This window comes from Zootoca vivipara, chromosome 5 (genome assembly GCF_963506605.1).
Source record: "Zootoca vivipara chromosome 5, rZooViv1.1, whole genome shotgun sequence".
Lineage (NCBI taxonomy): Eukaryota > Metazoa > Chordata > Lepidosauria > Squamata > Lacertidae > Zootoca > Zootoca vivipara.
Window position 1 is genome coordinate 32,474,484 of NC_083280.1, and position 72,089 is coordinate 32,546,572.

At 42.0% G+C, this 72,089-nt stretch overlaps 1 protein-coding gene across 2 annotated transcripts; it reads left to right on the forward strand.

Moving 5' to 3' along the window:
• The first annotated feature begins 1,935 nt into the window (after window positions 1-1,935).
• Window positions 1,936-45,508, forward strand: SLC25A36 (solute carrier family 25 member 36). Of its 2 annotated transcripts, none has more exons than XM_035132950.2 (7): window positions 1,936-2,060; window positions 19,221-19,391; window positions 26,735-26,812; window positions 31,364-31,464; window positions 41,045-41,111; window positions 41,427-41,716; window positions 42,442-45,508. In XM_035132950.2, exons 1-7 carry the CDS (start codon window positions 2,020-2,022, stop codon window positions 42,633-42,635), a joined length of 942 nt encoding a protein of 313 aa, XP_034988841.1. In that variant the 5' UTR covers window positions 1,936-2,019; the 3' UTR covers window positions 42,636-45,508. The 2 variants fall into 2 exon arrangements, with proteins under 2 accessions (XP_034988841.1, XP_034988842.1); XM_035132951.2 differs by lacking the exon at window positions 1,936-2,060 and adding an exon at window positions 6,290-6,829.
• Window positions 45,509-72,089: the final 26,581 nt, after the last annotated feature.

A 72,089-nucleotide genomic window follows, 5' to 3' on the forward strand; every position in this document is an offset into this window, starting at 1 on the left:
TTGTCTCTCTGCTTCTGGAAACACTGGAAGCGGGGGGTGGGGGTTTGATATCCCCCCCTCCTCTTCTGTTAGGAGCAGATCTCTCTGCGATTGCATTTCCCAGTCTTCCAATCCAGACCAGCCCCTGACAGAAGTGCTGCTGTGCCCTGCCACTTGTGCCTCTCCCACCACATGCCCTGCTGCATCCACCACAGGATCTCATGTGATTTCAGGCCCATGATTTCAGGGCGGGGCACATTTCTGCCGCCTGAAGCAGTCGCCTTCTCCTGCCTAATGACTGGGCTGTGACTCCAATGTTCTAATGCCTAGCAGGTAAAATGACACCAGAAGCATTATAAAAGAATGGTGAAATCCTCAGAAGAGAGGAGCCTTTAAAGGTCACTTTTCATTCATGTCTGCCTGTTTAAGGTTACTGAATTTCAACTGAATACTAATCAATAATAATAATCATAATATAGTATGGCTTTCTTCTCATTTAGTGGTGATGCAGTTCATTGGAAAAATAAGTTCCGCATGATGTTATCTAATATTGCACAGTGTTTCACTTTGTCCAGGCATTTGAAATGCTTTTAGAGATATTTGAGGCACATGCAATGTACACAATCAGACTCTTTCAAAACCTATAATTGGTTAATACTTGTGCTCACATGGAAAAACAGTATTAACATAATATCCAAATATGACTGAATGTTCTGATAAGAGGACAAAGGGTGACTTTTTACCAGGAATCTTTAGGTATCTTCTTGTTTGAAAAGAGACTAAAGATGAGCTGCACATGTAACAATGTCCCAACTTTGCACTGAAAAACAGCTCAAACAGAAAAGTAGTAGCAAGAAGGGGTGCTAGAATGGAATGGGAGGGGGGGGGGTTGAATCATAGAATTGTGGAGTTGGAAGGGACCATCACTATGGTCATTTAATCCAACCCCCTGCAATGCAGGAATCTTTTGGCCAACATGGGGCTCAAATCCGTGACCTCGAGATTGAGAGTCTCATGCTCTACTGACTGAGCTATGTAGTTTACTAAAAATGGCCTCTCCCACAGCTGCTTCCCCTGCCTCTGAACACTTTCCAGTGATGCGTTTCTTGGTGTGTGTTTTTACATTAGATACATATTAAAAAGTACATACTTAAAATTATCCTCCTAAAACACAAAGTGAGTCCTTGAATGGTGCCTGGAAGCAAATTGACATCTGGCACATATAAAGTGCAATGCCTTGCAACAAGGTTCCATCTTGGTTCCATCCTCAGTGCCCACTACCCCTAAAAAGCCTTATTCAGAATTGCGGTTTGTACTAGGGAAGGACCACAACAAAATTCGAAAGAGTAACAATTAATTGCCCGTTTCTTCAAAATCCAATTAAAACTACTTTTTAACAAAGTGGATGAATTTGACCCCGTGGTAGCCGCTTTTCAAAGGCCGATAGTACACCTTCAGCTCCCCCTCTAGGTAATCCTACTGTGCCCCTCCTGGCGCCGCTACTGCCCGCTGGCCATAGCTGCCAAGTTTTCCCTTTTCTCGCGAGGAAGCCTATTCAGCATAAGGGAAAATCCCTTTAAAAAAGGGATAACTTGGCAGCTATGCCGCTGGCAGTTCGTTATAAAGCAGTTCCATGAGCTCAGCGTGGAATTGTATACCGGTAGTTGAAAGGGCCCACAAGTGTCATCTAGTCCAACCCCCTGCAATGCAGGATTATTTATTTATTTAGCCCAATGCTGGGCACAAACCCACGAGCCTGCGCGACGGAAAGAAACGGGGGTGGCTGGGCAGGTGATCCGTAGGTTAGAGTGAGTCTGCTATTGCACGGGCCTTTATCCCCACTTTTAAGCATGGATTCCTCCGTTGGCACGCGCTGGCTCCTCGTCCCGCAGAGACGCGGTTCGCTCCTCTGCCGGCAGAGCCCCTCCTTCGGCGCTGCGCCACTGAGCAGCCTCGGCGAAAAGGAAGTGCGCTGCGCCGCCTCGCGTCCTTCCCTTCCCGGGCCTCCCTCCCGTTTGCTGGGGACGAGAATGAGAGAGAATGAGCCAGAGAGACACCCTGGTGCATCTGTTTGCTGGAGGGTAGGTGTGAGCGGGAGGGGGCTGCCGGGGGCGCGCGAGGGAGAGGGAAGAACGTGCGAACGCAGCACCTTTGCCTCTGCATGAGCGCGAGAGGGATCCGCTCGGGGAGGAAGCGGGCCAGATCGGTTTGCTTGCACAAGGCCTGACGGGAGAGGAAAAGGCGACTGGCTGGGGGTGTTAAGGGGCGGGGGCTCCCGGAGGAAAGCGGGCCCGCTCGGGGAGAGACCCGAGGTGGCGTTCCGGAGAAAACCTTCCCATCTGTTTTTGGGTTGGGCTGCGGCAGCCGCGCTGGAAATGGAGTAGGAGCAACTGCGGCGGCTGCTGGGTGGGGTAGGCGCTAAGGCTTGCAATCCTGATAACTCTGAAATCCGGCAGGGCTGATTTCCTGACAAAACAAGAGGCACTTTTCACGGGCACCCGGTGTGAGAACAGGGCCTGATCCAGCAGCAGCAGCAGCAGCACTCTTCCTGTGTCCGAGTAGGGTGGAAAGGTAGCAAAGGAGCAGAAGCTCTCGGAATCTCTCGCCTTTTGTTGACTTTGGGCGGAGGAGCCTCTTCCTTCCGTATCTCTCTCTTCTCCCTCCCCCTCCCCCGCCTTCGCATCCTTAACTGGGAAGGCCGTGACGTCACCTTTTGGGGTTGTATGTTGCGCTTGGGGGAAAGGGGAGGAGACTGGTTCTACACCGGTTGGTTTTGTGTGCCACTTAATTAAGCAACATTCTGCAATCCTGACCACGACTACTCAGAAGCAAGTTATGCTGAAGTTAGTGGGGTTAGGATTGCACACACAGGTACCCTGAAGACAAAGGTGTAAATATTTGGACTATTTATGTAGGACCCCTTCATGGTAGTACAGGAACAACCATTTAGGGAAAAACTGGGCAAATTTTTCAGTGCATGCTGCTGAAAATGTAATAGAATCGTAGAGTTGGAAGGATTTTTTTTTGTTTCAGATTTTATGTGGCTTTCAGCTTTAAAAACCCACATCAGGGATGTGGAATCTCAGGCCTGGGGGCTGGGAGGCAAATGTGGCCCTCCAGGTCCCTATATGATTCTCCCCTCTGGATTCTCTGCAGGCCACCCCCCCCCTAGCCACCCTGCTTACTGACTCGGCTTCATGTTTTTGCATGGTTTGAAACATGTCTTTTACTTCTGACAATGCTGCTTAGGTCACTGGATGGTAGATAAAGAGAGGAGTTTGAATGCATGTGTGTAGAAACTTGCCTACTGTATAAAGGGAGAATTTATATTCATTCTTTATTATTTGTGTACTGCCCTTCATCCAAAGATCACAGGGCAGTTCATCACATAAATTCAACATTCATCAGGTTTTACTCATGTGGGGTCCAGAAAGGAATGTGGCCCTCAAGCTGTAAAAAACAAACAAAAACAATTACCTATTCCTGGGCTAGGTACCTATTCAGCTTAATTTCTCTTCTATACTATGGCCTATTTATTTTGTGTTTCTAATTCTGCCAATTGATTGACATAATGTGGTCATCAGCTTCCCTCCCCCCCCAAATTATCTTAAGGACACTTTTCTATATCGAGAGCCTCTGCTTTTCTATTCGGGAATAAATCCCCCTTGATTCAATGGGGTTTGATTTTGTGTAAATGTGCACAGAGCTGGAACTATACAAGACTTAGGAACAATGAAAGGCTTTTCTTCATGAGATGTTGCTCTTGATTAAGCCATATTCTATTTATTTATTATTGTTATTTATTTATTAACTTTGTATACTGTCCCTCATCCGTAGATTGTGATTTCAGCAAGGCCTTTGACAAGGTGCCCCATGATATTCTTGTAAAGAAGCTGGTAAAATGTGGGCTAGACAATGCTACCATTCAGTGGATTTGTAACTGGCTGACTGACCGAACCCAAAGGGTGCTCATCAATGGCTCCTCTTCATCCTGGAGAGAAGTGACTAGTGGGGTGCCACAGGATTCTGTCTTGGGCCCAGTCTTATTCAACATCTTCATCAATGACTTGGATGATGGGCTTGAGGGCATCCTGATCAAGTTTGCAGGTGACACCAAATTGGGAGGGGTGGTTAATACCCCAGAGGACAGAATCACACTTCAAAATGACCTTAACAGATTAGACAACTGGGCCAAAGCAAACAAGATGAATTTTAACAAGGAGAAATGTAAAGCACTACACTTGGGCAAAAAAAAAAAAATGAAAAGCACAAATACAGGATGGGTGACACCTGGCTTGAGAGCAGTACATGTGAAAAGGATCTAGGAGTCCTGGTAGACCACAAACTTGACATGAGTCAACAGTGTGATGCAGCAGCTAAAAGCCAATGCAATTCTGGGCTGCATCAATAGGAGTATAGCGTCTAGATCAAGGGAAGTAATAGTACCACTGTATTCTGCTCTGGTCAGACCTCACCTGGAGTACTGTGTCTAGTTCTGGGCACCACAGTTCAACTGACAAGCTGGAACGTGTCCAGAAGAGGGCAACCAAAATGGTCAAAGGCTTGGAAGCAATGCCTTATGAGGAACGGCTTAGGGAGCTGGGTATGTTTAGCCTGGGGAAGAGAAGGTTAAGGGGTGATATGATAGCCGTGTTCAAATATATAAAAGGATGTCATATAGAGGAGGGTGAAAGGTTGTTTTCTGCTGCTCCAGAGAAGCGGACACGGAGCAATGGATTCAAACTACAAGAAAGAAGCTTCCACCTAAACATTAGGAAGAACTTCCTGACAGTAAGGGCTGTTCGACAGCCCGTTGGACTTTTCGGGAGCTGCTACTACCCCCCCACAATATTGAGTGCTTAGGCGTGCAGTTCACAGGAAAACGTGCTCGGATTCCTTTGGAGTGTTAGTGGGGGGAAACCTACTTCTCCAATACCAGGGGTCAAAAAACTTGCTTAAAGTACAGTAAAAGATCCTGTGGCGCAGTAAGAATTACTAAATATTGCATGAAAGAAGCAAGTATTTTTAATCTCTGTTGGAAGCTGCCCAGCATGGCGGGGTACAAATAATAAATTATTATTATTATTATTATTATTATTAGTAGTAGTAGTGGTAGTTTGGAAAAATACCCTAAGAGCAAGGGTTGCCTGGCTGCAGTGTAAGGCAGCTGAACACCATTGGGGCAGGAAACTTAAAATGGTGGGGAAAGTAAAAATCTCTAAAAGTGAATGTAACCTTCCCCCACCCCACCCCCCTTGCCTTTAGTATTTATCAAACACTTGCATGATCTGACAGAAGTACTGGCAGAACAGTAAGCTGGAGAAGGGTACCATTGGTTTCCCCCCAAGTCTTAAAAATCCAGTTTTCTACCAAATTTCTTCTGATCTTGGTTTTGAGGGAAGCAATCTGTAACTTGGGGTTTGTTTATTAAATTCACACCTAGCCCTCCCTCCCTAGGTAGCCCAGGCAGTGTGTGTGTGTGTGTGTGTGTGTGTGTGACAAAATAAAAACACATTAAAAGGAATTCCAATATAGATGATGACTGGTGTTAAATAAGCAGCGTCCCCCTCCACCCCAGGACAAAAAACCCCAACAAAACAACCCTGTTTGCTTGCAGATCCTCTCCTAGGCAGATGGAATTGGTTTTGCGGTGAAACCTATGGCTTAAGGAGCATAAATCTTGTAAAGCCTAGGAACGATTTGAACAAGGCTCACTGCCTTTCCCTTTTCCCCTGGCCCAAGAGAACAGGCAGCCGTGATGCAAAAGACCGACGGCGTGCACAGCCCGTTCACCCCCCCCCCCCCAAACCTGCAAGAGCCAAAGGTTGAGAGATAGCGCTCTAATCCGGGCGAGATAACGCTTGGGAGCGTTTCCTTGCTGCGGAATCCGGGCACATTTCCCTGTGATCCGCACGTCTAAGCGCTCAATATTGTGGGGGGCAGTAGCAGCTCCCGAAAAGTCCAACTGGCATTGCTTGCTCCCAAGTAAACTCGGGCATAGGATCAGGGCCGGATTTAGGTTTGATGAGGCCCTAAGCTGTCCTTTGTCAACAACAAATTGTCGCTGTTTTTTGGGTTGAATATATGCTATAATTGGGTAATTTATGGACCTAGTAGGTATCTAAAGGCACATAACAAAATACTATATGTATTTTATCAAAGTACAGTAATTGTTGAACTGAAATACAATTAAGAAGAAGTATATTAATAGTGAAATACATTTATTTTTTTGGGGGGGGGGCAAGAGAGTAGGGCCCTAAGCTACAGTTTGTTTAGCAGCTGTCTTCCTCCACCAGAGCTTTTTGCAAGGCGGGTTCCTCCGCCTCCTCCTCCTCCTCCTCCTCCGCCTCCTTCCATTGATGCGCTTGCTGCGCGGAGCGCCTCCGATCACGTGCGCAAAGCCTGATTAAAGCTTGGGCCGGCGACGTCACGTCCCCGGCGAGCCAATGGTGGCGTCTGTTTATATTGGGCCTCGTTTCGCGTTGGAGAAGAGAGCAGGCCTGGCCGCTCCGTCCCTTGGAAGCTGTCTGTCGCTGCTGGACTAGGAGGAGGACGGAGGCGGCGGCGTGGGGTGGAGAGTTCTCTGGGGCTGAGGCAGGAGGAACCGTTTCGGAGAGGGTTGTTTGGGGGCCCCTGAGCGCTGCAGGGCCGAGACTGCTCCCTCTGGGGCTGCCGCCCTCTCCGAGGCCAATGGCAGCAGTGCCGGCCCCTCGCCCTTCTTTCTGCTCAGACTGCCCAGGAGCGCAGGGCGGAGGCTGATCCTCTCGCCTTCTTCCCCTCGAGTGTCTTCCTGGGACGAGCATGAGAAGATGAACCAGAAAGACACTTTCGTGCACCTGTTTGCTGGAGGGTAGGTGGGAATTATCACTGGCCTTTTGCCCTTCTCCCCCCCCCCCCGTTTTTCTCTCCCTCGCTCTCCCCTCTCCTTTTTATCGTTTCTTCATAACTCATACCTTCTCTCAGCATCCCAAGTGCTGAGGGAAAACGAAACTTATTTGGTTGGGGTGACTGAGAAAATGTTAGTTCTGCCTAGAATGTGTGGGACAGGGTAGAGGAGACTCGCTTTCGGGCGCCAGGAGACAGGACTACTGTTTTTATTGGGTTGGTTTTGGCCTGCTTATTTAAATAATCTTTATGCATCACCAGTGGCGACTAAGTCAGCATTTCTAATAAATGGTTACAAGTGGGACCTGCAGGAAAATGTTGTAATGTATCTCCAGAATACAGCCCTCTATAGTGCTGGAGAGGGAGTGTTTTTGGTCAGATTCCAATCTCCCTTCTTCAAAATACCTCCTATAATTTAAGGCTTTAACTATTTTCTTCTAAATTTGCACCTATGGGTTTCTTTTGGCTCCCTGCTCAAGTGATTTTGACATTATGTAAGATGTGGCAACTCACCCATCATTGTGAGGCTGTGTTTGGGATTTTAAATTTGAGAATGTTTTCATGTCCCTAGGAAGTTTTCTGGGCATGTAGAAACAGCTAGGGTTTTTTTGGGGGGGGGGGTGGGTGGGTTCCAGAGTGATAGGTGTTCAGCCACCCAAGTTTGCTGTGTTGGAAGGAACTGTAATCCTAGCGGAGCAGTGACATAAAAGTAGTAGCTTTTATTTTGATAAGGGAAAGGGAGGGATCAAACATACTTCACATTGCCTGACACAGTGTTCTTTCTCCTAGATTGGCTTCATTTGGAATAAATTTACTGTAATACTGTTGTCTTCTATGTAACTAGTAAATAGGCCAGTCACATATACCTGGAATAAACCCATTGAACTCAAGGTGACATACTTCTGAGTAGGCATACATAGGATTATACTGTTAGGCAGCAATCCTGTGTATACATACATATCCTGGATATATGTAGGAATAAACCTCATTGAATACGTCTGCACCTTTTTAAAATGATCCTTTCTTTTTAAGGATTAGTTTGTAAGTATCTTGCTGACATTATTTTTCAAAAATAAAGGCTTTGTGTTTTATTGTGCTAAAAAGCAGATATTTAACTTGCTTTAAAGATAGGCCTTCTTCTATCCATAAGTTACTTTTGGGGTAGAGTTCAGGAGCTAACCTACAAAAGAATCTATTGTGACAGAATCTTGAAGGCATTGGATGAATATGTGTGGTTTGATGTCAATGTGGTACCGGTAGGACTTGTTAATTGTAAATGGAAACGCTAGCCGTAACCCTCTGGAAAACTGCTTGTGTTGGGTGAAAGACACTGCTGTGTGGTCTGTTTTTCCAGGCAGCTCTGAGTAGCAATGTTATCTCATCTACTTTCTTGGGAAACACATTTGATGTCCCTGGCCTTTTTCTGATGAGAGAAAATAGTATCTTCGCCTTCCTTTTCTGAATGGTCACAGGTTTTACTATTCATCTCTTTTATTGTGCTGCTTTTGAACAGACCAACTACAAATATTTCTTCCTATTCTGTCTCCTCCACAAATGCACATTTTTCTACACCCCTTTTGTTTTGTGTGTGGATGAAAGCCAGTGTTGTGCACCTAGCTAACTGGGTTCAGAGACACATGACTTTTGCTTGAAGCTAGTAATTTTCCACTTTTTTTGGAAGGTGGCTGAGCTAGAATCTGTTTTCTGCTTCAAGGTCCCATGGAATTGGCCAAAGTTCATATTGTGTAGAAGATACGTTAGAGACCTTGAGATTCTTGTTCTAGGAGTAGCAGCTGAACGTTTATCCCCAAACCCTGGATTGGCAGAGCTGCAAAATATGCATATAGTCACATGCATAACAGAGTGAAAGTAACTCAGGGTCATCCGTCAACAACTCTATCAGGAATCACCCGGCCTGGCAGGAGTTCCACAAGGAAAAACAAACCATTTGCCACTCTCAACTGGAGTTACTGAAAAACCAGAAAAATAAAAAACTCTGCAACCTTACAGACCAACACGGCTACCTACCTGTAACTTCAACTGTTTTTGTTACCTAGCTGTTGGGGAATGCTCTCTGGCATCATTTCTTGAGTGGCATGCTTCTCTCTCCCATTTTATATTGACTACTGAATACACATAGCAGCAGTATTTCACTTGTATTGATCATTACCCTTGACTATATATATATATTTGACATAGACAAAGGAGTTGATAATACCAAAACAACAGCACCAAAGGGAAACACTGTTTTTTCAAATCATACTGGCTTGTAAATATGTTTATTGGATAGTTTCTAACTTTGATTGGATGGTGCTGGTCTTTTGAAGCTTGTTTCAAGGAATTATTGGAGAAAGCTCCATTTTGCAGAGTATTCTCAGAAAACTTTACTTATTGAAAATATTTTTCTGACAACTTGATCCCAATCTTTCTTGTAGTCACTTTCTGCTTTCCCAAGCTTTCTTTTCAAGGGAAAGGAGAAGAAGAAATGGCTGTAGGAGAGACTACCTTGTTCTTGTTCCCCCATGCAACAACACCGACCCCCTTTCTTTTTCCTGGTGAGTCTGGGAAGCTTTCTTCCCTCGCCCGTTTTCTTTGCCCAAAACTTAACTTTCAGTAGCAGCAATGTTCTTTCCAGCGCAGTGCAATAGCTTATTTACCTTTCAGAAGTGTGGTACCATCTGTTGAGCGTAGGGGACATATGCCATGATTTATTGGCCCATAGATGGTCTTTGTGGCTTTAAAGAAACTCTGTGCATCATGAGTGTCAGCTAAGTGCTGGATCTCTTGAGCTTTTTTTTATCCCCCAGGTGTTCTTTAGTTCTCTGGTTCTTCTTTGAACCTCAGCCTTAGTGTTGGCATAGGATTTTTTTAGTGGCTCAGTTTTTCTCTCTTTGCCAGATCTGAAAGGCCTTCCTTTTTTGTCAATAACACATTCAATCTTACTGTCATTCTCATCAAACCAGTCCTGGTGTTTCTTAGTTTGGTATCCAATAGTTTGTTCACAGGCTGCAATTAGCTTGGTCCAGTGTTCCTTGATGTTGTCAGGGAACTCTGAAAGCAGATGGTCTTTAAGAATCGTTTGGAAGCAATCCCGCTTAATAGGATCTTGAGGGGCTTGAGTGTTCATTTGCGCCTTGGTTTCCTTCCTTGAAGCCTGCATCGAGGTATAATCTTGATAGCCATCGTGAAACATATTAATCAGTGATCTGTCCAGCACTCATCAGCACTCATCATAGCTCTGGTAAGGAGCACATCACGGTGATCTTCAGCTTGGACAATTACATAGTCTTAAGAGGTGCCAGTGCTTCGATCAAGGGTGCCTACATGATGTTTTAAATTTATTTTTTTGTTGAAAGAGTGTTTTGGTAATATCCAGATTGTGTGCTGCAGATATAGTCAAAAGAACGATTCCATTCTGGTTGCTGTTGCCAATTCCTTCTTTCCCAATAGTCCCAGGCCACAGATCAAAATCTCGCCCAACTTTTGCATTAAAATCACCAAGGAGGATAATTTTCACCTCCTTAGGCATCTCTGATAGGATGGTATCCAGCTAAGAGTAAACATTTTCTTTAATGTCTTCATCAGTGTTTGTGCATAAGCACTTAGAATAGTAGCCTGTTAGTTTTGGGCGAGTTTTATTCGAAGGGTTGTGTCACTCATTAATGCCAGTCGGGACTTCTGACAAGAGCTTCACAAGATCGTTTTTGTGTACTGTCCTTTTGAAAATTGGCTGCCCAGATGAATTTGTAAACTTCCTTCGGCTTCGCCGTGGTAATATGACACAACAATCACAGATAACAATGGCTCTCAAAGTTGTGTTATCACCCCAACTCTATTTTCATTGCCATGATCCTACACTTTGTTGAAGGGAAACTCTTCACTGGAGCATAATGCTCGTGGTCAACAAAAATGGTTTAAAGACTCTCTCAAGGCAAATCTTTAAAAATGTAGTATGAACACCAACAATTGGGAAGCACTGGCCTGTGAGCGCTCCAATTGGAGAACAGTCTTTACCAAAGGTGTTGTGGACTTTGAAGACACTCAAACGCAGGACGAAAGGGAGAAACATGCTAAGAGGAAGGCACGTTTGGCAAACCCTCACCATGATCAACTCCTGCCCAGAAACCTATGTCCTCACTGTGAAAGGATGTGTGGATCCAGAATTGGCCTCCACGGTCACTTACGGACTCACTGTAAAGACCGTGTTCATGAAAACAATTTTACTCGGCTACAAGTGATCACCAAAGAAGAAAGCAGGCATGTGTGCTGCTTGACCTGTGAGTTAAATGTGTATAGGATTATACAACAAAAGTAACATTAAGAAATTGTAGTGGTCACATTGCAAAACATTTCTCTTTTCAGCACGGTGGTATTATGCAAAGGTTGAACGTTGTGATGTTGCTGTGCTCTGTATATGTGACTTCCTCTCCTTCACAGAATATAACTGTTCAATATAAACCACTTTTGTCAGGTGTGTGAAATCAAACTGTAGGCATCTTAAGCCTTAGATTTACATTTGAGGCACATTTTCCTAGAAGAGAAACTGATGATAGAGCAGATATAATCTAAGGCAGGCCTGAGGTATAATGGCTTCAGACTTCTGGAGAAATCAAATTGTGCCCATCCACCATCTGAATAAGACTTTGTTGGTGGAACAGATTCCTCTTCTCTACTGCAGATGTTCCACCAATATCTGTTCTAGGGGGTTGAGGGACTCTCTGCAGTAGATTTGGGGTGGTGCAGTGGAGAAGAGACAAAAGGGAAAGTCCATGTGACATTAGAAGTCACCATTTAGAGCAGGTAAATAAAAGTATTTACATATAGTAGATAAAAGTATTTACGGAAAGCTGTGTTGTGGGGGAAGGGGACCTTCATCGTCTAAATGCCTGTCTGTTTTTTTTTAACTTTCTTGACAACAATAGGCTTCTTCCTGTGTTGCTGTACAAATATGGTATTTGCCTGGGCTTTCAGCAGCTTGTATGGCTAATCATTTACTTCTGGATTTCTGAAGCTTGAAGGTTGCCTGGATGTAGTAAATTTCTTACAGCCCATTACTATGGTCTGTTGCAGGAGGTTGAAAGTGAGCTTGGATGCAAGCAGTTTCTGCCAATAATGTCCAGAGCCTGGCACCTAGATTGTTTCATTATTGTAGCAATATAGTATGTGTTGTGGAAAGTCTTCCTTGAGTGGGATGTGAGCAAAGAGGGAATCCTATAAGAATATTGAGTTCTGTGTTCAATTCTTCATAAATGTCAAAAGTGCCTCCCCTCCCTTATGTGTATGTGCAAGTCTATAATTAAAAAACCCATCAGTATTAACACTCAAATCTTGATACCAAATTCCATCATTTATAGGTAAAGGTAAAGGACCCCTGACCATTAGGTCCAGTCGTGACCGACTCTGGGGTTGTGGCGCTCATCTCGTGTTATTGGCCAAGGGAGCTGGCGTACAGCTTCCGGGTCATGTGGCCAGCATGACAAAGCCACTTCTGGCGAACCAGAGCAGCACATGGAAACACCGTTTACCTTCTCGCTGTAGCGGTACCTATTTATCTACTTGCACTTTGACGTGCTTTCAAACTGTTAGGTTGGCAGGAGCTGGGACCGAGCAACGGGAGCTCACCCCGTCATGGGGATTTGGACCGCCAAAGTTCTGATCGGCAAGCCCTATGCTCTGTGGTTTAACCCACAGCACCACATAGTTCCTTCCTAAAAATGATAACGATTATTCCAACTGTGATCTGTTTTTGACCTGTTTTGTGGCTTTTATACCACAGCTGTCCAATTAAAGAAATAATGCCTCTTAAGATTGTGCTTGGCACCTGCAGGTTTTAGAAATATGTGTGTTCAAAATACAGTCATACCTCGGGTTGCAAACACTGCGGGTTACATGTTTTTGGGTTATGCTCTGTGCCGAACCCAGAAGTACCGGAACGGGTTACTTCTGGGTTTCGGCACTCATGCATGCGTAGAAAGGCAAAATGATATCATGCGCAGAAGCACTGAATCACGTCACGTACGTGCGCAGATGGGGCGCTGCGGGTTGTGAACGCGCCTCCTGCACAGATCATGTTCACAACCCGAGGTACGACAGTAAAGTTTTTACAGATCTTCATTAGGTCTGTCTGTTAACTTTGCTTTATAGGTACCTATTACCTTAACTGTCACAATAAGATTCTTGTTAGAGTTTGACTTTTCTTCCAGGGTCATTTGAGGTTGATGAAAAACCTGATCTGGTTCCTGAAAATTAAAATGCAGTTTTGCTTAATATTGGTGTTGGCTCAGATTTCAGAGTCATTGCTAACCTCTCAGTAAAACAGTTTGTCTTGAAATACCTTGTTACATAAAGCAAAATAGTACCAAAGCCTTGACTGTTCTTATTTTACTTATACAGTGGTGCCTCAACTTACGAATTTAATCCATTCCAAAGGCACCTTCGTAGGTCAAAAAATTCATAAGTCGAAAAGCGCCATTGGAAACGCGACTTCCCATAGGAATGCATTGGAAATGGAAAAATTTGTAAGTCGAAGCAACCCCATCTAAAAATTCGTAAGTCGAAAAAACCCTATCTAAAACCGCCACTGTTTCCGTTCGGATGTCGAGAAATTCGTAAGCGTGCGGCCATTTGCCCCACTCGTAAGTCGAAAAATTCGGTTGTCAAGTTGTTCGTAAGTCGAGGTACCACTGTATTAGGATTTTTTAAAATGAATGCCATTCTAAACCGAACCTTTCCTGTCCAAGTATCAGGAAACTTAGTCCTCCGCATATGTTTCACCATCTACATCTCTAAATGAGGCACTGGCGTCATGTCATGGGCCATTGATGTAGATAGCATTTTTTTAAAAATCAACAAATTCCTCGATGAGGAGGGGTTACTTTTATAGCTCCAACCGATAATGGAATCTCCATGTTCATAACACTATGAGGTTCCAGGGCAAACAGAATGGTTATCTCCTCCTTGACGTTCATTGTGCTAGTTGTCTGGTGGCATCTCACTGATCACTTGCAGAAATAGCTCTCGTTTCATTGAAGCTTATTCCTGATCCAGGAAAGCAACTCAAATTTTTATGCCCAAGTAAACTAACCAATAGATGAATACTCTCCTCCTAGATCCAGCAATAGCTTGGTAGTTTTTTGTTTCATTTATGAATCACTTCCCATGGGGCATCCTGAATCGATTCACCATATAATAACATACATATAACCTTTAAAACAGTTACATTTTTTTTTAAAAAAGGATTAATATAGTTTAAAGCAACAGCACATACATAAAATCAATTTAGTTCCAAAGACAGATACCAAATGCTATACATATTTTAAAAGGTTTGTTGAAAGGGGAACATCTATAGCACATTCTGAAAAAACCATACAGAAGGCTTCTGATACGCGGTCGGAGGGAGTTCTGAAGGGTAGTTGCCACCATACTAAAGTGCTTAGAGAGGAAGCAAGGCAATGAGCGGTACTCAGTTGGCAGATAATTTATTGAAATATTATGTAGTTGTCAATGGGTGAAAGTGCAAATATTTTGCACCAGGTCCTCCAAGTGTAATTTGGAAGTGCTGGTATCTTAAACTGTGCTCAGTAGTAGATTGGCAACCAGAATATATATATTTCAGTACCAGCAGAATGTGTGTATTTGGCCTGAAATGCCTACAATCGGCCTTGTTGCTGCATTCCGTACTTGTTGCAGCTTCCAAACAACCCCACTTTCAGAAAGGGCAGCCCCACTTTCAGAAGCTCATATATTTCACAGCGGCTTTGAGTGTTACACAGAATATGGGAAGGAGAGCTAATATAAGAGTAGTTTGTGTGTTTCAACTCTACAATTCCATGATTCTGTAATTCTTTGATTTCTTTTCACTTGATATAGGAAAGACATAAAATGGAGGCACAAGTTGACCACTACTTGTGACATTCAAAGCCTCTTCCTTCATTTTTGTATACTTAATTTTTTAATACAATATCTGTCCCACCCACAGTAATTAGCCCTGAACCAGGCTGATTATTGGCAGGCTAAATAATAGACACAATGTGTATGCACACGCACTGATTGTAAAGCACTCTCCAAAAGAGCTATAAAACAGAGAATAGCAAGAAGTGCAGCCAATGACTCTTTTTATGCATAGATGCATAACTGATCTTTTAAGTTTCAGCTCTGCAAACTGAACTTGAAATGCGGATGTTAAGCTTGTTTCCTGATATATTCTTACTCATAATGAATTCTGTTACCTGTTTCAAAGGTTTTGTTAGATGCAAGAAAAGGTATAAAGAATTGAGAGAAGGAACTTATTTTGTTTTCTTTGTTTGGTATTGCTCAGGTACTTTAGCTGTTCAGCTAGCACAGTTCATATATTTATCTGTGCTGGTCACTGAGCTAAGTGAAACCCAAATAATATTATTAACACTTCATGTTGTAGAGATAAATGCTCTGCTAATGCAGCTAAAATAGCTTAATGCTATGTGATAACAGAAACCAGGAGCTATTGAACATTTAAAACTGACTGCTTATTAAGAGTCCAACCTATAATAAAAAGTATTTGTGGCTGTATATGTATAGATTTTGTTTGCAGTACTGCTAGTACTTGTTCCTCTTAATGACCTTCTAGGTTGATGCAGACAAATCACTTGTTGCTTCCTTTGCTATATTTGTGGTAACAAGCTTGGTAAATAAGCAGTCCAGGTAGGAAAAAAAAGAACCTTTCAATACAGAGTCCCCCATGTTCTGTTAAGAGTAGACACTTTAGTCCCATTTTAGGCACCTGAATGTCTGACTAATTCGCACAGAAATAACATTTGTTTCCTTTAAGAGCTCTGTTGAGCGCTTTCAGTTTTTGTGTGCAGATCTTATTTTGGGAAACTTCATTTTAGAAAAACATGTACCTGAAGTACAAAATGCTGGGCAGTAAACATATGTATATATGTGTAAAATGTGTTTAGTTCTTTGTACCAAATGATTCTAGTTCCTTGTAGCTCAGACAGAAAGAAGTGCATTCTGTGTTGTTGAAACTAGCAGCTTCAGTTCTTCTGATATGATCCATTCATGAGGTTGTACCACCAAAGAATGGCATCAGAAGCTGTAGTTAAACCAGATTAACCTATTTGACTTCCTAGTCCAATGTTGCCCACTTTGGTAACAGCGTTCTAGATTTTCACTTCTTAAAAGTATGGAATGGCTACATTAGGATGTCACGCTAAACTAGTGTAACATGATCATGGCTTGTGTCCCCCCTCCCCTCCCCTTCATCTTCTCTAGTTTGACTGACAAGAGGAGTGAAAGCTTCCCGATTCCTCCTCCTTCCAACCACACAGGGGAGGAGGAAGCATGAGAGCCCAAGGCTTCCTTACGCTTGTTCATGCCTAAAGTGGAATGCAAATGTGAAGTTTTATCTAAGCAAGCAGCCTATAATTTTAATCATTTGGGGAAAATTTAATGTAACAAAATAGGATTATTTTGCTGTGAATAAATGGAGGGTAAAAATAGGTCCCTGGCAGGGTTCAAAGGCAATTCTGAAACATTATTCTGTATAGATCATATAAGTAGTTGTTAATAAAAGCATCTCATACCGGTAGTCAGAACTAGTAAAATAATGTTAAAACGCTGCATGGCGTGGTATCATTTCTGTCATTGAGAGAATGTCTCTTCACCAGAGGGTAAATCACATGAATGAAGTTGAAAATGCACATTGTAATTCATTTCTATTTATAAACTTGGAAGCTTACTTGATGCTACTTTGGTGTTGGTGCGAAGACAAGATAGTTGAAAGGGTTGGTAAAGTGATACATCTAGGTCACTGGCATGAAACGTAATCTAGATGAGAGCTTATTGTTGTCTTTATGCCCCAATTAACTATGCTCGACTGTTTGCCTGTAGACTAATGACAGACCTAATGACAAAAGCTTGGTGCTCCTGTGCTGCTCACAAACAAGTGTTATCTCTTTAAAAATGCAGAAATTTAATCTACTTGGTTTTCATGAGGAGGCAGATTCCAATTTGAAGGACACTTGAACAGCAAAGAGCATTTGACTGATAGCATTCTGCAACCATTAGAGGACCACAGTTTTTGCCTAGGCTGAATAGCCAAGCCAAAAATTTTAGTCAATGGGTAGTTTCCACCTTCTCTACCAGCTTAATTTAGATTGCCTTTGCCAAGGGAGCTAGTCCCCTTTTCTTTCAGCAAAAGGGGCAAGGAGCAGAGAAAGTATGGCTGCTTTGACCACTGCTTGGCAGAGGTGCCTATAGTGACCTCAACCAAGCTGCAGTCAAAGAGCAGGATCCTTGGTCACACATTTGCCAAATAACTTCTACCCTTCCTCTGAAACTTGAGCCGGGGGAAGCAGCAAGGACCCACTGCACAGCTCTTGGGATGATTCCCATCCATCTTTGCAGCTTCACGCTTGGGAGGGACAGTGGTTGCTTGCCAGTGAGCTATACTGTAGAGCATTCACTATGATGGAAGGTGGCAAGCGAAAAACAGGGAAGCCTATAGTTTCAGTTTGGCTGGCCCTTTCAGCACAGAAGGCCTCAAGGATTAGAGCAGGGGTCAGCAAACTGTTTCAGCAGGGGGCCGGTCCACTGTCCCTCAGACCTTGTGGGGGGCCGGACTATATTTGAAAAAAAATATGAACGAATTCCTATGCCCCACAAATAACCCAGAGATGCATTTTAAATAAAAGGACACATTCTACTCATGTAAAAACATGCTGATTCCCAGACTGTCCACGGGCCGGATTGAGAAGGCGATTGGGCCGCATCCGGCTCCCGGGCCTTAGTTTGGGGACCCCTGGATTAGAGCTTTCTAAAATTTAAGAATAGCATTGAATATGCCTCAAATTAAGGGTGCAGATTTTATTTTTGTAGCACAATATTTGAAGATGTCCACTGCGCTTTGTTGACTTTCTGTTTTTACTTATTTTCTGGCAGTTTTTCATGTGCTGCTGTGTATTTGAACATATGCCAAGTTACAGTAGTTTGTTACTAGAATAACTAGTCCAAGAAACTAAATATTTACACAGCAGGCAATTTTCTGCATTCATGTGTTGTAGCCTCCACCCCTCCTTCTCTGAGATGCTCTGGCACTCCCCACTCAGCCCTGTACCACTTTTCCATTCACAATAAGGTGTACAGCTAAGATGGGTATTTCACTCAATCTTCTTTATTCCTGCTGCCACAACAGATAATATTTATCTAAAGACTTCACTTTGAGAGAACCAAGTAAGAGACATGCAGTGTAATGACAATTGATTTGTTAAAGAGAAATAATAAACCAAGGTTATATGATTATTTGAGGCATGTGATTTTAATTGTTATCTTATCCGTCCCTTTATTACAGTGACATCAATTGCTATTATAATGCATTACCTGTAGTTCTTAACTAACAAACCCTGCTTCCCATCCACCACCAACTCTCACAGCCTTTCTCAGCTCCACTCTCCACTCCACTGACTCTCAAGTGTCATACCCCCAACATTGAAAACCCCTTTCAAACACTCATCCAATCATCACTCATCACCAACATTCAAAAGTCACTCTCTCTCCCTCCCTAACACTATTGTAATTCTGCTAATATAGCACAGTATTGCATGCAGAATCATATAGGAAAACACTGGAACATTGTATGATGCAATTTTAAACAACTGAACGAGAAACTCTAACTGTATACCTTGGGTAACTTAAAATAAGGTTGAGAGAATGCAATCTACTTCAACTTGAGTTAGATCTGATAACTAATATTAGAAGCCTTAGTTATTCAGCCATATTTACAAGATTAAGCTAATGATAGAAATTAAGTACAGTACTGAATGCTTATGAAAGGAGCTGTCAACAAAGAACATTTTTTTTAAAAAAAATATGAGTTGCAATCTTTAGTTGTTTCGGCACAGAAGCAATACTGAAATCCATATTATCAATTTGCTGAGGATTTCTTACAGGAAGTGCATGTCTCTGTTAAATGTCATACAGGCATGCACTGCCTACAGAGAGCATAACACAAGGGCAATACTGCATCAAAGCTTTGCTGCTTTTGGAAAGAAGTATTCCTCTGCCAGGAATGTTGCCGCAGTTTCTGGCTGTCTTATACTATCTTGTAAAATTGCTTGCGGGATGCAGGTGGCGCTGTGGGTTAAACCACAGAACCTAGGGCTTGCTGATCAGAAGGTTGGTGGTTTGAATCCCAGGCCACATGACCTGGAAGCTGTACGCTGGCTCCCTTGGCCAAAAGAGAGATGAGTGCCGCAACCCCAGAGTCGGTCACGACTGGACCTAATGGTCAGGGCTCCCTTTACCTTTACCTAAAATTGCTTGATTGTAGACATTCCACATTCCTTGATGGCTTACTGTTTTTTTCTTCTGCTTTGCAGATGTGGGGGCACCGTAGGTGCGATTCTGACATGTCCACTAGAAGTTGTGAAAACACGGTTGCAGTCTTCCTCTGTTACACTCTACATCTCTGAAGTTCAGCTGAATACTGTGAATGGTGCCAGTGTTAATCGTGTAACTAGAGTTTCCCCAGGGCCTCTCCATTGCTTAAAGTGAGTACCAACCCTCCTTGTGTTTTCCTTGTGTTTTTTTAGTGTGCTGAAAGGTGCCCTTTTGCTATATACCCTTATGCCCCTTGAAAATAGAAATTTATATAAGGAAAAATTCAAATACGACTTGCTGGAGATGCACTTTATCTGCTGTTGGTAGTCTTCCTTGGCTTATCCTTATGATTTTGATATTACTGTACTGTAAAAATGTGACTGTCTTAGGTTATATGGTAAACCAGAGTACTGTACACAGTATCTTATGTTCGTTACTTTATTTGCTTTATATCCCACCCTTCCTCCCAGAGGAAGGAGCCCAGAGCAGCAGACACAGCAGTCACATATATTTTTTAAATACTAAAAACAATTTTAAAACATTCTAAAAAGCAGTTTAAAACATTCTCAACCAGTTATCTCAGGTTTGCCAAGAACAATGTATTACAGCCATCTCATGCCTGGGTAAACAGGAATGTTTTCAGATTTCTCTTGAAAGGAAATAATGAGGGAGACAGACACATCTTACTAGGGTGGGCGTGCCACAGATTCCTGTCATGGGTCACTGGTACATCACAAACGAGCAATAAATAACTTTTCTTCTGTTATCTTTATGGCACCTTCTTTTGAAGTTGTTTGCTTCTGTGCTTGAGTTTTCAGGTTTTAGAAAGTAAACTCCAGGTCACGGTTTGTGCACAACCTCCCATACATAAGACAAGGTGAAATCCTATTTGCAGATAAGAATGTGCCCTGCCAGGTGAAACCCACCATTTTGATCCATCTTTAATGGCTACCGAAAACAAAAGGGTCTTGATTGCTGTGCTCTGATATACTTGTCTTGGATAAAAGGGGTCTTGCCTTCTCCATTTCTTCTTGCACTGATATCTGATTGTCAACAATAATTCATATTGGATGTTAGTGTTAACTATTAATCTATATTTCATTCACTTTTTGTAGGTTAAATATTTGTTTTTTGGGGAAATGGTTGTCTTCTGGTTCTAGCAAATTTATATTTCTTGAAAGAAACTAAGTCCTTGAAACGAAAAATAATAATAATGGCCTGCTGCACAATCCTTTGCATTTTGGCTTCCTGTTTTGAGATACAATTGGTCTCTAGAAAGAGTTCTGTAATAATATTTCAAAATTATAATTCTATCTCTTCAGTGTGACAACTGTCTGGCCATCAACCCAGTTCACAGCATAGCATGACTGCCTCCTTCCTACATACATTCTTGGGTGTTAAGACTACCTCTTGGTAGTGCCATCACCCGCAGAGGATGAGGGAAGGAGTAGTAACCCAGGGGGAGGGATTTTTATGACAGCCCCTAAATTGTGGAATTCCTTCCCCACAGGTGAGCATCTGGCACCTTTAATGTACACTTAGGTCCCACTTATCAAACACAATGCGGTTCCCAGGAGATTGTTGATTAGGCGAGCATTTGCATAAGAAGCTATTCCATTGCAAAGCTAGTGTCATAGTGGTGGGGACTGTGCTGTGTCCCTCCCTCCTTGGCAGGGCAATTGGTTTATTCTGCCCTTTCCTAGCTTGGTGCCCTCTATATGTTTAGGGCTATAACTTATCAGACAGGTGTTGTCTAAAACATCTGGAAGGCATCATGTTGGAAAAGTCTGTTATATAGGCTGCAAACAGCTTCTCACCATAGTTTAAAGGAATCTGAAGTGGTCTGTGGCTATCAGACAGATGAAAGATTGCTGCTGATTTGAGTTAAGGTGCGACAATGAACAACCACTGCATGAAGAACCCAAGTGTTGCTATTTTTGAAATAATATGTTTATTAATTTTTGAGAATACAACGTTGTGTTCTTGAGTTTTCTTTGCAGCTTGCAGTTGTAGGATCTATAACATGGAATGATCTGGGCATCTTTCATTATGAACTGTGAACAGTTTATGGTTTCTGTAGTGCTTATGTAAGTAGGATTACAAATTTAGATCTGAGTCCAAAGGACAAAACTGTTCTGATAGAAAAGCACAGAGAAATCATTTGGCAGAAAACCCATAAAGAAGTAGATTAAAATGTATTTTGATCAGTATTTATCAGACAGTAAATGACTTGTACAAAGTAGTTGCTTTTACAGATTTACTTTTAGCTAATAGTTGTGTTGAACTAGGAAGCCCTACTTTGGGCATTCTGTCTTTTCAGCCCCATCCACCTCATCCCATCTACAACATGCATAGGTAATAATGACCTGTCTTACAGTGTCATTGTAAAAAGAGGGATCCAGAAATGTATTATTTCCTAAGCATCTTCCGGTGTCTAACAAGAATGACAAGCTCCAGCCAGCCTCCTGTGCTGAGAATAGGCTGATGGGTTGTCTTCAGTCATGCTGCCTTTTCTAAAATTTTCTAAAAGCATAAGCAACTGTGGGGTACTGAGCCTTTCATACTTCACTCACTCTAATAATTATTTGTGCTTATGGGACTGAGAAATGTTAAGGAGTGGCAACTAAAGTGCCTGGAAGGTTGCTGTATTCCTTGGGGTTCCCTCCCCCTAGTTTGTAGAATTTTGTGGGATACTTAATGGTGACATGTTTGACAATTTCAACCTGAATGAAAGTTTGCCTTTTAAGATTAAGAAATGGCTTTAAACGTAACAATGAAATTAACTACAATCCCTGCAGTATCTTTCATGTATTGCTTGCTGTACTGTTCGTTGTTGGTGTTGTGCAGTGACATACTCCATAGTTAAGATTGCAAAATCATACCTTACACTCTACATAATTAATCCTAGATGCATTGGCATTCAGGAATCCAGCCTTGCAACATACCTCAGACCTCTCAGTGGTGATTACAAATGGCGCAGTGTAATTTACAAGCAAATCCTTTTTAAGACTACATGCTTCAAACATGACCTTTGGTCTTGCACTTGGGATAGAAGAATGAGGCAGAACAAGATTTTTATTCTAGTGCGGCCTGCATAAATAAACTGAGTATTTAAACCACTGTGTTGGATTGAATGTAGGTACTTGGATCAGTTCAAACAGTTCCAAGTGAATGTCTCTTGCAACATTGTTTGTAGATTGCTTAGTTTTTTATGTCATTAACCTGTATTTCTGTTTGAACAAGAAGTGCTTTAAAGAAATTTTGACATTATTGGACACTTTTATCTGTATTGATAAGCATAATGTGGTGCATATTGCAACATGCTGATTAGATAACAAGTTTGGCTTTGAACCTAAAGTTACCTGAATTCATCCTGAATTCCTAGTACCCCTGGAGCACTATATTTTAAGGGTTATAATTTAAATACCCAAATGATAAGTGCCGTGTCTTGTTCCCTGATACCTGTAGCGTCTAACTCTTCTCATCCGGCTTTAAACAAATTCTGTCCTGACTTCTTAGGAAATGTGATTTCTCTTTAAAGGCACTTTTTGATGTGGCCAGTTTTTATTTTTTTATTTAACAAAATTTATATAGAGGCGACTTCCCGTTTGCCGGGGGTTACGTTCTGAACCCCCGCACACGTCTGTGAAATTGCATGAAATGAGGAGCTGCCTGTCAGCTCAACAAAGCTCTGCTGATGCACACAGAAGAAGATTCCCCACACATCATTTGAGCTGGTCAAGGAAGCCCTGCTGCCCCTCTGACTCCCCAGGTGACTCTCCCTGGAGCCTAAACCACTTCAGACTCTGGAGAAGGTCCACTTGCCAGCTGGAGTAGCAGTGGGGCTTTGCCGAGACTCATCAGGTCTCTCTCCCCACTTCTGGGTGGGTGGGTGTGCTTGTACTGCTTGATTTTTTTTAATTGAAAAAATCCTCTTAAGTAGTTTGCAGTAATAAAAATAGTTTAAAACAGGTATTAAAAATAATCAAAAATAATAAAAAAAATAAAGAAATATTCATAAGAAGCAGGAGCTTGTCCTTTTCCCTGCCTCAGGGCAACCAAGGGAGACTAATTCCAATGACTGGACCTGAGCCCCGACTAGAACACGTCTTAACTAATATGTGTCATCCAAGAACAGTTGCAGCTGCCCCAGCTCTCAGCAACTGCAAGTTTATATTATTCTTGCATCCCACCTTTCCTCTAGTTAGGAGCACAGGGCAGCCAACAACACAAAATTAAACAATTGTGCAAGAATAAAATCACCAGGACCATTCGATCATAAAAGCACATTAAAATCAGCAGTGACATTATGTGCTGTAGTTTTTAGCCCTGCTTCCCTGCATGCGAGCAATTGTAGGGTAGACTCAAGAACAGTTAAGTCAGCATTCTCAAACTGTGGGCCAGGGGCCACCAGTGGGCCTCAAGACCACAGTATCCTGTGGTTGGACATAATGCTAACAGCTCTCTGCATACACAGTGCAGATAGGTACACACAGGAATGGTTGTTGCTTAAGGAGCGAGGCTGCAGCAATGCAGCATGCAGTGTAGGAAAAAAAGAAGTGAATGGTGTGGCTGAGGGTGAGAGTGGAGGAAGAACTATGGAAGGTGGTGGTGAGGAGTACCGGTAATTGCTCACAGTAGTTCAGAATGCTTTGTAGCCAAGATCCCCAGTCAGACAGGGGTGGAATGATGATGATGTGACTCCATGGCAGGAAGTTGGGCTGGGCTGGGATCCTGTCTACAAAGAGTCCTGCAAGTGAGCATGGGGCTTTCTTTTTTTAAAAAAAGAAAAATGTACAAAATTACAAAAGAGCCCCCAAGCATTTGTTTGGTTCCTATGGTGTAGAAAAGTGCAGTGTATATATATATATGCCTGTTTGTATATGTTTAGTGCTTCGAAATAAAATTATTTGATTCAATATAACTTCAGTATACCTAAATATGTAGCTGAAGAAAGTGAAATTGTAGCTGAAGAAAGTGAAATTGACCAATTCTATGAAGACCTACAACACCTTCTAGAAATGACACCAAAGAAGGATGTTCTTCTCATTACAGGGGATTGGAATGCTAAAGTAGGGAATCAAGAGATAAAAGGAACAACTGGCAAGTTTGGCCTTGGAGTTCAAAATGAAGCAGGGCAAAGGCTAATAGAGTTCTGTCAAGAGAACAAGCTGGTCATCACAAACACTCTCTTCCAACAACACAAGAGACGACTCTACACATGGATATCACCAAATGGGCAGCATCGAAATCAGATTGATTATATTCTCTGCAGCCAAAGATGGAGAAGCTCTATACAATCAGCAAAAACAAGACCTGGAGCTGACTGTAACTCAGATCATCAGCTTCTTATAGCAAAATTCCAGCTTAAACTGAAGAAAGTAGGAAAAACCACTGGGCCAGTAAGATACAATCTGAATCAAATCCCTTATGAATACACAGTGGAAGTGAGGAACAGGTTTAAGGATTTAGATTTGGTGGACAGAGTGCCTGAAGAACTATGGATGGAGGCTCGTAACATTATACAGGAGGCAGCAACGAAAACCATCCCAAGGAAAAGGAAATGCAAGAAAGCAAAATGGCTGTCCAACGAGGCCTTACAAATAGCGGAGGAGAGGAGGCAAGCAAAATGCAAGGGAGATAGGGAAAGATACAGGAAACTGAATGCAGATTTCCAAAAAACAGCAAGGAGAGACAAGAGGGTCTTCTTAAATGAGCAATGCAAAAAAATAGAGGAAAACAATAGAATGGGGAAAACCAGAGATCTGTTCAAGAAAATTGGAGATATGAAAGGAACATTTCGTACAAAGATTACCATAATCAAGGACAAAAGTGGTAAGGACCTAACAGAAGCAGAAGACATCAAGAAGAGGTGGCAAGAATACACAGAGGAATTATACCAGAAAGACATGGAGGTTTCGTACACCCCAGGTAGTGTGGTTGCTGACCTTGAGCCAGACATCTTGGAGAGTGAAGTCAAATGGGCCTTAGAAAGCATTGCTAATAACAAGGCCAGTGGAAGTGATGATATTCCAGCTGAACTATTTAAAATTTTAAAAGATGATGCTGTTAAGGTGCTACACCCAATATGCCAGCAAGTTTGGAAAACTCAGCAATGGCCAGAGGATTGGAGAAGATCAGTCTACATCCCAATTCCAAAGAAGGGCAGTGCCAAAGAATGCTCCAACTACCGCACAATTGCGCTCATTTCACACGCTAGCAAGGTTATGCTTAAAATTCTACAAGGCAGGCTTAGGCAGTATGTGGACCGAGAACTCCCAGAAGTGCAAGCTGGATTTCGAAAGGGCAGAGGAACCAGAGACCAAATAGCAAACATGCGCTGGATTATGGAGAAAGCTAGAGAGTTCCAGAAAAACGTCTACTTCTGCTTCATTGACTATGCAAAAGCCTTTGACTGTGTCGACCACAGCAAACTATGGCAAGTTCTTAAAGAAATGGGAGTGCCTGATCACCTCATCTGTCTCCTGAGAAATCTCTATGTGGGACAAGAAGCTACAGTTAGAACTGGATATGGAACAACTGAGTGGTTCAAAATTGGGAAAGGAGTACGACAAGGTTGTATATTGTCTCCCTGCTTATTTAACTTATATGCAGAATTCATCATGCGAAAGGCTGGACTAGATGAATCCCAAGCCGGAATTAAGATTGCCGGAAGAAATATCAACAACCTCAGATATGCAGATGACACAACCTTGATGGCAGAAAGCGAGGAGGAATTAAAGAACCTTTTAATGAGGGTAAAAGAGGAGAGCGCAAAATATGGTCTGAAGCTCAACATCAAAAAAACCAAGATCATGGCCACTGGTCCCATCACCTCCTGGCAAATAGAAGGGGAAGAAATGGAGGCAGTGAGAGATTTTACCTTCTTGGGCTCCTTGATCACTGCAGATGGTGACAGCAGTCACGAAATTAAAAGACGCCTGCTTCTTGGGAGAAAAGCAATGACAAACCTAGACAGCATCTTAAAAAGCAGAGACATCACCTTGCCGACAAAGGTCCGTATAGTTAAAGCTATGGTTTTTCCAGTAGTGATGTATGGAAGTGAGAGCTGGACCATAAAGAAGGCTGATCGCCGAAGAATTGATGCTTTTGAATTATGGTGCTGGAGGAGACTCTTGAGAGTCCCATGGACTGCAAGAAGATCAAACCTATCCATTCTTAAGGAAATCAGCCCTGAGTGCTCCCTGGAAGGACAGATCGTGAAGCTGAGGCTCCAATACTTTGGCCACCTCATGAGAAGAGAAGAATCCTTGGAAAAGACCCTGATGTTGGGAAAGATTGAGGGCACTAGGAGAAGGGGACGTCAGAGGACAAGATGGTTGGACAGTATTCTCGAAGCTACCAACATGAGTTTGACCAAACTGCGGGAGGCAGTGGAAGACAGGAGTGCCTGGCGTGCTATGGTCCATGGGGTCACGAAGAGTCGGACACGACTAAACGACTAAACAACAACCTAAATATGTATTTTATTACATGTGTGCTTCTTTTGCAGGATGATTTTACAGAAGGAAGGCCCTCGCTCACTTTTCCGGGGATTGGGTCCTAATTTAGTAGGCGTGGCTCCATCCAGGTAAAATGAACAAATGTTATCATAGCTTATTTAGGTTTAGGAGATGTGCAGACTTTTCCAAAGTAATTATGTTATCAGACAAATAAATCTTCTAATACTTTTCCTTCTTTTGAAGCCACTGGGCACATTTTTGTGGGGTCAGCGAATGATTTGTCTCCAGATTTTGCTGGGGGAGGTGATTCCTGCCATTTCCTTCACCACCAGCCTCCGGACAATATGTTTATTGGACCAACAACATTTTCACAAAATGAGCATGCTTTTTGAGTTGAAACTTGCCCCATGGTTATAAAATGTTTTTTCCCCTTTTATGGACAATTTTAACTTTGTGGCGTTGTTCCCCCAAAGCATAAAGGCGATTATATACCATTTTTGCCAAAGAAAGGCCTGCAGAACAATGTTAACATTGGGCATGGAGGACCAGTGCATCAAATTTGCAGTTGCATTCAAAGCCCTGTGAGTTTGCACTGACCAGAAGCAGAAGTGCAGGGCAGTGCTTCTTTCCATATTGCTATGCCTGTGCTAATGGCTGAGTGACCTGAGTTCTGGGTCCATTGGAGGATCCATGGGGATTTGAATCCAAAGCCACTAGTGCTTGTCACCTGAATCTCCCCATTTCAGGGCTTTCCACTTACTATCACCAGTGATAGCTTTCTACCTGTTAGGCTGCAGCTGTGATCTCTGCCGTGGTGAAGCCCATCACCACTCTTCCTCCTCTGCTGGTGGAGGTCAGCAGAGCGGGACCTAACTGGCATCCTCCCCACCCCTCTCTCCCCAGCAATCAGCAATACAGGGCTAGGATTACACTGTGAAGCTGATGTAATTTCATTTGGAGGTCAGTAACAAGTCCTAGAGGTTTTCTGTATTTTATACTGTACAAAACACTCAAGTGAAACAGAAGAATAGACTTACTGCAGATGATTTGTTGCTTTGTTTCTGTAGAAGACAATAAATGTATGGAATGAGCTATGGAAAAAAATCATTAGATTGTAATGTCAAAAGAGTTGGAGGCATATGCCAAGAAACAGCTGTTCTGTGCATGAGTCACAGTGGCTGCATGCCCAGTTTTGGATGTGCACTAAGACACAGTGATCTGTTTCCCCTGAATTCACTCCAGCCACCTTTTGTAAGAAATAAAGATTTGATTCTGGCAGGTCCAACTTTCAGCGCACTCCCACTTTTCTATTGGGAACCACTTTAGACGCCATGGATGTATTCAGCCATGATATTCTTATTCTAGGTAGTTTTTTGCTTTGTGTGCAACATTTTGCTTTTTCAGTACTGTATCATTTCCATTTTGTATATTGCTCTGCTTAAAGTTTCCACAGTGCTAAATACTGTTTGCTTTTGTTCTGTTGTAAGCTGTTGCCACGTAGGCAAATAATTGTAGTTGTTTGGTAAGCAGAGGGAAGAAGGACCATTTGTATATCCTTAAAACAAAGTGTATATTACAATAGTGGACTAATGCAGCAGTCCCAGGCATCTTGTGTAAAAAAAAAATCAAGGTGGCTGGTTTTAATGGAATTGTGTCTACAAAATAACACTGTAAAAATTTTTTTTGTCTTGTTTCTCGTTCAGAAATCACAGCTGTATCTGATTCCTTCACAGCCATTCTCTTTGCTTCTTAATATTAAAACCCTGACTTAAGGGGTGTTAAACTGTCCAGTTGGAATTCAGCCAAAGTTTATTTCTGGCTGGTTTGTGCCTCATATAAATCACATTTATTGTGCAAAATAACAGACAATACAAACCACAGCAATATAAAAATGAAACAGATTCCTGTCTTGATGATAGATCCTAGTATTGCAACTCCACTCCTTACAACATTTTTCTTTTTACCTAGCCCTTTTCCATTTCATAAATATTTGGGGGTGCTGTTGTGCACAGTATTTTTTTAACATTGTGGTCCAGAAATTTGTGCCTCTAATAATGCTCAGTAATATGAGTGCAGCATTAGAGCTGGAAGAGGCTTGAAGACGAACGCTTCATTTCCCCTCACCCACCAGATGCTTTCCTTTAAAACTTGCCAATAAGAGATTAGTCTGTAGAAGCCATCTTGCATTACTTTGTAAGGAAAGTGGGCAAAAAGTAAGGTGCATCATATGAGATGGGACTAGTTATTCTAATAAGTTTAATGCAATAGTTTGGTGTATAAGCTATAGAAAGGCGCAGGCAGTCCTGTGTATTTTGTGTTTCAGATTAGCCTCGGGAAATAACCTGTTTCTCTCCCTTTCTCAGTAAAATGTGGCTGTGGACTTTACCCAATTTTCATGCTAGGCTTGTCCATTTGCTAATGTAGTCTCAGGCTTATGAATGAACATAGCACACTTTTTCCAGTCATCAACCGTGGACAAATACTTTTGTGTTTCATTTAAACACCCACTAAGTAGCTTTAACAGCTTCTCTGTGTTTGAATAAGCTTGTTTCTTAACTTGTATAGCATACACCATTGATTATGGATTCCATTTTGTTCATTACATCACGTAAAACAACCACTTTATCAGGTCCTTGTGAAAGGCCGCATGTTTGAGGAACTAATGATGTTAACTTAATGTTCTGTTTCATGAAGACTTAAGAGGCTGTTCATATAGCAACCTCTGATGATTGTATGTGGGTTTTTTTATTTTGTTACAACATGCAAAATGTTACTACCATTAAAACGTCAATGTACATCAGTTAAATTTTAGAGTATTACAGAAGTATTCCTTGGTGTGTGCTTAATTACTATTTGTACATTAAATATGTTTTAAGGGACTTCTTAGGAAATATAGAATAGCACAAATTTGAAACAAAGCTGTTAAAATAATTATATAATAAAGATTGAAGAAAATTCTCTCCTGCCCCCTTGTGGCAAGATGATATATGTTGCAGAAAGTTGATTATATGAATTTTTTTGCAATAAATATATATTTACTAGGGTAGTTTGTTATCTCCTTTAAACATTTAAAACTAAATATATATACTTGCATATCAGGCACTTTAGAACATCTCAACATGAAAATGAGGTGAAGCACTAGTTTTTTTGTGCTGGATAGCTTCTTCAGGAATGGCTTGAAAGGCTTGGGTGTGCTCTGTGGCAATTTTAAGTCCCTTTTTAAAAAAGTGGACCACTTTTTTAAAAACTTGCTGGATTTTAAAAAACCCTAGCTCAAGTGTTAAATAACTTTTTACTACTTTGTTCTAATTAATTAGTTAATTTAAATTTGTATACTGGCCTTCATCTGAAGATCACAGGGTGGTTCACAAAATAAAAATAACAAAATTGTATTCATCAGCTGTGTTAGCAAGTACACTATATGCTCCTACTACATGTAGCTGTTGCCTGGTCAATTTTCTTTGTCTTCAGTGACTGTGGAGAGAAAAACTATGATAGTAGGTGATTCGTAATGCTTTTGAACATCCAAAACATTTCATTGTTTGTGTTAACTTGCAGCTGTAAGCAAGCCCCCATTGTGGGTGTCTTTTGTTTTGTTTAGAAGAATATATATTTTCCTATCTTGCAGCTTTAAATGTGGCTGCATTTTGCATTTGATTTTTGTTCATAATGTTCCATTTGACAATGTAAGATAGTTTCTAAATCTTACTTTTTATTTTTTGTAAATATAAAACTGTATTGAAATGACTTCATAATACAGTGGTACCTTGGTTGTCGAACTTAATCCGTTCCGGGAGTCCTGGAACCATTCACAAACCAAGGCACGGCTTCTGATTGGCTGCAGGAGCTTCCTGCACTCAGATGGAAGCTGCGTCAGACATTCGGCTTCCAAAGGACATTGAAAACCGGAACACTTACGGATTTTCGGCATTCAGGAGCCAAAATGTACGAGTACCAATGCGTTTGAGTACCAAGGTACGACTGTATGGCAGCATCTCAATACAGTGGTACCTCTGGTTATGAACACTTCTGGTTACGAACGCTTAAGGTTACGAGCTCCACTAACCTGGAAATAGCTGCTCCTGGTTGTGAACTTTGTCCCAGGATGCGGATGGAAATCACACGCAGCGGGAGGCCCCGTTAGCGGAAGCGTGCCTCAGGATAAGAAGGTTTTCAGCTTAAGAACGGACCTCCGGAACGAATTAAGTTCGTAACCAGAGGTACCACTGTATTGTCCTTGCTTGATGCTCTTGAAGGATCCAACAGAGGGTGAAACATACCAACTTGCCACAGTTCAGAGTGACATAGCCATTTTGTAAGTCAGAACTTTGTAGGTCTGAGGGAAGGTGGTCACTGTCCTGTGGTTTCTATTCTAAATGGTGTATTGTTACCACCATCCCCTTAACAGCAGGTTCTAGTAAGTCATATGATGCAGATCTAAGAGGAATTGGAAGTTCACAGAGTGTGTTGAGGATGAGGATCCATGCTGGGGATTTTCTGCAGAACATCTGAAAGACCTAGCCCTGCTTCCTTTTATTCTTTTCAATGGTACATTTATATTTCAATGGAGAAAGAGACCTATCTGCTTGGAATGCACTTCCATGCAACTATAATCACTGCTACTAGTTTTAGTACAAAGCTATATTGTATTGATCATATTTAACTTGTTTTCCTTTCAGAGCAATATATTTTGCTGCATACTCCAATTGCAAGGAAATGCTGAATAATATATTTGAGCCAGAATCTACCAAGGTACACATGACCTCAGCTGGAGTAGCAGGTAAGGATCTGTAACTTTGTGTTTAATTATGTGGAAAGCCTTTTAGTGTTAGAGTGGCTATGGTGAATGGGGAACTGCAGAAATACAGGAAATGGTTGGTTTGGGGTATGTAGTGGCAGAATGGCTGGGCAGACTACCGTATCTTCTGGTCTGAAATGCTATGTATGAATGTTTATGGCTTGAGAATGAATAGAGAATTTATGGTACATGAACAGACTTGTTTGCTGTCATTCCAGATAACTTAAGTCATGTGGACTTAATTTCAAATTTGCTAAGCAATATTTATAGGAACTAAAGAAGCCAGCAATGAGACTTCTCCTTGCCCCTTCATTTTATTTTGCAAACTCCTTCCTGTGTTAAGACAACTGCTCTGACTTTCTGTAATAATATCCCAGCAGATTTCGGTCACCCTTCTATGCTTGAAATATTTAAAATATGCTGCAGTATTAGGTAATCTGGTCCCCCCCCTGCCCCCAGATAGAAAGCTAGTAAATATGTTTTTCCTATTTTGGAGGTGAATAAGCCTCTTGGGGAAAATGCAATCCAGCACAATTCTTTGCAGTACTGCTGGCTTCATGAGCTTTACTCCAGAGTCATTGTGCATGGGTTTACAGCCTGTGGGTGCAATGCCGTACCCACTTCCCCAAGAGTAGCCCCACTGGAACCAGGGGGATGCACTGTATGTTTCAGTTCATGGCTTAAATGTAGATTCCTTTTGTGTACTTCCTCTAGCCTAACAGCCATGACGTGTTTTGTATAGTTTTTTATTTCTGTTTCTTCAACAACAAAAAAGAAAAAAAAGAATGGGGCTAAAGTGGGACACAATAGTTCTTAATTCTCTGTGATACTTGCAGGGAGTATGATAGCTTCTGCTGTGAATCTTCTCTATATTTACGTTTGTATTTTTGTGCAAATATCCATACAAATATTTTTAGACATTTTTAGAGTAGCTCACAAGTAGTTCTGATGAAAGAAAATTATAATGGCCCAATAATTCAACCAACCCTGTAGCATAGGGTTTCTCCCCAAGTGGGCACTGTGGCCAAAATGTTTTTTTAAAAAACTTAAAAATGTTAGACCTAAGAAAAGAAAACTGTGTTCTTTAGATAATTGTCTGGCATGCTTAGAACTGTACTTCTAATATAGTTTATCTCTTTTTACACCCCACCAAAAGAATCCATGGGGAATGAAATGGGTTGGGTGGGAGAGGGATAACTGTGTGGTTGGCTATTCTTTTGAAACTGCACCTCAATTAATTGCTTCAGAGGCTTTGTTAATATGAAAGACTATTTTGTTACCTGTGTTTTTCTTTCCTCCAGAGAAATTTCTAAAGAAATATTATTTCTCTTGACAAAAGAGCAAAGCAGAAGATAAGAAAATGGATTAGTAATCTTAAGATTATTATTTATTAGTTTATGCAATGCATATTGCACACAAATGGTTATTCAGAACTTAACTTAAAGGTTCCTTATCTGTTTTTCATAAGAGGTGTGCATCTTTGTCCAATTAAAGATGTGAAAAACTGATTTGTTGGCAAATTTCATATCTACATACATGTCCAGTAATAATTTCTTTATTGGTATTTGAATTTTTGCTATTTAAACCCTGGGTTTACGAAACTTAAATTTTGAATCTCTTGAGACACTTAGATTTTTCTGTTTGTCATTTTAAGACCTGTACATATTTTATTCTACTTTTAAAATGCGAAGCTGCCTCTTTTGCACTTCTGTGGCTTTGATCTTACCACTTGAAATTATTTTGCTCTTGTGCTCATGCAATACTGACGGAGCATTAACGTTCAGCTTTGCAGTTATGCACCTAAACCACATGGTTGGTGAAAGAATGTCCCATGCAGATTGGCTCGGAAGGTAGCTATTTTTTTTCCCTCTTGAACTAGCATAGCTTTAGGATGCTAGAAATCCCATAGACTCCATTTTAAAACCTCCGCTAAAGATGCATAAAATACTGATTCATAGTGTTGGCTGTGTAGCCATACAACTAATATAAAGGGCCGTTAACATAGCTTGTGAGAAAAAATGCTAACCTTGTCACTTTTCTAATTGCTTCTTAAAACTTTCATTGAATGCACTAAATTATGCTATTAACAATTGTACCCACAAGGTCTGTTTTGGCTTAAAATTCAAAGTTGCTTGAACAATTAAGAAGTATGAGGCTTTTTTCTGTCTTGGCTTCTCAAAACATATATTTTATTGAAACCTTGTTTATAGATGTTTTTGTTGCTTTCCTATCACTACCAATTGTAAATATATATACCATTTCATTTGAGTCACTTGACACCGAAGCAGTCTCAAAACTACACACTCAAAATATTGCTATACTGTTTCAGTTGTGAACTATTCTTTAAATTAGCTTTTATTTGAAACCTTGTAGACAGTATTTCTTTTTACATTTCTAAAAAAAAACCCACAACCTTTCAAATTCTGAAATGTTTAAAAGTCATGCTATTCTGTACCTAGTCTTTATTGTACTTTTACTATCTAAGGAAGGAGAAGCATTTTTGTCAGACATTTTTTCACAACCCTTATTGGATGTTGCTTATCATCCTTCATTCTGGAATGTATTCAGGGTTAAGTTAGACAAGTATACAGGGCCACTTGTGCAGAACCCAGGGGACCCTTAGCCAGCCAGACTGCCATCATGCTCCCATTCCACCCTCAATACGTTGCCTAATGAATTCAATCAACAAAATGCCTTATTTTTAAGCTCCATTTGCTTTGCTGAATATAAATAGCAAAAATAAACTGTACCGTGTTTCCCCTTTTTTAAGACACCGTCTTATAACTTTTTTCCTCAAAAAAACACACGGTGGCTTATTTTCAGGTGGTGTCTTATTTTTTTTTATTACCACATAAGTACCGGTATGGTAAAGCAATCTACAGTACATTTATCCAGGGCTGTCTTAAGGGTGCTGCCGGCGGGGCTGGAGCTGTTGCTCGGAGGCGCAGTGTCCAGCCTCGCCTCTTCCTTGGTGCCCTCCAGAACTGCGCCTATCACTATATCTTATTGCCAAGTCTTGCGGGGGGCGGCGCGGAAGTGACACCACCCGCTTGGCCACCTCCTGCGATGCCAGAATGTTCCCAATCAGAGGGGAGGCAAAGCGTGGTGTCCAAAAGCCCCCCCCCCAAGAGCTGGGTCTCTGAAGGTTTGTAAGTCCTACACACCAGATCCTCCTCCAGGAGAAAGGGAGAGAGAGAGAGATTATTCAGAGCCCACCAGAGCCACTCCTCCTCCAGATTTGCAGTGGGTCTGTTGGCAAAACGAGACGGGGAGGGGATGTCAGTTTTTAAAAAGCCAGAAGGTGAAGCCATTCTGAACCACCCCTATGGCCATAGAACATCTGTAAGCAGCATTGCCCTGGAAGAAACCCATTACCTTCCCCATTGGGCAAATGTACACCCAACTGGAGCCACTTTATGCTTCCAAAAGCATGAGAGAGAGAGAGACAGAGAGAGAGAGAGAGAGAGAGAGAGAGACGAGAGAGATGTGCACACGGGGGGGGAGGAGAGAGAGAACGCGCGCACCAAACACAGAGAGACAGACGTGCACACGGGGGGGGGGAGAGACGCGCGCGCAAACACACACAGAGAGAGAGAGACGCGCACGCACACAGAGAGAGACAGAGAGAGACGCAAGGGGAGAGAGAGACGTGCACGCGCACAGAGACGGACGTGCACACACACACACACACACACACACACACACACACAGAGTGCGGCGCTGCTTTGCGCTTTGTCGGAAGCGGCGGTGGCTGCAGCGTTGACAAAGCACGAAGCAGCACCACACTTAGGGGGAAGATGCCCAGGGAGGGGTCTGCGGGGCCGAGGCAATGTGTGAAAGGGACGGATGGCAAGGAGGAAGCGGGGAGTGAACCAATTGGGGCTTTAACACGCCCGCACGCGCAAAAGGGAGGCTCGGAATGTGGAGATCGTTTCTCTTAAAGTGCCGCAAGTAACGAGCCTCTCTCTCTTTCCTCCTGCCACTCGTGCCCTTGGTGCTCCGTGCGGCGCTGCTTCGCGCTTTGTTAGCGCTGCAGTCGCCGCCGCTTCCAGGCGCCGACCTGACCCGGCAGGCTTCCTCCTCCTGCCGCAGCCGGCATTGCAGGAGCTGGGTCCTGCTGGCTTGTGCCCTCGGTGCTCCGTGCGGCTGCTGCACGCTTTATCGGCTGCTGCGCAGCCGCTTCCAGGCACTGACCCGACCGGGCAGGCTTCCACCTCCTGTAGCGGCCGCCGTGCTGGGTCCCACTAGCTGGCTGGGGCACTTGGTGGTCTTGCTCCGCGTGGCACTGAAGTATGGCTTATTTTCAGGGTATGCCTTATATGTCTCAAATGCTTAAAAACCCTGCCCTGGCTTACTTTTTGACTATGTATTAAAAAAGGGGAAACACGGTAGTCTAAGAATGTAAAGAAAGCCTGATTGGCTTTCTTCCCTTTGCAAACTATACTTGTACAGGGAAATTAACAGAACTCCTCAATTAGTTGCCTCAGTTACAAAAAAAAGCTAGCTCCAAAATGAGTCTTATCATCTCAGTCTAAAGCCTTGCATACACTCCAGTGTGCATACAGAATGTCAGGAAGCCAGCTAGCAATAAATCACACGGAGTACGTGAGGTTAACTATTAGCGGAAACAAAGCCTGCTCAGAGGAGCCAGGTCTAATTAGCACAGCAACTCTTCCTGGTAGATCTTGTCCCTATGAGGCAGTTGTGGGGACTGAAGATCCCCACCTTTCCACAGCTGGCTAAGTCGTCTCCTCTCACGAGTCCTTCCCAAGCAATCTGAGACTCCACCGACATGTCCGCCTCTGCTCTTTCCTCTTCATACCACTTTGGGTCCTGGGAGACCAGGGGGAAGGGAGCTGGTCACAGGAGGAGGGGCGACACCCTGGCTTCTTCACCAGTCTGACTTATCTCTGTCCCTTGGTCTCCATCTGCTCCTGCTTCAGATTCTGGATTTCTCTCTGTTAGACTCTTCCTGCTCACTAAACCCTGTTACCTCGTCAGCTTCCAACAGAACCTTCTCCTAGTCTTCACTCTCTTCTCCCTCTGACCACTCATCATCGTCCCACCACCAGTCCCTGGGCTCTGAGATGCCTTCTTCCTGGTGCCTCCCACCATTCTACTGTGTCCAGCCAGTCCATGACACAGAATTACATGATTCAGTTTGGTATAATATACCCTCTTGAATGTGTGGAAGCTGGGCATTTCATTCTACCTTGTCCTTTGAGGTGGTGTTGCAGTGCGGTAGTGCATTGTGAATTTCAGAGTTTCACACAGAATGGAGAGCAATGCTACTTTGGGTTAAAGCATAGCTGCCAAGTTATCCCCCTTTTTAAGGGAAATTCCATTATGCTGAATAGGCTTCCTCGCGAGAAAAGGGAAAACTTGGCAGCTATGGGTTAAAGAGCAGTGACACTTTCTTTTGTGATTTTGTTGACACTATACACCAAACTGTTTGGTGGAACAGTTGGAAGCTATTGTGTTCTAAGGAGCGTTCCTGTTCCATCAACTACAACATGCTCTGTAATCTTTGATAACCTCAGGGCCTTTATTATTAAGTCATTTGCTGTTTTCATAGAACCAACTCATTAACAAAGTTTAAAAAGTTGAATGGAAGATGTTCTGTCAAGTTACACTTAGTCCTGCTTTCCATTATAGCCCATTTTGAGCCAAAGAGGGAAGATAATAGCTTAATTGAATTATGTGATCTGTTCTAATTTTGCTTGTCTTCCCCTTCCTTTATACTTCACAAAGACTCAAAATTAGCTTAATCTATAACTTCAAACATTTACAAAATAGGTATAAGTTATTCAATTCAGGCATGTCTCAAATTTTAAATTAAACTGGTTTCAACGTGACATTAAGGCTTGTTTTTCTGCCCATTGTGACAAGGTTAGCATTTTTATTTGACATGTGCACATACACACCCAGCACTTTGGGCTTTTAAAAACAAGTATAGGTAAGTATTTTGCAAGCTATTAAATGGTTAAACTGCTGCAGATGGCAGAAATTTCAGTACTCAGTGCATTTTGCAAAACTTTTTTTTAAAAAAAATACCTGTGGCCTGTACTACTTTTTTCCTTTTTTATTGCTCTAAACTTTTTTTAAAAAAAGTTAGATCTCACATTTACTAATTCACAAATCCTTCCATTGGGATTCAGTTTTGTCACATATGTCTGATGAGGTCACTGCTTGTTGTTATGATACAGAAAAGCCTGTGTCTATTTTAGGCATTTACTGTACATTTCTCCCGTGAAAAGAGTGAGATCGTGTCATCTCATGCTCCCCATCCGCAGGTCACTTCCTGCAGAAATATGGACTAACTTAAACCTCGTGAGTACTGAACTGAGCGTCTCTTGCAGCCTCTAGCGTAAGAACCACACCTTGGGTTTGTAACCACGCTTAAACAAACAATGTAAGGGGAATATTTTTATTTGAATTCCAGTTGTATACATTGTTTTAATACATCACCCAGCTATTCCTTCCAGTGCAGCCTGGGGAGAGGTGGAAAAACAGTTTTATGGACTACTGCTGCGTGTTTAGCCAAGTTGGTGAAATTACATTCCTTATTGACAATCCGTAGGATTGTTATATTTAATTTATATATTTCTATTTTATTTAGGCAAAGTATTTCAGAACTGCCCTTAAATAACTGTATGTGTCACCATAGTCTTTCCTTTCTATTTAATTTTTATTCGTATTATATGTATTCACATGCATTTATCAGTACATTATCCCTTGTGAACAAAGACAATGCAGCTACATACCTGGGATCTTAGCTGTTTTATTTTTAAGCTTGTTTTGCTTCAAAAATCTTGAGAGAGAGCGAGAGCGCTCCTTCTTTGGTTAGAGGTTCACATGAATTGCTATCAGAAATAAATAACAAACTGAAATAAGGCCTATAATGCCCATTACGTACTAGGACTTCGGAGTAAAATATAAATAAATATATAGGATTGCACTGAGCAACTTTTTGTTTTGTTTTGTTTTAATGGAGCCATATAAATGGCCTTAAATATTTTGCATTGAATTCCAGTTTTTAAAGTAATAATTAAAACATGACACATTTACACAAACTTAAGGGCTTCTTCCATTCACATAAGGGACTCTGATCCAATGGAGGCTCCTGCTGGAGGATGGAGAGTGGGAGAAGGTAATTTTGCTGATTCCCCACTCCCTAGCACCACTCCCATCCTGTTCGGATAGTCTCCTACCCTCTGGAGCAGCTGTTCAGAGAAAATAAGGAATTGGCAAAAAACAAACATCACTTTCCTCTGACCATGGAAAATTTGAATCCAGCCCTGTAGATATGCAGCTGGGTCAAAGCTGAAGTCATATGTAGTCACTGTTCAAATGCATTTTGATATGAGACATTCCTATGAGTAGCGTTTGAATCCTAATGATACCTTTTAAAATTTAGCCAAGTTTTAAGCGTGATCTTATGGATCGATCCAACAACTGCCAAAAGAATAATCCTTCTTTTGCAGCATGTGTATTTGTTTTAGTGAACTTTCCCTCCAGCAGTTTTTTGTGTCCAAGCACCTTGGTGCTTTTAAATTTGGGATTGCAGTATTATAAAGCTGAACATTGCTTAAGTCTTAAAAGTAAAAAAGGCACAATCTGCCCAATGCTAAATACTCTTCTGAGTTGCATTAAGTACGTTGTTATTTCCTCAGTTTGAACAAGGGACATAAACATTGTCCAACATACACAGTGTCTTGATTCTCTTCCTTTTTAGGCTTGTATAGGTTCCAAAGATGCTAAGTAAAAGCATGTTTGCTTGCATTTATACCTAGGATTTGAAACTGGGTTCATGGAATGTTGTACCCAGTCTCTTCTCTGCTTCTGTTCCCCTTTAGATTACCAATTAGAAATACATTAAGGCTACAGACCTTTACACACTTACCTGGAAGTTAGCTGCCTTGTACTCAGTGGAGCTTGCTTCTGAGTAGTCCTGTGTCTGCGTGTGCTGTAAGCAGGAAACATCACTGGCAGGCAGACAATTTAGTTTACTCTCCATAAAACTACTTTATAGTGATTAATCTAGGGCTTCTAGGGGACAGTTCCTTTTGTGTCCTGTGTTATATCCCGTATGCATTGGCAACACCTAAGCCAATTCTCCAGGTTTGCTGATTTGTTTGAACCATTGGCCTTCCTCTTCAAGTACGAAACAAAAAAAAAACCTCCCACCATTAATGCACTTATTATTTCTGTGGCTAAAAGCCAAAGATGATGCCTGTGTTTAGGAAGAACAATGTCTTGGGGGATGCAAACATTAAAATGAGCTTAACATTAGCTAGGCATATTGCCATTTAGCCAAACAATATTAATTACCAGTTCTGCTTCTGTGCAAGTAATTAAAGTGTGCTTTGTATGGCATGAAAAAGAGAGTTTTGTAACATTAACTAAATCTTAAAACAGTTAAGATCCTTTGGCACTTCTTTTTTTTTAACCTTTTCAGTTAAACTTATGTGCAAGTTTTTCCCCATGTGGATCCCAATAGATATTGTCCGGGGGAGGGGGGGGGAACTGTTATGCAAACTTTTTGTGTAGTTCACTAGCAGGCTTTTTCCATTCTGTTTTGAAATGTGCATGGGAAATGCACTGCACAAGGTGTTCCTGAACACTGACTCCTGCAAGAGGAGAGCAGGATTTGCATGGTTAGAGGAATGATTTGCATGTCATTCCAGTTGAATAAATAGTAACACGTTAAATTGGGTTCTTTGAGCACAACAAATTTCCAACCTCCCTTCTGCAGACATTTTACCTGATAATACAATGCATTTTATATTATAACTGTACAGTTCTCAAAAGCTGCCCTCCTGCCCTGCTTTTCTATTCTTTATGGTAGTGTAGTGGGAGATATTATTTGCAAGTGGCAAAACAATCACACTATTGGCTGTTAATCCCGTTTAGATTTTGAGTAGCTGCTTTCCTTTCACAACTCATTTTTGTATGTTTGTACAAGTATTCCTGGGACCAACCAAAAATCCTTGCTTTGAATGCTAGTGGAACTCACTGGCACAATTAATACAACATCCTGCTAAATTATACTGTATAAACTATGCTGTGTTGATGTACAGTAACGTGTCTCTGAGCTGTACGACATTAAGTAGTTAACATGTTTTTATGATCTGATTTGTTTTATAAATTAAATTTGCAGAGAACATTTTAGACTCTTCTGGCATGCTTTAGTTTCACTGCAGTTTGCTTTTGTTTCGAGTGCATTTAAATTCAGTTAGCCTAGTCTCACTCTGGCTGTTTGAAAGGTGTCAAAAAGAGATTTGTATGAATAAATAGGCACAAATTGGGTTCTAGGTGTACTTATGGCTAGTTACTAAGAAGAATAAAGAGGCTTTATTTTATTTTATTGAAATCTTGCACACAAAAAATTGGCTACGTGGACTGGTAAAAACAATAAAATGTCAAGATGCCGACTTTTGGTTTATAACCATTAGCATAGCACACGCCAGTTTGTATCAACTTGTATCTTTATTCATGTTTTAGCTTTGCTGTTTTTCATTACATTTGCAAAATTAATCTTTCTTTTTTAACATTTATTTAGGTTTCACTGCAATCACCGCAACCAATCCAATTTGGCTAATAAAGACACGATTACAACTTGATGCAAGGTATTGAACTCTTTTTAAAAAATGTAAATACTGTCCCCAATGCTATTTAATATCTATATGAAGTTGCTGGGTGTGAGGTATCATCAGTACCTCTTATGATTTCTGTAACATCTGAATCAGTATAACCTGAACACTGTTTTCAGTAGACTTGGGCTAGTTTTAGATGTCATTTCAGTGTTCATATGAAAGGTGTATGTTTTCTGTAGCTTGCAAGTAGACTCATGAAATGAAATGATGAAATGGGGAAGTGGTGAGTGGTGTCTGCATCTGGCAAAGGATAATAAAGCTCTTCTGAATTTCTCCCCCCTCTTTCAGGAATCGTGGAGAAAAACGGATGAGCGCTTTTGAATGTGTGCGCAGGGTTTATCAGACAGATGGAATTAAAGGCTTTTACCGAGGAATGTCTGCAAGCTATGCAGGCATATCAGAAACTGTTATTCACTTTGTTATTTATGAGAGTATTAAGCGAAGACTTTTGGAGTATAAGTCTACTTCTGCTATGGATGAGGAAGAGGAAACTGTCAAAGAAGCATCTGACTTTGTTGGCATGATGATGGCTGCAGCTACTTCGAAAACTTGTGCTACATCCATAGCCTATCCACATGGTAAGGGAGGCTTTTCTTAAGTGAATCAGCAACCAAATATTTTTTTTCCCTGGTGCAAGAGATAAGTTACTTTTGTTTTGGTAAATATTTTGCTATTTTTAAAAGAAGTTTCCCATTGCCTAACCCAATACATTTATCACATTTTGCCTTTGAGAACTGTGCACAAGTTTTAGTATTTTAATACCCTTTTTTCTTTTTAGATACTGCTCTATTGTCTTATAGGGACCCAGGTGGTGCTGTGGTTAAACCACTGAGCCTAGGGCTTGCTGATCAGAAGGTCGGCGGTTCGAATCCCTGTGACGGGGTGAGCTCCCGTTGCTTGGTCCCAGCTCCTGCCAACCTAGCAGTTCGAAAGCACATCAAAGTGCAAGTAGATAAATAGGAACCGCTACAGCGGGAAGGTAAACGGCTTTTCCATGTGCTGCTCTGGTTTGCCAGAAGCGGCTTTGTCATGCTGGCCACATGACCTGGAAGCTATACGCCGGCTCCCTCGGCCAATAATGCGAGATGAGCGCGCAACCCCAGAGTCGGTCACGACTGGACCTAATGGTCAGGGGTCCCTTTACCTTTACCTATTGTCTTATATGTTGCTTTTGAGTACTGTTTTGGCTAAAAATGCGTCCTACAACAGATGATGCATTGTAGAAGTAGGCAAGCGTTGTAATCCTTCCAAAATTATGGAAAGCCCTTCTCAAGATAAAATGTTCTCTCCTTTTTTGATGCAGAGGTTGTACGAACAAGACTACGGGAAGAAGGAACAAAGTACAGGTCTTTTTTTCAGACACTGTCTTTGCTAGTGCGAGAAGAAGGCTATAATGCCCTATACCGTGGCCTAACAACGCATCTGATTAGACAGATTCCAAACACAGCTATAATGATGTCTACGTATGAAGTGGTAGTCTACTTACTGAATGGATAGCAATATTACCAGCTGTGTTCAGGAAGATGGAAGACCAAAAGCTTGCAGTGGACCATGAACTCTCAGTGTGGGTAGGTAGGAGTAAAATATATCAAGAACATGCAGCTACGGACAAAATGGAAGGCTGGTAGGCAGTCATGCTGCCTCATCATATGGCATCTTTTGCAATGTGGTGATCTGAAGCTGCTCCTAAAGGATTGCCTTTAAACTCCTCACATTTCAACGTTGCAATTTTCTCCTATTGTGTCAACTTTTCTAACGCTATACAGTGAGCATCAGACACTTGGTTGTGAGCAAGGAGGGACATACAACATGTGTGTTCTCACTGGAAAGCGTACATCTCTTTTTTGACCCGTGTTCATTGCTGGTTTAAAATTCATTTTCTGTTACTGCACAGTAGCCAGTTTGAAGGGTGTGCCTGTGTCCATTTAAAGCAGTTTCCTAAATGCTTATCTCTTGAAACTCCACTTTTGCAGTCTGAAATAAAATGAAATCTGAAGATTCACTAAGCTTCCCACTTTACTACCTCAGGGGATCTGACGGGGAACTTAGGTTTCTTACTACAGAAAAGGTGGCCTTTATTTGTAGAGGTGAAGATGGGGACAGGCTGTTTTGTTTTGTTTTGTATCAAGTTCCAGTTGCTTTAATATCAGACCCTGGGATTTCTAGTGTTGCAGCGGTATGCTATTTTAATTGCCCTAAGTATTTACCACCGTGGAAATAGAGAAGAGCCTTAAGACCCACCTGAAATCAAATCCTCCTGTCTTCAATTTTGTACAATTTGTGTCCACAAATCCCTTTGGAACTTAAAGCACCTCTAAATGTATTAAGGATCATAGCATTGTGGAGCAAACCACCAGCAAAGAGGCTGGGTGTGTTGGAAGGGCTTTTAGCATGCTGCTTTTAAATCCTTGAAAACCAACGAACAGTACTGTGTGTGATTAAATGACAGGATATCTGGTTCTTATGCAGCATTGTGCTTGTTTTAAACAAACTTAAGTTCATCTAGGGCTTTTACCTGAACTAACCTTAATACTGCAGTAACTAGAATACCAAACTACTAGATTTCAGTAACACATAGGGCACACTTTTGCCATGTCCAAAATTGAGTGCTAAGATTGTGGCTTGGAATGAACCAGAGAAGATAATTGAATGCCTTGGGGTTTAGGCATCCCCTTTTGCTTTATTCCTTGCTTCATCCTGAAGCACTTTACAGAAAAACCACATAAGTGGTTTTTCCCAATGTTTGACTTTGAACATCTTAATGCTGCTTATACAGCACGCACTGCTACATTTTAAGAGCAGACATTTGAAATAATGCAGATAACCTGTTGGTTCTAACATACGTCCTGCCATTACAATGTAGCTGTGTTAAATGGTAATGACACCAGGGGAGAGAAGATTTGTAATTCAGAGCACAACCCTGCCAAAGTCTAGTACTTTCAGAGTGCAATCTGATGCTTTTCTCCATTGGGAATAATCCTTGTTGAGTTCAATAGGACTTATTCCCAGGTTAAGCCTTTATAGGATTGCACCCTAAAGCAGATAAATGTTGAGTGTGTTTAAATCTCACTCACTTGAAGCAATTAAACTTAAGTGCTTCCTCTTGGCAGTCCTGTACCTGAATCTTTGCAATGCTCAGCTCATGCAAAAGCTGTAAACAAAATAAGACATTTTATTCCTCTGTGAACAGGTATATCATGGCTTTGTTTTGCTAGGCCAAATAATGCTGGAACTGTCAAATGTGTGCACAGTCCTAACACCAGTTTCTTTTGGTTTATGTGTCCCCTGGCCTGTGGCAGAAATGTCTCAATGTAGGCTTGCAAACCATTGGTCTGAAGATAGTGTTCATTGCTAGAGTCACTAATGAAGAACAGTAACCTGTCAGATTTTTTCAGTAGGGAGCAAAGAAGTCTACTTCTTTTCCTTAATGTAAGTGATCTCATTATATCTATTATACGCACATTACCACAAACTTTGCAAATGTAGTCATATTCCTTTAGTGATTAATATGAAAACCTATTTACAGGAACTGTTCTTCAATAACCTCTGTTTTAAGCTAGTTTCTTCCTGCATATAAATATTTGTAGATTTTGCTGCTGACATCCATGGGCAAGAAATGGCAAATGTGCTGAAGGACCATACAAAGGCCAACGTGTGAAATGTTAAATTGTTTAATTGTAAGCCTGAGGTACTTCTTGGGGGGCGGGGAGTTTTTCTGTTTTTTTTTTTTTTAAAGTCAACACTCAGGTGGATTCAGGCAGCCAAGAGTTCCCCCCATTGTGTAGTCATTGTGAGTGGAATTGCAATGGTAATAAATTGTCTAAACAAGTTGAGTGAACCATACTTGTTCTGAACAGTCAGATCTAGTTTACTATGAAATGTGACTCTTACCAACTCTGTCACGGGAATGGAAACCCTTTCAGAAGCTACTTCAATGACTTTGAAATTGCATGCAGTCACACAAAGTCAACTACATGAATCCACATTCTCTGCTCTCAAAACAGACCACTCTATCCCTATATGACCACAACTACCCCTGGGCTTAATGGAGATGTTTTAGTGCCACTGTGGGAGCTTCACTTTCAATTATTACAAGTTCATGATTTTGCCTGATAATAAGAAACGTTACCTTTCCAATTGGAAAGGTCTACATATGTTAAATTTATTACACCCCCCCCTCATATGTAATAAATTTCTTATATATTACATTTATCGTATGTAATAAATTGGGAAGTGGTTATTTAAGGAATTGAACAATTTTCTCTAAACATATTTGCCATCACCACTATGCTTCACTTACCCCATGAGCCTAATAGTAGCCAAATTCGAATCCATAAGAAAGTAATTCTCTTTGCTGAAGTTTGCGTCTCTAAGACAGTTGATGTTTCTTCATTTAACTGTCTTAGAAATAACACTAGATTGCAGTCTCTGATATTAAAATCCTATGTTTTCAGCCTTCACATTTTGCTTCTAGCATTTCACAGGGTACTTCTTTAAATGCAGCTATTATTAAACCAATTGTATGTTTTTAAACTATTGATACCTCTGAATTGGTTTCCCCAAAACTGTCCATAGCTTTCCTTGTATAATTATAACAAAAACATGGTTGAAATATTGTCAATGATAGGTGGGGTAGGAAATTAACACCATTTTAATTCAAGGAAAAATTGTTCCCGTCCTAATTTTGATTAGGCTATGTTAGTAAACTGTATCTTTGATATAGTGGAGTTAAACCATGATGCCTTGGAAAATCAATATTTGAACTACTTCAAACACCCGATTTACACACTATAATTGAAAACTTGCTGTGAGGCTGCATGTGTACAGTAGGCTTGAACAGAAGGTGGCGCTAGAGTACACGAAGGAAGGATGCATCCTTGGTGTATCAAACTGTTTTGTGTTCTGCTCTTGAAAAATATTTCGTTTAGTGCCATACACATTGTGGGAATGAGCCATATAAGATGCTTTTAAACAAGTAAACCTGTACTTTCTCAATTTTTGTTCCTGTGTTTAAAATTCAACACAAAGCAGCATTAAAACAAGGAATAAACATGCATATGGCACAGCTAGAATTGAAAGAGAAACTTCCAAGTCAGCTTTTGGTTTAAAATCATTATAATTAAACTTTGTTCTTGGATATACACAAATGATTTGAATAAAGGTTTTTGATTTACACAACGAACAAGTAACACACACGACTAATTTGTCATTGGAAGGCACCAATGCAAAATACTATTTGGCTTAAAGTCTCTCTTATCAGAAAGGGATTTTCTGACCAAGTGTCTTGGATTTTAATCCAGGGCTTGGAACCAGAGCCCTCTTTTAGATGTGCCCAGTTCATTTATTTACTTCCCTTTTTTGCAAGCTGTCTTGAAACTCTCCTTAGTGTGAAAAGTGGTTTGCCATATGACATTGGGAAGCTGCGACCTAAGAAACATAAAGCCAAGCCTGCTTAGGGCAAATGGAGTTGTGTATCTGTTTGTCTGAATCCCAGCCCAATGTTAGAATGCTCCATCCACATACTCAAATCTCAGTTGTTGAATTTGTTTCTGTTTGTTTTCCATTCTGTTTGTTTTTATCTTGATAGTTGAATTCTTTCTGATAGCAGTATTGATGGAGACCTACGAATTGGAGACTCTCTTTATCAAGTTTCTTTTTACATTCTTGAAACAAGCAGAACACTGATGCGTGCCTATATAAATGTATTGCTCTCTTTTAAAAATGCTGATCTGTTTCTGAAAAGACCTGAAGTTCTGTACAATTTCAGTTTTATTTCAAAAAGTCTGCATACCCTGTATATGTGAACATGCCGTGAGGCCCTAGGAAACCATTGTTATTTTCCAATATTCCAATATTCTGCTGCTCCTGTGGTTTGCTATAGTTCTTGCATACCATGTAGTTGGCTGTCAATGATGTGCTTTAAATACTTTTGTATTTATATTATATCGACAACTTTTTGTTTGGACTGCTCAAAACTTCAAAAATAAAACGTGTTTATTCAAATCCGTTAGCCTTGCATGAGGTGTTTCCCGCCCCTCCTTTGTACTCTTTTGGACTTTTTAAAACTCCATAAATAAATGCTAAGTAGCTTGGGATGGGATGGGATGTTAAATAGGTGAAAGATACAAGTACAGTAAACATGCATATGGTCAGCTACAGCTGCTGGGTGCAATACTCCCTAATATTTTATATAGAAGTTCCTCGCTTAAGGGATTAGCGATGGTGATGATCTGTTCCACAAGCAAGAGGCAAGCCCCAGTGGATGTAGCATCTCTGCACCAGTAACAAAACATCAAATTCAGCAGCAGGGCAAACCAGACTGCATCTCCCATCAGTGACCTAACAACTCTCAGGTAAACTGACATAATGGGTGTGCAAGTAGAAAACCAGCAAGACTGGGATTGCATAGAAAGCCACATGTACGGCTATCTGCCTGCTTGGCAGAAGTCATGGGTGCAATAAGTTTCCGGCCCACAGTAAACGAATGCATTTCCTTGAGGCCAAGGCAGGTGATCTGGAGAGAGGCAGAGAGCTTGTGGAATCTGTCAAAGTTGGCTCAGGGGCAGCAATGGAGATAAAGATCAGGCCAGGAAGGTCCATCACCTTGCCATAGGGCACTGAGGGTGAAAAGCCAGTGTAATATGGGGAATCCATGATTAGATCACCTGCTTAATAAAGAAGAGCATCTGCCTTGAATGCGAAGGTTTTAGGTTCAATTACTGATGTCTCCAGGAAGGGCTAGGAAAAGCTTGTCTAAAACCCGGGATAATTTCTGCCAGTCAAAGTAGACAATACAAAGCCAGATTGTCCAATGGTCTGACTCAGTATAAGGCAAGTTCCTATTTTCCGGTTATAGCTAACATTTTCCTCCTCCATCGGGGCAGGCTGTTGATCAGAGACACTCTGCGAGGGTTAAACACCCTCCATCACTAGTTCCACTGTTGCAGTAAAAATGGGGCACCATCTTCCTTCTCCGAGTTGTTTGCTTTTAAAAAAACAACCAACCAGTGAATCCACTCTTGGAACAGCCACATCACTGAGAAGGAAGGGTGAGAGTTACACTGGAGATCTGAAATAGAGGGAAAGAGGTGTTCGAATTAAGGAAATATGTCCATTTAGAGAACGGCTGTGAGGAGAAGCAACAGTAAAGGCAGGCCTGTAGACGCGGCACAGTTGTAGAGCACATGCTTTTCATGTAGAAGGGTGCCAGGTTTAATCCCCAGCATTTTCACATTGGGCTGGGACAGATCCCTGCTTGAAACCATGGAGAGCCAGTGACAATCAGTGTGGGCCTTACTGAGCTTGAGGGACCAATGGTCTGAATCAAGGAATGGCAGCTTTCTGTGAACCAGAGTGTGGACTATAAGATACTGCCCAGTCTACAAATCCCCGGCATCATTGCCCAGGGATGATGTGAGTTGTGGTCCAGCAGTAAGTGGAGGGCCACAGATTCCCCATTCCTGCTACAACGCACCATCCATGGCCTATTCTTTCTTGCTCATCCTTCCTATAACCTGTTTGCACCTTACCAAGAATCCTGACACTGCAATCGGGGCATTCAATTTTGTTTTATCAGGAAGGGTTCAATTTCCACGGAGAAGCAATGCATTTGTTACTTCAATAGATACCTTAATGTTGTTGGCCAAGTGCCTCAGCCTTTTTTTTTTAAAGGCCCCATCCTATAAAATCTTTTATAGGGAACAATCGGTCCATGGGGCTCACTTTCCAATTTGGAGCATGGGTTATTTTCTTCTTGTCCAATTCACAAGCTATCCAATTCTTAACTAAACACAGCTTTGCACTAGTGTACTTTCCTGAAGGGAGTTTGCTTTGATGGATGTTCAAGTTAAATATAATTAATTTTTTTAAAGAAACACTCACTGTCCGGTAAAAGCAGTTGTGTAGGTTTTGTTCCCGTGGAAGTAAATTTTCATGACAATTTTGCTCAGCTATTTTCACAGGTATTGGCATAAACCACAAATCCGTCATTCCCCAAGGTCTCTCTCTCTTCGAAGCCTGTTTAAAAATGTGTAATAATAAAAGGTTGTAAGGGATTTCTTTCCTTGTAGAAATGCTTCCAAACCTTTTCAGTGATTGAATGACTCACAAGTTGCTTAGGGGATTTCCAGGCAGATAGATACTGGATATGCTTGAAGGCCTGGGACTGTGGCTCAAATTACTCACAACAAAAATGATATATTATGATTACCAAGGAGGTTAGGTAGGCTGCAAGATGACAGCCATCTCATTTTGCTGTAAGGGTGGTCTAAAATCTTGACATCCTTCCAGGGAATGGATTAAAAATTTAAGTGCCATTTTTAGCACTAACAAAATACTGAACATGTGTAAAAATATTGAACTTTTAACTCAAGAAAGGAAAATAATGATTCAGTGGCTGGGCTTGTATATTCCATGCAAACAGAATATGATTTTCCCCTACAGCATATCAGGTGCTGTAGGAAAACTACATAAAGGAATTATCTAATCCTAGTACTCAACCCATCCAGTTGTATTCAAGCCAAGAACCTCCATTCAGGATTGCAGATGGCAATGCACAACCTAGGTCTGCTACATATTACATCCAAATACATGAAACTCTTGTATTAGGGCCCAGCTACATGTTGCATTGATTGCATGGATTGCGGCCACATCAGGGGATCTATCTATCTATCTATCTATCTATCTATCTATCTATCTATCTATCTATCTATCTATCATCTATCTATCTCCCAGGTCTTGCAGTCCCCAATTTCCATTGAGTCCACAGCACACAGGGAGGTAAGGTTTAACCCAGGCATCCCCAAACTGCGGCCCTCCAGATGTTTTGGCCTACAACTCCCATGATCCCTAGCTAACAGGACCAGTGGTCGGGGAAGATGGGAATTGTAGCCCAAAACATCTGGAGGGCTGAAGTTTGGGGAATGCCTGGTTTAACCCTTCCTTTTCCAGCCCTGCTGCAATTAATGATTGGGGAAAATGGAGATATAGGCTAATTGTGGCATGGGGGCACTTTCCATTGTGATTACCATTGGGGAGGGAATGATTAAACTTCACTTCACCATCAGTGGTTTGAAATGTTTCTCTGTTGCTAGAGAACAGCAGCAAGGGAGTATAGTATTGTGTTCATTCATGTTCTGCTCTTGAGCTTCCTAGAAACATCTCTTTGGCCACTGTGGGGAAAACAACATTTTGGGCTCTATAAGCCTTTGGTTTGATCCAGTAAGGGCTCTTCTTATCTTCCTATGGCTTCAAGGAGACTATCTGGTATTGAGTAAAGGGAATTAAAAACCACGCAGAAGCTGAATAATAAAGAGAGGCAAATAAGTGTTGAAATAGTGCTGTAAAAACGGCTGTGTGTATTTTTGCTCTGTTTATTCAAGAGGAGCAAATGGGAAAAGAACACAGTTTCATTCTAGTGGGATTCAAATGGTTCAGTGCCTAGCCTAGGGCTGTTTCCAAAGCAGAATCTTTGTGACAATGGTGTGTGACAGTTTCTTTGCATATGATAAAAACAGAAGATGAGCCTGTTGGATCGGGCTAATGGCATCTTGCTCTCACAGTGGCCAGCCAGATGCCTGTGGGAAGCCTGCAAGCTGGGCATGAGGGCAATAACACTCTGCCCACCTGTGATTCCCAGCAACTGGTTTTCTGGCAGCAGAGGTAGAACACATCCATCATGGCTAGTAGCCGTGGATAGCTTTGTTCTCCATGAATTTGTCTAATCCTCTTTTAAAGATAGCCAAGTTGATGGCTGTCTCCAGTGGGAGCAAGTTCCATACTTTAACTGTCCACTGCATTCACGTAGGTAGCTGTGTTGGTCTGACACAGTCGAAATAAAAAATAAAAAATTGTCCAGTAGCACATTAAAGGTAAAGGGACCCCTGACCTTTAGGTCCAGCGTTCATCTCAAGTTATTGGCCGAGGGAGCCGGCGTACAGCTTCCAGGTCATGTGGCCAGCATGACAAAGCCGCTTCTGGTGAACCAGAACAGCACACGGAAACGCCGTTTACCTTCCCGCTGTAGCGGTACCTATTTATCTACTTGCACTTTGACGTGCTTTCAAACTGCTAGGTTGGCACCTTAGGGACCAATTAGGTTTGTTCTGGGTATCAGCTTTTGTGTGCATGCACACTTCTTGAAGAAGTACTTTTTAAAAAATCCACCCTGAATCTTCCAAAATCCAGCTTCATTGCAATGAACCATACTGGTTGCTGTCGGTGCTTCTTTCATTGGAAAGCACCGAAAGCACTTTACAAAATTGTAAAGAACTTTCAGGAATAAATGTTTGCCAAGACTCACTTTTGCAGCCATACCATATACCTTTGTCCAAACAAGTACAGTACAACCAATGTAAACCACTTTCATATCATGAGGTTGTTATATAGTTTCAAACCTAAATGGTGTCATTGAAACTTAGGTGGAAGCAGCTGTGAGCAAGGTTTGTGCTCTGGCCCAGTCAAAAGTCTGAAGACATCTGATATAGCTTTGCTACAGAAGCCATGTGGGCTTCTTTCTTAAAAGCTGCTTAGCTAGAAGACCTCCTAAGAGCCATACATAATCTGCTTGATGCTTGCTGGAGAAAGGATATGTTGTTGATCTGGCTGTTACTGGTTTTTCCCTCAAATCTGTCTCCCATAAAGTAGCAGCAACATGAACAGAAATTAAGAGCAATTTAAAGTCCTCAATACATGGAGGGGGACAATCCCATGCAAAATGTTTAACATGATCATATAAAGCTGCCTTAGAGTAAGTCTGATCAATTGTAAAGATAAGGAGTTGACAGGGCCGGCTCAAGACACTATTATACACTTGGGCAAAAAAAATGAAAGGCACAAATACAGGATCGGAGACACCTGGCTTGAGAGCAGTACATGTGAAAAGGATCTAGGAGTCCTGGTAGACCACAAACTTGACATGAGTCAACAGTGTGATGCAGCAGCTAAAAAAGCCAATGCAATTCTGGGCTGCATCAATAGGAGTATAGCGTCTAGATCAGGCATGTCAAACCTGCGGCCCTCCAGATGTTTTGGCCTACAACTCCCATGATCCCTAGCTAGCAGGACCAGTGGTTGGGGGAGATGGGAATTGTAGTCCAAAACATCTGGAGGGCCGCAGGTTTGACATGCCTGGTCTAGATCAAGGGAAGTAATAGTACCACTGTATTCCGCTCTGGTCACACCTCACCTGGAGTACTGTGTCCAGTTCTGGGCACCACAGTTCAAGAAGGATACTGACAAGCTGGAACGTGTCCAGAGGAGGGCAACCAAAATGGTCAAAGGCCTTATGAGGAACGGCTTAGGGAGCTGGGTATGTTTAGCCTGGAGAAGAGAAGGTTAAGGGGTGATATGATAGCCATGTTCAAATATATAAAAGGATGTCATATAGAGGAGGGAGAAAGGTTGTTTTCTGCTGCTCCAGAGAAGCGGACACAGAGCAATGGATTCAAACTACAAGAAAGAAGATTCCACCTAAACATTAGGAAGAACTTCCTGACAGTAAGAGCTGTTCAACAGTGAAATTTGCTGCCAAGAAGTGTGGTGGAGTCTCCTCCTTTGGAGGTCTTTAAGCAGAGGGTTGACAGCCATATGTCAAGCATGCTTTGATGGTGTTTCCTGCTTGGCAGGGGGTTGGACTGGATGGCCCTTGTGGTCTCTCCCAACTCTATGATTCTATGCCAGAGGATTAGCAAATGACTTGCCTGTCAGGGTAGATACCGCTAGTACCCAAGGCCAGTTGAGTTATTCTGGTACCCGAGTCAGAAAATCCCATTGAAAGCTTTCTCCCACACTGGCAATAAAACACAACAATAATTAATAGCAACTTGCTGCCCTACTAGGACACCCCAAGTCAGTTGCCTGAGGCAGCCACCACCTCACTCTGCCTAATGATATCCAGCACTGAGAAACAGACTTGCCTGAAGCCTCCCAGAAATGTCCTGGCTGCCAACCGCTGTGTATGGCAGGTGTAGTTTTCAGTCAATCTACACTGCTTCCAGCTATCCTGTCACAGGTAAATGCCAGGTATGCTGTCACAGGTAAATGCCAGTCATATTCAGGCAAATGGCACATGCTGAAGTAAGTCCAGAATATATATTATTGTGATAAGCTTTTTAAGGTCTCAGTGAAGCATGCCAAGAGCCAATCCAGGTCGATTTCAGTGCATTTCATTGGATGTGTGCCATCTATTTCCAATCAGTGGCCTCCAGAACATTTTGGCTCTGTAGTAAGGAAGTACACAAACTACAGTATTTTGCTGCAATCCCTGCTCCATTAAATCAATGGGAGCTTTGCCATTGATTTCAAGGGAACTACACTGCCTGATAATTTACGTGCTATCCAAAAAGATTCACATTTTTCTGCTTCAGTAAATTGCCTTGCAGTTGACTTACTTCAGAATTAACTTGTCATATACTAATGTAAGTTATGCCACTGAAATGGATCGATCACCTGATCTCTTTTGCATTTTGATGTCGTGATGGAAACAAATGGTCTGCTCATCATTGCTAAAAATGAAGAAATAAAAGTAAGTGAGTATATTTTTGCACAACTGAGAATGGCTAGAGAAAGTGAAATATCCCCCCCCCCCAATATTCCTTGGCCACAATTACTCTTCGCTGTGCCCACTGAAAATATAGCATACTTAGGACAAAGATAAGTGAAGAAAGGAATGTGCATTTTTAAAGTTGTTTTGTTGTTGTAGTAGTTGCTGTTGTTTTCAAAAGTCAGTGCATATTTTCTTTCTTTTTCCTGCTCCCTGCTACCTTAGCTCATCGTGGAGTGAATGATGCAAATTCTACCTCTGGCGAAATTGTGACATGGTTGAAGCACAAAAATAATCCTCTCATTGGGAAAGTGCATCTATTCTATATAAAAAGAAACAGACTTTTATGTAATACCATTAAAAATGGTTTCTACCCTGATGCTTAACATTTCTCAGCAGAATAAGTGTGGGGAAGAGGCCAAAAGGCCACATTTCATGGCTCTTTACATAGCTACATTTTCTTCTGTGCTTCCTCATGGATGTGTCAGGTTGTTCAGTCGGTAGTAGAATAACTGAAGTAAAAATGCCAGCTTAGCTAAGTCTAAAATAAAATGTACCAACCATTCATTGAAGTTATTTCTCATCTTTTGTGAAAGATGTTTTTCAAGTCAGGTGAACTGGAACAAAGGGGTCGTCCAGTGAAATGCAGACAGTGTAAGACACAGGTACAAGCCTCAAGCTTCAGTCCCATACACCCTTTCCTAGGGATGAGCCCCGATGTGCAAAATGGCGTAGACAGACATAGGAGGAGTGTCCACAGAGTTGTGAGTGATTTGGGAGTTTTGTTTTGGATTGCGCAGGTTCTCAGACTGCACTGGTACCTCGGTTTAAGTACACAATTGGTTCCGGCAGTCTGTACTTAACCCGAAGCGTACTTAACCTGAAGTGAACTTTCCCACTGAAAGGAATGGAAAGTGGATTAATCCATTCCAGACGGTCCGCGGAGTACTTAAACTGAAGCGTACTTAACCTGAAGCGAACTTTTCCATTGAAAGTAATGGAAAGTGTATTAAACCGTTCCAGACGGGTCTTCGGAGTACTTAAACTGAAAGTACTGTACTCAAACTGAAGTGTACTTAAACTGAGGTATGACTGTACTTGCAAGGAGGCACAGTTATGGCAATAGCACCCTGTGACTTCTGGATATAGGCAGTATATAGATGATGATGATGATGATGATGATAATAATACTGTAATAATAATAATAATAATAATAATAATAATAATAATAATAATAATAATAATAATGGCAGTTGTCCACAATATGTTTGTGACAGTAGTAGGCTGATGAAAGTTAGTTCAGACCTGGAGTCCAGATCTGCCATGCTTTTAATTTTAATTTTGGAGGACTTCAGTGCTAATGCCGTGAACAGGATAACTATTTCCCAGATACTCCACAGTGGATTTTTATAAATTGGCTCTCTTCTAATCCAAAATAGATGTCTACAGTATGTGTTGATGTACAGACATCTCCCCACTTACGCAGGGGCTACGTTCCAGGGTACGTGAAATCACCTATAGTGGGGGACATCATCTAAAAAGCCTGTAAATTCCCTCTAAACGTCTGGAAATCCTTGAAAAACCCTTGAAAAACCCAGCAGCACTGGCATGAATGATGGCAATTGTGGCTCTCAGTCTTTCTCACCGCTGGAAGACAATGTGGAAACAATGACAAGCGGGGGGGTGGGTTGCTAGTTATTTCCCCATTTTTTGCACTCTTTTTGCAGTTTTCTCACTCTTTTCTGGCTGTTTCTGATCTTTTTCAGCCCTTTTGCAGTTTAATTGGATTTATTTAATTATTTACCAGTGCCAGGCATATACATAGTTGCATGTGAATTGAGCACATGTAGGTGGGGAAGGCGCCTTGACAGCAATTCCAAGGTAGCATTTTAAAACACCACAAATGCCTCACCAAACTTGTTTCAGGAAGCCAAGCAGAAGTCATTTGGGCTCTACAGTATTTTGTTTTTTCAGTTGAGCTTATTTATTTATTTTGCTTTTGAGTTGATAGGAGGAGACTCTTCATAAATGTATAACAAAAATTATGGCTGAATTATGTGCCATTCAGAATTTGCATAGTAATAATGATGGCATCTCTTTGGGTGTTGCTTGCAGAATTGCAATGAATTATTTGAAAACAATTTGAATAATCAGCCAACTATTTTATCTGATAGTTATCAAATAGCGCAGATGGCTAAGCTTTTGTGCACCCATAGCAATTAACTCAGATTGTCTCCGCTGTACATCTCATCAAATTTTCTGGCTGCTTTGAACGGCATGCAGACTTCTTCAAAAGCTTCGCTTAAAAAGGGGGGGAGGGGGTTATTTGGTTTTGTGTTTGTTAAACAGGGACCACAATGCAATTAAACTCTAAACATATTATCCACTTTCAGTTTGAGCAGATTCCAGTCGCGATTCTTACTTCCGAGAATACCTGGCTCGGCAACATCCCCCTGTCTATATGATGCAAAAGCACACACTATTGTTAAGTATTGTTGACTCGTTTCCTCTTCATGTGAGATCACAGTAGAAATACAATTACTGTATGTATTTGAGGTGGCCAGGCAGGAAGTCCAGTCCAGTGCTGGGGTAGAACAGCCATTAGCTTAACATTTGTCCTTAGTAAATTGATGCATTAAAACAAATCCAAGGAGAAGCCTTGTGGAGAATCAGTATGGTTTCAGCAAAGCAAAGTCTTTTCTCGGAAACCTTGAAGGAGTCTTTGAAAGTGTTAGGGAACATGTGCATTTGTGGAATCCACTAGCCGCCATGTACTGCCAAAAATCTAGACCCTCACTAAGGGCTACTGAGCAAACTTAGCCGTCATGGAATGATAGCCTTCTTATGAGTTGGTCACTGCCTTAAGAATGGGAAGCAGAGGGTAGGGCTGAATGTTGTCACAATGGATAGAGCACACTTGTAGTGGTTAGTGTAGTGGACTTGACCACGAAGCACATTTCATATCCTTGGGCCAACCACCACCTCTCAGCATAACCTACTTCATAGGATTGGTTCCTTGAGGAGGAAATGAAGATGGGAAGAACTATGTACTTCACCTTGGGGGAAAGATAGGATATTTAAGCATGCAAGTAAATAAAGAAGCAAGCTGTTGATGAGTTTTCCTTTTACAAGTCATAGCCTTTTATTATGTAACACAAATTCTCTGCAGCTAAAAAAAACATAGATCTTAGTTTTCATACCTCTCTGTGCAATATGATGCTGTGCTCTAATGTGGTCATAAGTTTAACCTTCAAGTCCACTAAGGAATTTAATAGTTCAATTAACTTGTACAAATGTGAGAGTTGTGATTGGTAGTCTGCTGTCTCTGAAGACCAGCACCCAACACTGTGTATATATAACAAATGTCCGGCCAGTGGGTCATCATATGCTGTAGTTAGAAATTAGTTTACACTTTTCAGAAATATGTCTTTCAAAGTTCAAGGAAGGCATAGATGTGTGTGGGTCCCACTCAGATGACATTCCGATGCTAAGAGGTATCTCATGAAAGCCACTTCAGGACATCCCTGGGGCCATACGATGCTTTGGGTCTCCCTCAATGTAGGTGGAGAAAGATTGAAATATTCTCTAGGATAGGGGAATCCAACTTTGTGAGGTCTTTTGTCCACCACTGCTCCAACTTCTGAAGCTTCTGAGTACCAACAGTATAGAGGCAACGTGAGGGTGATCTAGTGAAAGGCATGGATCTGAAGGATCCATAGCTATTCTAATCTTCAGACATGTCCCTCAAATGGAGAAAGCATATGTCAGCCCTTGACTGCTGATAGATAGAAGATAGAGAGACAGACACTTATCACCACCACCACCATCACAACCCACCCTAAGGTCCCCAGGTGGGTTGTGGTGTAGTGGTCAGAGTGTCAGACTAGGACTTGGGCAACCAGGGTTCTACTCCCACTTGGCCTTTAAGTTCATTGCCTGTCCTTGTGCCAGTTACAGTCTCTCAGCCTAACCTACCTCACTGGGGTGCTGCAAGGATCAAATGGGGGGGGGAGAATTATGTGAGCTCTTCGGAGGAAAGCTGGAATAGAAATGTAATAAACAAACATACCAACAAAACGCAGCATTAATATTAAAATGCAATATTACACAATATTAGAAACCAAAATAAAAAAATTCCTTCAGTAGCACCTTAAAGACCAACTAAGTTTTTATTTTGGTATGAGCTTTCGTGTGCATGCACACTTCTTCAGATGGTATCTGAAGAAGTGTGCATGCACACGAAAGCTCATACCAAAATAAAAACTTAGTTGGTCTTTAAGGTGCTACTGAAGGAATTTTTTTATTTTACTTCGACCCAGACCAACACGGCTACCTACCTGTAACCAATATTAGAAACTGTTTATGATATATGATCTGGTGACTGGGAGCGGCCGCCGAGACCACATAACACCGGTCTTGAAAGATCTACATTGGCTCCCAGTACTTTTCCGAGCACAGTTCAAAGTGTTGGTGCTGACTTTTAAAGCCCTAAACGGCCTTGGTCCAGTAGACCTGAAGGAGCGTCTCCACCCCACCGTTCCGCTCGGATACTGAAGTCCAGTACCGAGGGCCTTCAAGTGGTTCCCTCGTTGCGAGAAGCCAAGTTGCAGGGAACCAGGCAGAGGGCCTTCTCGGTGGTGGCGCCCGCCCTGTGGAACGCCCTCCCATCAGATGTCAAAGAGAAAAACAGCTACCAGATTTTTAGAAGACATCTGAAGGCAGCCCTGTTTAGGGAGGCTTTTAATGTTTAATAGATTATTTTATTTCATTTTTTCTGTTGGAAGCCGCCCAGAGTGGCCGGGGAAACCCAGCCAGGTGGGCGGGGTATAAATAATAAATTATATTATTATTATTATTATTATTATTATTATTATTATTATATGATATGATATATAGACCAGAAAGTATGACTCAGTAGGGGCACTGAGAAAGGCAGTTCATCTGTTCACCTTCCTACCCCTTTCCTTTTGGGTTTCTCTGCCCATTTATTAAAGTAGTTATATATTACTGGTATTTGACCTAGCATCTAGATCAAGGGAAGTAATAGTACCACTGTATTCTGCTCTGGTCAGACCTCACCTGGAGTATTGTGTCCAGTTCTGGGCACCACAGTTCAAGAAGGATACTGATAAGTTGGAACGTGTCCAAAAGAGGGCAACCAAAATGGTCAAAGGCCTGGAAACGATGCCTTATGAGGAACGGCTTAGGGAGCTGGGTATGTTTAGCCTGGAGAAGAGAAGGTTAAGGGGTGATATGATAACCATGTTCAAATATATAAAAGGATGTCATATAAAGGAGGGAGAAAGGTTGTTTTCTGCTGCTCCAGAGAAGCGGACATGGAGCAACGGATTCAAACTACAAGAAAGAAAATTCCACCTAAACATTAGGAAGAACTTCCTGACAGTAAGAGCTGTTCGGCAGTGGAATTTGCTGCCAAGGAGTGTGGTGGAGTCTCCTTCTTTGGAGGTCTTTAAGCAGAGGCTTGACAGCCATCTGTCAGGAATGCTTTGATGGTGTTTCCTGCTTGGCAGGGGGTTGGACTGGATGGCCCTTGTGGTCTCTTCCAACTCTATGATTCTATGATTCTATGACCTTTATGGAAGGAAAGTCAAGCTTTTGACTGCAAGCTTCTCTGGCCCCATTATTTGCTGCTGTGAATTGTATCACCAACAACCGCAAAAACCTTTTAAAAGCACTATTGGCTTTTGTAGACATTGGGATGAAGATATATTGACTCCGGACTTGATACTGATGGAAAAGCACCATTTTGTAGGGGAAAAAATAAGTCATCTTCAACTAGAGATTCTGGCAAGCTGATGGGTGTCTGCCAAAAGTTTGTTTGCTTTTTGAGAAGATTCATTTTGTTTGCTGTTATTTGAAACAATTTAGACATCAAATGGATATAAATTTATAGTGTGAGCCAATGAGATATCTATAAAAGCTACCATTTGGCTATCCTTTCTGTTTGCAGTAGAGATTTCAATCTATTTTTATCCAACGTAGTCAGACTTGTGCCTGTTCCACAACTCATGAGCCTCTTTCAAATTGGAAAACAGGAGGCAGCCATTTGTCAAATTATATTTTAAAGTCTCAGATGTGCTCTTTTGTTCTCAAACACTTATGTAAGATATGAAGAAAGCTTTGAGGAAACAGACACCAAAGATACAAACCCTTAATCAAATCCCCCCCTTGATGCTTGCCTTCTTCATGTCTCTGATGAGTTCTTTGGAGTCTTTTCTTGTTACTTGGATAGCTCAGTTGGTTAGAGTGGGCTGCTGATAATACCAAGGTTGCACCTTAGATACCCGTATGATAAGATGGCGCCCCAGATTTTTGCTTCAAAATGTTGGAGGGTGCCCAACTAATTACATACAGAAAGACTTCAAATATGACATGAGTACAATAGCCCATTCCTACTTCCCAGCTACTGGCAGTTTGAACCCAAACATAGTATACATTTAGCATGTCTAAAGGTAAAGGGGCCCCTGACCATCAGGTCCAGTCATGTCCGACTCTGGGGTTGCGGCGCTCATCTCGCTCTATAGGCCGAGGGAGCTGGCGTTTGTCCGCAGACAGCTTCTGGGTCATGTGGCCAGCATGACTAAGCCACTTCTGGCGAAACCAGAGCAGTGCACAGAAATGCCGTTTACCTTCCCGCCGGAGTGGTCCCTATTTATCTACTTGCACTTTCACGTGCTTTCGAACTGCTAGGTGGGCAGGAGCTGGGACCGAGCAAAAGGAGCTCACCCCGTTGCAGGGATTCGAACCGCCGACCTTCTGATCAGCAAGCCCTAGACTCTGTGGTTTAACCCACAGCGCCACCTCGGTTAGCATGTCTAGTAGCCACTAATAGCTTTCTCCTCCATGAATCTTTCTAGTCTCCTATTAGAACCAATTTCAAGTCATCACTTTGCCTTGTGTGAAGACACGCTTCCTCTTGTCTGTGTGAGTGTCTGGAGGTGGTTGGAGGATGGATGGCAGCTGACGGATTGAGGTTGAATCCTGACAAAACAGAAGTACTGTTTCTCAGGGACAGGGGGAGGGCAGGTGCGGAAGACTCCCTGGTCCTGAATGGAATAGCTGTGCCCCAGGTGTGCATCTCCTCCCTTCTTTGTCTCAGTTTTGTCCTTGAAGAATGCAGGAGGATGGAGACAAAATCTGCCTACCCTTGAGTCTGACTCCACCATTTCCAACACATAATAATTTGGGGTCATCAGTAAAGATTACACCTCGTCACCCTTAAGTCCAAAGTCTTTATGAACATGTTTAAAAGCACTTGTCCAATGCAGATCTGGTGGACACAGGAGGGTGTCATGGTTTCTTGGGTGGTTGTCAGCAGGAGGTGAAGAGATTGTGTGTTGGAAGTGTCCCTATGTCAAAATACACTCAGTTTCACATCAAAATGCATCTCATTACAGTTATCTACCATATGACTCACTTGAAGCTGCCATTATTTTAACATCCAGATCAGTTGAGCTCTCACACACTAGCAACATAGGAAACTGCCTTATACTGAATCAGACCTATCTGTGTGAGAAACCTCCTCTAGCATGTGGGACAGGGGGGAAACCAGTAGCAATGTGGAAGTATCAGCCAGCAATAAAACATTAAGTGGCTTTAATAATTATTTTGCTTATTTCTCTAGCTGAAATCGTTAAGGATTATCCTCCAATGGGACAAATCATTTACTGTTGGGCATAGCGGTTATCTTATAAAATAAAATAAGTTTATGGAGAATTTTCCTTGATTACCAAAGTTCAGTTTCATTATTCTTCTGGGGTGGGAAAACCCTGTGAAATCTAAAGCGATTCATTTACATTTTAAAGTATCTCATTATTGTCTGCTCTTATTTCTTTAGACATGTTTTACGAGCCAATTTTCATATTCTTATTATCGCTGAGATTCCAATTGAGCACATGGCTTTAAAAGTACTTGAATGCACCACTGACTTCAATCCAACCTTCTAGTAATAGCCACCTCATTTTCTAACTTAGAGTGTCAGCAGAAAACATTCTCAGTCTAGACGTAAGGGAGAAATGTTCGCCACATACTTTGGCAAACAGGAACTGTTGTTGTTTTACTGCCATTGGCACCCTGCCTGTAGCCATTCGGTTGGTACAAAACTAGATATTCTCTTGGGATCTCACATATTTGATCATGCGGTCCCAGCCATCATAAACTGTGTGCACAATCTCATTTGCCTCCAGTGCGATCCCACCATTGGTTTGGGAAGCGGTTCACACAAGACATTGGCCACAATTCAGATCTAGTCTGTCATTTCTTATGAAATGCTGCATTTTGATGGAAAAAGAATAGCCTAGTTGTAAGCCAGTAATTTGTACACAGACCGTGTGTGGTGACCTAATGTCACACTGTAGGCACAAGTTGTCATGGGTTTCTCAAAAATAGGTCATGTCAGACTAATCTGATCTCATTTTTTGACAGAATTACAAGCCTGGTAGATGAAGGGAATGCTGTGGATATAGCCTATCTTGATTTCAGCAAGGCTTTTGACAAGGTGCCCCATGATATTCTTGTAAAGAAGCTGGTAAAATGCGGGCTAGACAATGCTACCATTCAGTGGATTTGTAACTGGCTGACTGACCAAACCCAAAGGGTGCTCTTCAATGGCTCCTCTTCATCCTGGAGAGAAGTGACTAGTGGGGTGCCACAGGGTTCTGTCTTGGGCCCAGTCTTATTCAACATCTTTATCAATGACTTGGATGATGGGCTTGAGGGCATCCTGAGCATGTTTGCAGATGACACCAAATTGGGAGGGGTGGCTAATACCCCAGAGGACAGGATCAGACTTCAAAATTACCTTAACAAAAGCAAACAAGATGAATTTTAACAGGTAGAAATGTAAAGTACTACACTTGGGCAAAAAAATTGAAAGGCACAAATACAGGATGGGTGACACCTGGCTTGAGAGCAGTACATGTGAAAAGGATCTAGGAGTCTTGGTAGACCACAAACTTGGCATGAGTCAACAGTGTAATGCAGCAGTTTAAAAAGCCAATGCAATTCTGGGCTGCATCAATAGGAGCATAGCATCTAGAGCAAGGGGAGTAATAGTACCACTGTATTCTGCTCTGGTCAGACCTTAGCTGGGCTGGAATACTGTGTCCAGTTCTGGGCACCACAGTTCTTGAAGGATACTGACAAGCTGGAATGTGTCCAGAGGAGGGCAACCAAAATGGTCAAAGGCCTGGGAAAAATGCCTTATGAGGAATGGCTTAGGGAGCTGGGTATGTTTAGCCTGGAGAAGAGAAGGTTAAGGGGTGATATGATAGCCATGTTCAACTATATAAAAGGATGTCATATAGAAGAGGGTGAAAGGTTGTTTTCTGCTGCTCCAGAGAAGCGGACACGGAGCAATGGATTCAAGCTACAAGAAAGAAGATTCCACCTAAACATTAGGAAGAACTTCCTGACAGTAAGAGCTGTTCAACAGTGGAACTTGCTGCCAAGGAGTGTGGTGGAGGTCTTTAAGCGGAGGCTTGACAGCCATCTGTCAGGAATGCTTTGATAGTGTTTCCTGCTTGGCAGGGGGTTGGACTGGATGGCCCTTGTGGTCTCTTCCAACTCTATGATTCTATGCCATTGTTGGCTGTGTGGGTCACTGTTTGTGGTTGCCAAGGTAGTTAGGGCCACAACTCCCATCAATCCCAGGCCAAAACAGCTAATGGTCAGAGACTATGAAAGTTATAGTCCAAAACATCTAGAGGGAATCGTGTTGGCTACTCCGGTCCTAGCCATTTAAAAGGCCAGGAACTGAGACTGCCATCAGCCAAGCTTCCTCAACAAAGGAAGGTGCTTGGCAACTTAGCTATACCAAGGCGCTGTCCAACTCCATTAACTTTCTCCTGTCCAACCCACTCTACAATATGTGAAGAAATGGATGGTTATGGGACATAGCAGGGATTGGATTTACTTATGTAGCGTTTCTAAAGAGATTTGAGCCGTGATGGAGCTCGCCTCCTCCTTCCTCAATGGTATAATAGTTATGAGATGAAGAGCAGGAGATTGAGGGGGAGAACTATTATAGGCTAATGAGACATCTCCATCATGGGAAACTTTGACCCAATTAAAGCATTTGGTGGGGAGGGGGGGGATGAAGAGAAGGGAAATTATGCCCAGAAATTGACTGCAAATACTTCCATGATTCATTCCCATGATTATTATAACAGCAGCAAATGCAGATGATATCAGAGCCACCCAGCCAGCTACAGGAGTCTGAATCCTACAATACAATGCTATGTAAGCCTGCCATGTCTGCCCACCCTTTCTTCCTAATTCGCTTCACCTGCTCAGTCGGGGATATGCATTATTATCAGAGGAAGGCGAGCTCGATAGCCTGGATTTGATAAGCCTGCGACTCTCCTCACAGAGACATAAAATGATATCAACTACTCGTGTAGGCAGGCTTCAGTGCCACCACACGCATTTCCATATATATATTTCTGTCATTGGCTGGGACTAATTCTATTGAAATGTCAGTTTCCACTCTGCATTCCTGCAGTTCCTTGAATGTCATGTGGCTTTCTTTGGGCAGTATGAGCTCCTCATAGGAAGCTCTTTAAAGTGGCTGCTAGCAGGCTAGTCCTCAAGACTGGCTCCTCTACCCTCATTGTCTGTTGTGTGTCCTAGATCTGCTCGCCTGTCCTGGATTTGACTGAGGTTTTCAGTTAATATGCAAGTGTTTAGGGGTTGTTGTATGAAATGAAAATAACATCTGTTGGGTCGGGGTGATAATAATCAGGATTACAAGCAGGGAGTCAGTATGTGTCCGGGAGCCAGCCAGCAATAAATCACACAGCGTGTGAAACAAGGCCTGCTCAGCAGCTCTTCTCGGTCATAGCTGCCAAGTTACCCCCTTTTTACAGGGATTTTCCCTTATGCTGAATAGGCTTCCTCGCGAGAAAAGGGAAAACTTGGCAGCTATGTTCTCGATAGGTCCTACCCCTATAAGTCAACTGTGGAGGCTAAAGGTCCCAGCCTTCCCACAGCTACCTAAATCTTCTCCTCTCCTAGGTCCTTCCCAAGCAATCTGAGGCTATGCCAATGTGCCTATCTTTGCTTCTCCCTCTTCATACCTCTTCAGGTCCTGGGAGACCAGGGGCAGAGGAGCTTGTCACACCAGGAGGGGGAGACACCCTGGCTTCTTCACTAGCCTGACTCATCTCTGCCTCTTAGCCTCCCTCTTCTCCTGCTTCAGATTCTGGACTTCTCTCTGCTACAGACTCTCTCTGCTCACTAAACCCTGCTACCTCTTCAGCTTCAGACAGCTCTTCCTACCAATCTTCTCCCTCTAACCACTCATCATCATCCCACTACCAATCCCTGACCTCTGATCCTTTACCCTTTGGGGGTTCTCCAGCTGACACCTCCCACTATTCCTCTGCATCCAGCCAGTCCATAACACCATGCCACTTAGCAGAGGGCAACAAAAGTTGCTGCTATACTACCTTGTTTGTGGGTTTCCTGGAAGCATATGATATGAAAACAGAATGTTAGACTTGATGGAACCTTGGTCCTATCCAACAGGGCCTGAGCACATGGAAGAAAAAAGTTAGATACTGTACGTCATTTTTCTCAAATTACATTCTAGGCTTGTTTATTTCAGTCTCAAAACCATCCTTTTTAGTTTATTGCCAAGCCTATTTATACTTCCTAATAACCTCCTGAATAATAAAAGCTGATTGAAACTATAATAAGCACAGTAAAAATGAAAACCTATAAAAGCTTCCCCCAACCAAACGTGTTAGATCTTTTGTGCCCTTTGGAGTAGCGCTCCTTCATCTGATTTATGTTTACAATTACTCTTACCCAATTTTTTAAAAAATAATCTAGCGTTTTGATCATGTTTATTGAAAAATTCTAGGTAACAAGAGAGCAACACAACCAATTATTTAGAAGGCAGGGACAGCTTCTCGGTTACATAGATTTCCGAGTGAGTGCTATGATTTGTTTTACTATATCGTGCTTTCATTAACTAAGCTCCCCCTGAGATTTAAATAAAATGTTTGGCTTCTCTTTACTGTCCTTTTTGTGCTATAAAGTACGTTATGAGATATTTGCCCACTACTGTGTAGGTAGCATCCATAATACAAAGAGAGAAAGGGAAGGTGCTTCGCAATAACTATTCCCTTAATCCGTAGCAACAATTTATACACTTTAGTCTTTTGTGCCAGTTTATTAACACATTTTGTTCCTTATTAAGCACATTGCATCTTTGAGAAGCAAATAAAAATAAAATCTGTTTATAGTTACTGTAGTTGTGTACAGGACCACTGCTTGGGTTATCCGCTATCACAATCCTGAAGCCATGCATATAAAAACACCACAAAATGCAATTTAGATGCATACTTATCTAGAAGCAAGCTCTATTTGAAACACTTTGAGGAGGGGTGAGGGATGCCTTAGCCTTATACATGTATCATGGGTGGTTAACATTTAAGGGGGGGGGGCATAATCATATGGCAAGATCTGCTAAACAGAACAGCTCAGGATGCAGCAGATCTTGGGCTCAGCCCCCAACCCTGGCTTAACTGAAAATATGTTGGGATAACTTGGCTCATCCTGGCTCAGTCAGTTAAGTCAAAGCTGACTAAGCCAAGGCTGGTGCAAGTCCTCCCCAAAGGGTGTTCCTGGGGTGTGGCAGAGGTGTGACCAGAAAGGGGATATTTAGGCTAGAACCTAAACTCATTCAGGTTGCCATGTAATCTGGCAATTCAGCATAGAACACTATATTAAAGACTCATTTCCCCTCTGACAGGGTTAGGTTGAGCAGCAGCTGCAGTCCTGTGGCTGAATAAGATTTGGAACTTAACTTACATCATCAAGCTTTTTGCCAGCTTCTTGTGCATAGGATTGCTCCCTAGATCTATGTATGAGCTGAAGCCTCATGAGGCCATCACCTTGTTGGAGTTAAGCAGGTATGGGACTGATCTGTGCTTTGAGAATGGCATGTATGCCACCTTGTGTTCCATGTGTTGTAGAAAAGCAAATGTATTTCGTTTGCTTGAGTTCATAGTTAATTCATGTGTTAGTTTAAACCACTAGGGGGAACAGTTAGTCTAGCAATCCAGCCAGCACTTGGTTGTATGCCTCTTTGTCTAAGTTAACTTCACCCTTAAAACTGAACCATTTTGTTTATTCTTCTCTCTATATGACAAGATGTCTGTGACTTTCTCTGTCTCATCTCTACTCAGTCTGTAAATTTATTCCTGCATGAATAAAGCCCTTTCACTCCAGAAACTGTAAGTGGTTATTCCACTCTAATTCACTCAAGCTGCATAGTCTGCCAACAACACGAGGGGAGAAAGGCAGGAGGTAACTATAAATAAGTAAATAACCTCATGGCAGTATTATACTTCCAGCAAATATGAGGCTCAAGACAACATTTTATTCCAGAACAATGGAGTACTTGTTTTTTCTACATAGTCCACAAACAATCTAGATTCATTACATATTTTTAGTCCCCCAAAAGGGTTTCTTCACAAACTGGTTTCATTCTAAAAATAAAAAGCTCCTTGCAGATTGATTTTAAATGGACGCTGTGTCCATTTAAAAACAGGTGTAGGTGGCTCCAGCAATGGGGCGCGTATTCACCCTTGCCCAGTGACATTATGTGTGGGCATGTACCTAGATCACAATCACCACTTCCTCCTTCATTCTCCTGGGTATGTGCAGGGGAGGAAAGGTGTGGATAATGGAACCAAGGGAAGGGTTTTCAAATGTGTTTCAAGTAACCACAACCACTCTTGTGTATGGCAGGATCCAGAGTGAAAGCAGCATGTTCAGGACAAACACAAATGATTTCGGAGTGAGAAGAAAGACACTTTTGTGCTGCAAATGGATTAGCTTGTACACAGCTATCATCTATTGATTTATACCAGGGGTGGCCAACTCCCAATTGACTGCGATCTACTTACAGAATTAAAAACTGGCAGTGATCTATCTCCTTTTGGGGGGTTCAGGTAAAAGTTGTTGAGCTTTTTTTTAGGGAGGAGGAAAGTCCAGTTTTTATGGGTTTTGGAAGAGAAAGAGGAACAGCCACTCACCAACAGGTGGCTGGGGAAACAGACAGCCTCGCCAAGTAAACTCTGTCTTCCGTTCTGTAGATTGTGCAGCAATGGAGGCCGGGGCTGGGGGGGGGGGGCAGATTCTAATTTACCAACGCTAAGGGAAGGGAGCCAGTGATTGACCGCGATAAACCAAAACCTCCTGGGGATCTACCAGTAGATCGCGATCAACTTGTTGGACACCCCTGATTTATACTATTGAGGTCTTATGTTTGGAAGGAAGTATATTCATTGCTTGGCAGCCTTAAGCTGGCCCTGTGTCATTACATCCTATGCCAGAGCAAAATAGACAAAATACCATGTCAGATTCGTAAAAATACAATTTATCCTAAGACCAAATGTCAATTTGCTTGACTTCTGCTTTTAAAAAAGACATGGTTGAACGGAAATAGGCAGATTGGAGATAAAACTACATATGGCAGTTCAAAGGGCCTCTGATAGCTGGTGTTGATTTTAGATGTTATACAACTCTCTCTTTTTAGCCATTTCTTTGGACCGCTGATTTGCCACAACCCCTTCATGCAAACACATAACAAATTGATTTGATTTGTTTTGACAATCTGAAGCTCAATGACTTACATTCAAGAGAACACAGTTATGCTATTTTTATTAGTGCTATTAAAAAGAAATATAGCCTAAAATAGATGTGAGCCAAGTTTAGAGCTGTAAGATAATTTTAGTGGTCGAATCAAGAGCAAGAAAATGTAGGGCTCTAATAATGGCTGATGAAGGACTTCCTTCTCCATGCAATGGGAAACATACACTTTGGATTCCCAAAACTACTCTCTACAGTATTGTCTTAAAAGCCACACTTAATGAAGAACCATTTGACACCAGATTCTATTGGATCTGTGATTCTAGCTGTGGACTTCACTATCATCCCAGAAGTGCATGTTGGACAAAGATTCATGGGTGATATCCAATGTCATGTGAATGGACCCAATTTTCAGCAGCTCCCTGTGTGAAAATCAAAATTTGGTGCTCCCCACCTCTCAGCCTTTCATTCTATCTCATAGTTGTGGCACCTCCAGCCTCTGAGGCTCCATGTCCAGTGCAACCGAACCAGTTCAACTCCCCTAAATCCAGCTCTGCTTCAATAGAATATCAGCTCAATTCAGGTCTTATTAGAAACAGAATTAAATAACTCACCTGGGGGCTATTTGCCACCCGTAACATCGTCATCAGCTCCAGTTTTGACTGCTATGCATTCAGTGTGAAGATCTGAGTTGTACCAACTCTGTTGAGCTGAATAGGCCTATTGGGAGTGCTGACCAATCACCAGAGAAGCTTCTAAGTACACACAAATGGACACTGTTGGAAGCCCCCTTGGGACCTTCATGCTGAACATATGAAGGTCAGAGGTGGAGCCAGCTGGGGAACGATCACTGGGAACGGTCCAATCTGAACAGGGCTGCTGTTAGCTTGAAAAATATTAGCACCTTTTTCTGATGAGTTATCAAAGGGCCAATGGTTCTTTTTTTTAATTTGGAACACAATGAACAAGCAAATGGGTGATTAAATAGTCCAAAGAAATCTACAAAGCATTGCCATCACCTTACAGCCCTGGCACTGTCAGAGAACCCCTCAAATGACAAAGGGTATGACTTCCACATCTGGAGCTTGCCGGTATGCAGAGCTTTTGGGATAGCCTGACACAGAGGTTCCAGCTCACAACGGTGTACTTGGGGGTTACATACCCTTGGGATCTGTTCCCACCAAAGTGATGGTGGGTTTACATAAGTCACAGCTGGCGTTTGAGTTTCCCAACAGAGTGAAAGACTGGTAGGACGTCAACATAGATAACTTCCAAAGCTATCCTGTACTCCTTATTCCAGGTGCCGGCTGAAGCCTTATCCTAAATAGATGCATTCTCACACAATGCCATCTCAACATAACTAAGCTTGATAAACTAATTTAGATACCAAATAGGATTTTTTTTAAAATTCACTTAGGAGGCTTGTTGAAAGAGAATTGTCTTCAACAATAGAGGACAATAGAGATGGTGCCTGGCTGCTGCAGTATATAACAAGAGGGAGTTCCAAGGCCCAATTCTGACATCAAGACTTCTCCTGGATAAAGCAGTAACCAGTTGGGTGTGTCGGAGATGAGATGATCTTTTGATATCCTGGCTCCAAGATGCATAAGACTTTGTACGCCAAGAACAACCCCTTGAACACAGACCAGTAGCTAACTGGCAGCAATTATTTTAGTAGTGGTGAAATATGACGGGAAAATTCCACCCCAATGAGCTTACCAGCACATTGGCAACAGTGGTCAAGATATTGTCAGGAGTATGGGCAGGAGTCAGGCTCTGGGGCCTGTAGTGCTTTGCAGGACTGGGGCCTGCCTCAGCTTGCGCTGGAGAGGCAAGGAGTGGTCACTCAGGTGAGGCCACTTGATACCTCACTGCACCTGGTGGCAGGAGCTGGGAGGGATAAAAGCTCAGCATTTCCCTTCAGCTCTTTGCCACAGCAATGCTATCCCTGCCTGGTTGCCTCTGGCCTCTCGCTCCTTGGACCCTTGCCTTGCCGACGCCTTGATCCTCGACCCTTGGACCCTTGCCTTGCCGACGCCTTGATCCTCGACCCTTGGACCCTTGCCTTGCCGACGCCTTGATCCTTGACCCTTGGACCTTTGCCTTGCTGACGCCTTGCTCCTTGACTCCCAGACCTTCGCCTCTGCCTTGCTCCTTGACCCTGCAACTGCCTGCTGCTGGACCCTCAGCCCTGCACCTGTTCCTGCTTCTACATCACCATCTTGCCTCTGGTCCTGACGTCCTCAGTCAGGGCTTCAACCGCCCGCCGACCGGACCGTGACAGATATCCCAGTCCAGAAATGGCCATAGCTGTCTTACCAAACAGAGCTGGTAAAAGACACTTGTAGCCACTGAGAATAACATTGGAAAAAAACTCAGTAGTGAAATTTCTGTGCAATGTGAATATATTAAAGGGACAGAAACCCTACACACTCCACCCTACATCACCCAAAAAAGGACAAAAGACAAAGGTGGAATTATTTAACACAATTTCCACTGAAAAACAAGGTGGGTTTCAGATAAGAACTGAGGATGCTACATGCACACCCATCCTGTATTCCAGAGAGCGTGCACTTTGTTCTCCTTATTGTGAAACTGACAGGTGATCCCCTACAACATGATAAGCACACTTGTCTCCTTATCTGAGAAGCTGCAGATTGCGGTCATGCTGTTACTCTTCCGTCAACAGCGCTGAGCGTATCAGCATTTCTATGTGATAAGCCCTTCCAGATAGTGACAGGTGACAGCATTGAATCAGCCACAAGATCAGGCAAATTATGATGTATCATCCAGAGTGAGGTTTTGCTTCCTGCAGAGCTCTCCGGCATTATTTTCATGTAGCCTGAAAGCTGTTAAAATTCAGTTTGCCTCAAACCACTTAGTCCTGGTCTAGTTTGGGGCAGAATACATCAAGGTCGGGATGGGGGGGAAATTCAATTCAGTCACATTTAAATCTTTAAAATTCTCACTTTCCAAAACAATATGAGAACCATAACACAGCTGTCTGTCAAAATGTACACTTGTCCAAATTTTGTCATGCAGTTCACTAAGCATTGTTTTTTTTAAAAAAAATGCATATATTAGGTAAAAGTGTGTCTAAAAATGATAATATTAATGAAAATAGCACATCAAATTGCTATTACAAAAATCGCTTGGAAAGATGAGTGTATTAGTCAAAATCGCATAAAAATGTGTTTATTATAAGAAATTTGCACTAAAAGGCTGATAAATTTTCAATAGGATCTTCCTTTGAAAATCGAAAACTGCTGCAGAAATGTGGATAACTGATTTTAAGATTGGAAAAAGGAGAAACCGAGAGACCCAAAATGGACAGAATCTTCCCCCTCTACTCCAGAGTAAGCATTTTACGATGCCTTTGCTTTTCCATTTGCATCAGAGGAGTTCAGACACATTACCCATGGTCAAAATTCAGTATTTATGTTTCAGTTATAAGGAATTTGAAAGTGTAAGTGGGATGTGCTATGGATAGACACAAATAGAAACTTAGGTGGTAATAGTTACAGGTAGGTAGCCGTGTTGGTCTGGGTCGAAGGAATTTTTTTATTTTAGGTGGTAATATTATACATAAGTGGACCCAGGTGGCGCTGTGGTTAAACCACTGAGCCTAGGGCTTGCTGATCAGAAGGTTGGCAGTTCGAATCCCTGCGACGGGGTGAGCTCCCGTTGCTTGGTCCCAGCTCCTGCCAACCTAGCAGTTCGAAAGCATGTCAAAATGCAAGTAGATAAATAGAAACCGCTGCAGTGGGAAGGTAAACGGCGTTTCCATG

Excerpts from the sequence above, each read along its gene's own strand:
- SLC25A36 (XM_035132950.2), top strand. The coding sequence starts at position 2,020 with ATGAGCCAGAGAGACACCCTGGTGCATCTGTTTGCTGGAGG. Across the intron at positions 31,465-41,044 it reads GACCTCAGCTGGAGTAGCAG|GTTTCACTGCAATCACCGCA; the intron begins GTAAGGATCTGT and ends ACATTTATTTAG. Across the intron at positions 41,717-42,441 it reads ATCCATAGCCTATCCACATG|AGGTTGTACGAACAAGACTA; the intron begins GTAAGGGAGGCT and ends TTTTTGATGCAG.